General features: G+C 38.3%; 5 protein-coding genes across 16 annotated transcripts in view; 3 read left to right on the forward strand and 2 right to left on the reverse strand.

The window, feature by feature from the left end:
- Nucleotides 1–2773, forward strand: part of LOC116247727 (F-box/kelch-repeat protein At1g26930-like) — a 2930-nt gene extending 157 nt beyond the window's left edge. The window contains exon 1 of the mRNA XM_031620000.2: nucleotides 1–2773. This exon is cut by the window's left edge and continues 157 nt beyond it. Coding sequence (XP_031475860.1) covers nucleotides 658–1989 — 1332 coding nt within the window. The 5' untranslated portion in view covers nucleotides 1–657 and the 3' untranslated portion in view covers nucleotides 1990–2773.
- Nucleotides 2774–8473: 5700 nt separating this feature from the next.
- On the reverse strand, nucleotides 8474–17136 carry LOC116247805 (uncharacterized). Of its 5 annotated transcripts, XR_007572496.1 has the most exons (12): nucleotides 16817–17136; nucleotides 15010–15242; nucleotides 14334–14478; nucleotides 13406–13522; nucleotides 12186–12379; nucleotides 11886–11991; nucleotides 11572–11719; nucleotides 11348–11469; nucleotides 10636–10802; nucleotides 9780–9969; nucleotides 9100–9211; nucleotides 8492–9001 (listed from the first exon to the last, which is right to left on the reverse strand). XR_007572496.1 is itself a non-coding variant. In XM_050076060.1 (11 exons), the coding sequence occupies exons 2-11, from the start codon at nucleotides 15100–15102 to the stop codon at nucleotides 9204–9206; spliced, it is 1290 nt and encodes a 429-aa protein (XP_049932017.1). In that variant the 5' UTR covers nucleotides 15103–15242; nucleotides 16817–17136; the 3' UTR covers nucleotides 8474–9203. The 5 variants fall into 5 exon arrangements, 4 of the variants coding, with proteins under 4 accessions (XP_049932017.1, XP_049932016.1, XP_031475993.1 ...); XM_050076060.1 differs by having other exon boundaries at nucleotides 8474–9211; XM_050076059.1 differs by lacking the exons at nucleotides 8492–9001; nucleotides 9100–9211 and having other exon boundaries at nucleotides 9584–9969.
- Nucleotides 17137–29736: 12600 nt separating this feature from the next.
- On the forward strand, nucleotides 29737–31153 carry LOC116246858 (uncharacterized). Its single transcript, XM_031618756.2, has one exon. The coding sequence runs from the start codon at nucleotides 30076–30078 to the stop codon at nucleotides 30742–30744; it is 669 nt and encodes a 222-aa protein (XP_031474616.1). The 5' UTR covers nucleotides 29737–30075; the 3' UTR covers nucleotides 30745–31153.
- A 10117-nt stretch (nucleotides 31154–41270) lies between these two features.
- LOC116247998 (L10-interacting MYB domain-containing protein) lies at nucleotides 41271–48547 on the forward strand. 8 transcript variants are annotated; one of them, XR_004170953.2, is made up of 8 exons: nucleotides 41271–41562; nucleotides 42821–42870; nucleotides 43107–43469; nucleotides 43547–43790; nucleotides 45369–45715; nucleotides 45809–46401; nucleotides 46507–46555; nucleotides 47048–47505. XR_004170953.2 is itself a non-coding variant. In XM_050076169.1 (7 exons), exons 2-6 carry the CDS (start codon nucleotides 42859–42861, stop codon nucleotides 46388–46390), a joined length of 1548 nt encoding a protein of 515 aa, XP_049932126.1. In that variant the 5' UTR covers nucleotides 41271–41562; nucleotides 42821–42858; the 3' UTR covers nucleotides 46391–46401; nucleotides 48377–48539. The 8 variants fall into 8 exon arrangements, 5 of the variants coding, with proteins under 5 accessions (XP_049932126.1, XP_031476388.1, XP_031476387.1 ...); XR_004170952.2 differs by adding an exon at nucleotides 48377–48547 and having other exon boundaries at nucleotides 41272–41562; nucleotides 45809–46555; nucleotides 47048–47391; XM_050076169.1 differs by lacking the exons at nucleotides 46507–46555; nucleotides 47048–47505 and adding an exon at nucleotides 48377–48539.
- A 4503-nt stretch (nucleotides 48548–53050) lies between these two features.
- LOC116248495 (transcription factor ILI6-like) lies at nucleotides 53051–54074 on the reverse strand. The gene is made up of 2 exons (XM_031621315.2): nucleotides 53757–54074; nucleotides 53051–53373 (listed from the first exon to the last, which is right to left on the reverse strand). Exons 1-2 carry the CDS (start codon nucleotides 53880–53882, stop codon nucleotides 53224–53226), a joined length of 276 nt encoding a protein of 91 aa, XP_031477175.1. The 5' UTR covers nucleotides 53883–54074; the 3' UTR covers nucleotides 53051–53223.
- Nucleotides 54075–71609: the final 17535 nt, after the last annotated feature.

Raw genomic sequence — 71609 nt, forward strand, 5'->3', positions numbered from 1 at the left:
ATTTCTCTCGACGGAAACTGGTGGGCGTAGATCCCGTTTGTTTCTGTTCCTGATCGCGAGCAGAGTTCCTGATTTCTCTTCGTGATTTTCCTGATACGGATCGCGACTCCTCGCTCTGTCTATAGGTCCCCCCTCTTCTCCTCCTTCCTCCCTTCCTCTTCCTATCCTTCTCTCTCCACGAATTCCTCGCTTTCTCTCTTTCTTGCTCGCTCCCTCCGTCTTTCGCTCTCTCTTTCTCTTTTATGTCGTTCAGTTAGCGTTTGGATCTATTATTTGCGGAGACCAAAATCGGGAAAGAAGAGAAGAAAAAGAGGGGTCTTTGGCCTTCTCGGAATCTGACTTTTAGGCCGGAATTCTTGTTTCTGCTGAACTGGTCTTGTTTCCGCGCCTTCTTTCTTGGAGTTCTTTTTCTGTGGCGTATTTGGATCCTTCAGCCTCTCCGATGGAGAATCTGATGCCTTTGTTCTGAATTCGCGGCCAGACGGTCGGATTCCTCTCCGATTGCGTCTGGATTCGAGGAGTCGGGGAGGAATTGGGGTTGCGTCTCCCCTTAGCGTCGATCGATTCGTTTGGCTCATCCAATATTTTGTTCATTCGGGCTTCGTTCCGTCTCCTGAGCAGGCAGCGATTCGGTTGAGAAGGGAGAGATCTGGAAGGATGTTGGATGGCCAATCGTGCGTGTTTCGGAGGACGTTCGCGTCGTCGTGCGATCCTGAACGGGATTGTTACTTCTCTTCCTGCTCGATCGAGATGAGGCGGGGTTCGGATGGAGAACAGGAAGCTGGTGACGGTGATGCGGGTGGGCCTACCGGAGGAGGCGGTGTCCGCGGCAAGAGACGCCGTATTCGGCCGTTCCCTGAGAAAAGCCTCGCTACGTCACCAGGGCTATCGGATTCGAGCCCCGCGTGCCCAAGCGACGACCGATCCGACCAGCAGGAACCGAACTACTCGACGGACGGCGCGCTGATCAACGGGCTCAATCGGGACATGTCCATCAATTGCCTCGTCCGATGCTCGAGATCGGACTATGGATCGATCTCCTCTTTGAGTCGAAGCTTCAATTCTCTTGTTCGGTCGGGGTTGCTCTACCGACTGAGGCGGGAGCACGGGATCGTGGAGCACTGGGTTTACTTTGCCTGCAGTTTGGCGGAGTGGCAGGCGTTCGATCCCTACAGGCAACGGTGGATGCGTCTCCCTCGGATCCCCTCTGGCGAGTGTTTCACCTGCTCCGACAAGGAATCGCTCGCCGTCGGCACAGAATTGCTCGTGTTCGGCAAGGATGTCAACTCCGTTGTTATCTGGAGGTACAGCATCCTCACGAACTCTTGGTCCCCCGGTCCATCTATGGAGTCACCGAGGTGCTTGTTCGGGTCGGCAAGCCTCGGCGAGATCGCCATCGTGGCTGGTGGGTGCGATATCAATGGAAGGATCTTCAGCTCTGCTGAGATGTACAATTCGGAGAAAGGGCGTTGGGTCGCTCTTCCGAGCATGAATTCGCCGAGGAAGATGTGCTCTGGGTTCTTCATGGACGGAAAGTTTTATGTTATAGGCGGTCTGAAGAGCTTGACGGAGCCGCTGACTTGCGGGGAAGAGCTTGATTTGAAGACAAAGACGTGGAGAACGATTCCGGATATGTCTCCTTGTAAGGGAGAGTTGGCCGGGGCGCCTCCCCTGGTTGCTGTTGTGAACAACGAGCTCTATGCAGCCGATTATTCAGAAGCCAATGTTATAAAAAAATATGATAAGAAGAACAACACTTGGCACGTCGTCGGAAGGCTGCCTGAGAGGGCAGATTCGATGAATGGTTGGGGCCTGGCATTCAAAGCTTGTGGCGATCGGGTGATTGTTATTGGAGGGCAAAGAGGTCCCGGCGCGGGGCACACGGAGTTGAATTGGTGGAAGCCGGCAGAAGGGCCGCCGGAGTGGGATCTGCTTGCAAGAGAGGCATTGGGAAGTTTTGTCTATAATTGTGCAGTAATGGGCTGTTGAGACATTGGTGGTGCTGTTTGCAGACCATTGGGCTCATCAAATATCTGATTCATCAAACTGAGATCATTTTCGGTGCTGAATAATGGGTTAGGAGAACCCGTGATGTATAGGGTCCGTGATTTCTGTTCATGGGCATGAAGCTCCAGCTGATGGTAATTGAACTGCCGCCGCCATCTTTCCTTTTTCCTTCTCTCAATTCTCATTTGACGGGTACTCAAGACCTGATAGAATGTTTCTTTCAAGGAACCTTGAGTGAGTTTTCCCTTATTTTCTCCTTTTTATCTTCTTCTTCTCTCATTATTGAAGTTCGATTTTGTAGCAAACATCAAAATTACTCTCCTTATCTTTTACTATGTGATCTTCGGAAGATTGGCTGGTACAGGGACTGATTAATAATTTGCAAGACCTGTACATTTTTTCCAAGCTTGGTTCCCTTTACTCAAGCTTTTGGTAGGAAGGAATCCTCTTCGAGATCATTCTGCAACACACAAATGTTTTTATTGATTGCTGGCGTCTATGCAGTCTGGGAGGGTGAAACTGAAAGATGCTTGAAGGGCTCGATTCTTTGTCTTCTATTCTTTGGTCTGTGGATGTAGCCGAATGTTCTCATGCCATTGTATGTAATTTTTATCAAGATGGAACCTGCCATCTTGCTTACTCTAGCATTAATCTTGTGAACTTGCTTATATTTGATGGGCCTTTATTTATCCAGAAAATCCACCTTTGTTTGACAGGGAATAAATATCTGTCAAGCCAGCTGTATAACTGGATTATTTCTTGTTCACTTGTTTCATAATTTTCGTAGAAGTTTCCCCATCTAACAAATTGCAACTCTAAGTAACACGTTGGCTTCAGGAACCACATGCGCTGATGACCTGGAAAACAGGTCTGCTTTCACATATTGAATTTATTTAACATTTTACATCTTGGCGAAGGAGTCCTTAAAGGATCTGAATTCCATGGATATGTGCTTTTGTTTGTTGTTGTCTCCTCTGTGCGGGAGAGTGATCTCAACAGTTCTGGTTGACGTTGTTTTGCTGCTTGTGACTTGTCCACAATTAGTAGCAGAGCATGGATTAGGGTATGCTTTATAGAATTATCTCGCATCGTCTCTTATTAGTCATAATTCTTAGAAAGTAATTTCTTTTTCGACAGAGATGCATATTTTTTATGAATTGACTTGGGAAATTCTGTATCTCCTCTGCATTATAATCTTTATTTTTCAATATTCTGATTAGTCCAACTAGTTGGTTGAGACGGTTATCGACTGACCTGTGTTTAAAACTAGCCACTAGTTAGTTAGACTGGTCAATTACTCACCTTAATCATTGTTCAGCTGACTGATCCATCCGTGACCTAGAAACATCTATGTGCATTCTAAGTACACAGTCAAGCAACTTGAACTGGTTGGACCTGCTAGTCCAGCTTGGTCTTTTTAGTGTCTAGAATGACCTTTGTCCAACTTCCGATCTTGACAACTTAGATTGTAGTTGAAAGACAATGTTTAGATATTAGTCCATTTCTAGTTTTCTACCAATTTTTTGAAATCCTAAGTTGAAACTTGCACCAAGATCAGTTATGTGGTTCAGGTTCCATAGCATTGATGGTAGGTGATTTCTCTTTTGTTTTCTTTTTCATGAGAAAGTCCTGTTTATGTTAAATTGGCAGTATTGTTTCTTACCAAAATATCTAATGTAAGTGCCATGTTTATAATCTTCTATTCTAATGCTTAAGATTCATGAAATGGAAGCATTTTCTGTTGATGTATTGTTCAGAGTGTTGAGGCTGATTATGTTATGTCATTATAGTGCCATATGCATTTGGGTGTAACTAATACCATGTTCCGATGTATCTGACTTGATATGCATGCTCATGATTCATATATTGTCTCCAGTATGTTTCTCCATCTTTGTATTGCATGAAATGCAGAAAGGACTTGTGTTTGAGATGCCTTTCTTGTAGTTTGACGTCAATGTTGTCTTATACATTTGATAAGATCCGATTCCCACTGATACCTGACTAATGTTTGCAACTTTTGAGTCTAATGTTCGTGAACGCAATAACATATATTTTCGCATATTTCTGTGAGTACTCAACTTTCTAGTTGATAGGACTAATAACAAATTGTGGATATGAAGTGTCCTTTTATAAAAGATGCTTTTGTCAATGATACAAGTGTACGGGTGCCTTTGTATGATTTGCGTTTTTTGCATGTAGCTTGCCACTTTATGGAGTTAGCCTTGATTATAACAGCTAGCTATTTTGGGAATTAGGTGTCTTTAGGTTAGGAACTGACACTGTACAATGGAGGGTGTAGTCTTCTCTTCCAGACTGTACATAAAGTCCCTTTTTGTTGGAAAATAATACATACTTATTGCTTAAAACCGGAAGTTAATGGAAGCTTGTGTTAAGGTTCATAGGCATTCTCAAATTATCCGTGTATCTATATTGTTAATGCTTGCATTTCCCTGATGGAGTTCACATTTGAAATCTCTCTCTTTCTCTCTATCTCTCTCTTTCTCTCTATCTCTCTCTCTCTCTCTCTCTCTCTCACACACACACACACACATTACATTTTTTTCAAAGAAGACTAAGCTGGTGAAATGTGGTGGTTGAGCAAGTTTATTGTCTGTTGCAACACACACACACACCTATGTTACTCCTCTGGTCTCTGTTTTTAGTTTCTAGCTCTGAGCATCATATAAGAATGCCTGTTTTTGTGTACACTGTTTAGGGCATGACTTTATTTTTGTTGTAATCTTAGGTTAAACCATGCTTCTTTGTGTATGTGATTCTCTTTTGATGTTTTAAGTTGCTTGCATTCTTAGATCTAATTCAGTTGAAGTTGCAAGAGAGGGTATATTATCGGAGTGATTTTTTGAGTTATCATCTGAAGTACTTGTGTTAATATCTCCCTAGAGACGACCTTACATGAATTGGTAACTGTGCTTGCTTGAGTCAAGTCGTTTTGCTTATAAATTGCTTTTGTAGAAACTAGGCATCCTATGCTTTTTATGCATGGGATTTTGGTGGTTTCAGTTAGAAATTTATCTTTGAAATAGTTTGTTTTGCAAACTCAGAATCATGCACAATATTAGGGCTCCAGTCATTTGTCAAAATTTGTAGATCTCGCGGGCTTGGATGCTAAGGAAACGCAGCATATTTTCCTAGGAAGTAGGAAGCGTAATGGCATTGGTTTGAAAAAGCGGCTCTAATAAGATCCTGTTTGTTCATTGTCAAAATTTTACTGGATGACATGCCCTTAGCACACGAACAAGATTGAATTGTAAGCATTACAGTAAGTTCTTGGCTTGTGGTAGACAATTGACAACCATGAACTTGATGATTTACTCAAAATAATCAGTTTAAGTAAACAAGTTGCAGTTGTTCCATGGAAATACATATATCAGCAGGGATCTTAGTATCTGTCACGAATTCTTCTAATTTATTCTTTTTCTTCATTTTGCGGCTTTGGAAAAGATCCCCAACAAAATTCATGTAATTGCACTGTCTTCATTTAACAATCTTTATACAACGCAATGATACTCAGCTTCACTCCGAAGTATTCGTATAACCTTCATATTTCTGGGTGTTTGTTTAGATGACTTTCCGAGGTATAAATGGTCTCTGTCGGAGTCATGGATTTGGTGTTTGCATGAACTGCTAATGAGCATGCGTATGAGAAGCCTTAGATTGAAGGAGGCTGGCAAATCAGGCCACATGGGTGCATACGCGTGGGCCCGACTCCTTTCTGAGATGTGTGTACGACTTCAAAAGATTAACCGGATATTTGTTTTCTGGAGTTGAAAGATACTTTGAGGGCGAAACAAATTTCATGCATTTTTAATGAAGAGATTTATCATCTGTAGGAGGAATAATCTGGGGCAATACAGAAACCAGGTTGAGCAGTACCTTGTCAGTCTTCCAAAAAGAACCTGGGGTATTGAACCCATGACCTCTTTTTGCTTAAATGTATTAAGTTCAATCCAATAGCACGGTGACAGATCTCTTGCTATCGAAGCATGGTAGTTTTGAGTGGCTTCATTTAAGATCTTAATTGAGAGGTACAGTATGATTTATCTGCACGTTTGTGATAGATAATAAATTATGAAAATTAGATAGCTTTTACCCTGAGTTGACTGCTCCTTGTAGTACCGAAGAAAATTTATTTGTTCAACGAACATTAATTGAAGCGTGTATCTGGTGGTCTTGTGGATTAAATTTGTCATAGTCATATATTGTTATGGTGGACGTTTGGTGAATGGCCACTACATTGGTTGATTAGCGAGTTGGCTTAGTGTCTTAAAATGATCCGTCAACAGGCTCTAAGCAAGGATGTCTCAAATGAGATTCAGATTTCTCAAATTCTGCCTGATTTTGTTCCGGATTTTTGAAACTGGAAATATGTAATGTTGGTTTCTTCTGGGGCCGTTTGGTTAATAAAATGGTTACATACTGTCAATGAACCGGCCTCAAAAAAATGGACAGTTTTTTGGAAAACTGATTTGGGTGTCTAATGAATCTGCCTCAACTTTTTAGATTTTTTAGGCAGGTTCATGGAACTATATATTACCGTTCCATGAGCCAAACAACCAGTGTCGATGGTCTGCTAAATGGTGTAATCAGATCGGGTTCTTGTCTTCGTCTGGTGACAGCAAAAAGCTGTCCACCAAATCTAGCATTATTTTATAATTGAATATTTATTAAATTTAGATGTGAAATCCTTGATTAGTGTAAGATAGCTGGAGAAAAATCTAACCCGTTGACATCCTTAGATAAGGATGGTGAGGTACAATTAAAGCTCCATAACAATCATCTTCAGAGCGACTTGGCATACTTAGAATGTGCTTTGGGTTTATGCTCCATTCGGAATTTGATTCCTTTTTCCTTTTTTTCTTGGCCATTCTTCTTGCCGGCTATATATTCTTCTCCTTTTCCTTGGTGGTGGGTCTTGTCATTTTTCCTCTCTTTCTAATGCTAACCGTTGCAAATTAGTGTTTATCTATTCCTTATTGAAGATCAAGAGTCCACTAAACTTAGTTGTTAAAAAAAGCTAAATGCTGTATTCGAGTTCTGGGGTTCTTTCCCCAGCTTTTCGAAAATTCAAATAACAAGATGGGTCCATTTTTCTTATTGGATATATGAGCATTTGATTTTCGAATATTTTGCCAAAAAAAAAAGCCCCAATTTGGATATGAACAAACAAAAAGTTGCTTGCTCAAAAAACTTTTGGTAGACTTCCTGTTATGCGTGATGCATACCTGACTTAAAGCTGCCAAACTTAAGATATTAAGAGTGCCTCCCTGAAAGATTCCTTGATTTTGTGATTGTGATTCTAGATCTTGTGCATGCATGCGGACACGCAAGAGAGATAGAGAGAGAGAGAGAGAGAGAGAGAGAGAGAGAGAGAGAGAGAGAGAAGAGATTATCACCTCCTTCATCTCAAAGGTAACCTTGCAATTTTGAAGAAACTGCCATTGCTTTCATCGAGAATTTTGAAGCTTTTGATCATTCCAACTAAAAAGAATATTGATCAAAGTAGCACAGACAGAAAAAAGACGACCTCACAAGATAGATAATCCATATAAACAATTACTAGTGGTGAATCAATCAAAGTGATTCCTGCTAAATAAAACAAGAGTGAGCCTTTCCTTTTCGTGTTGGCAAGCTTGGGGATATCAACCCTCGATCTGCTTCATATCATGTTACAAGATTTGGCATCGGGATCAGAAAAAAGTTGGTGCTGCTTTCTGTCAATGTCTTAAATCACAAATTAGTGGTCCTTCAGTGCCCCAGCTCTGCCTGATGGTCCACCATTCTTGTGAATTTTGGCTCTTCAATGGCCCCACTATGGCTTGGGGAAGGATCCACAGCTTTCAAAAGAAGATCTATGGGCATCTTTGTTAGGGAGGCACTTCAAAGATAAAGTGTAGCAGAATTTGGAATCCAAAGCCCTACTGGGAGAGGGTGGCCTAAGATAGGAACTCAGAGAATCGGTTTGGAGTCTGTCCAAACCAGCGAATCACTTCTAGCGAAAGCGTTTAATGTTGCTTTGTTTTATTTCACTAATTGCCCACTTTCATTTTTTGTTCTAAAAGAATCTTTTTAGCCGATTTATTCGCTTCTAGATATTGTGCCTTTCATGAAGTCATATCTTAGATTTGGGCATGCCACGATTGGCTTCTTGCTCTTACGTCTGACAATGCCTCATATTATTTCATCTGGGGACGTAAATATATGTTGGATTTCTGACCAGCTTCAATTAATTGGTTATTGCTTAACCACACCAGGGTTATATATTAGGTTTGGATGCAAAATCGTGTTGAGCTTTTTCCTCCAAATCCGATTTAAATTTGGACCGAACATTGGACAATATCTAGACCATGACATCCCAGGTGCATCGAAAGAAAACATTGGTAATGAAAATGCAAATACCAAGTATTTACGAAACTCATGCCCAAGGATTAGTAAAACCATTTACAACAGTAGTTTGTTTCTTCACATTGTACGCATTTTTAAAGATGAATATCAAATGTACAAACATTTTTAGATTATATTGGCAACAAAGAGACCTATGTTCCATTGAGCCTACAAGGGGTATCGGTTATGAAGAATATATAATCCGATCGACTTGACTAATTTTCCAAAGCCCATGGGTATCTTTCTGATAATATATTGCTTAGCTGTATTTTTTTTTTACTATCTTTAATGATAGAAACGACAATAGCAATAATGATAATAGTCATATTGTCCGGTTGCTGAGGCTGCTATTGATGGTCTTTTCACCCCCTAAATCTCCATCATGCGTGCCGGTAATGTCACTTCGGTAGTAGATTCATGAATGGAAAGCTACAGAAGGATAGTACTTTCTATATACCTCATACCTGCCTGCATCTACGTGACATAATGTACACCCTCTGCTCCTCTCTCGCATCATCAAGCTGCTCTGCTGCATAGTTTCGGCCTTTTGCCTTCTGCAACTCTAATGGCTTGGGAGTTCGCGTGCTTAAAGCTGCAGAGTTGGTTAGGGAGACATGAAGACCGATGCCCAAGGAAAGGCAAACAGCAGATAAAGACAATTCGAGGGGTCAATGCCAGATTTGGCCTCACTTGAGCTTCGGAATGACGTAAACTTCTTGGAAGTTTTGGAAAGCTACGACGCCTGTTGCTGTCTGTCTGCTTCCTGCTCCGTAAGTGAGGGAGAGAGTATACGCCTATATGCCTGCATGCTCTCTACATAGTTAGATTCCTGTACTTGTGGACAGAATTGGAGGGTAATACAGCTAACCAAATTACCCAAGTGTAGGCAATTGCCATCTACATTTTACAGTAGCCGATTATAGGCAAGAACTATTGCTAGATCATTTTTCATGCCGCATAAGAAATCGTGCTAGATCATTTTTAATATTGTTGATGAAGTGCCAACTATTACAGCTTAGATTGTGCTGGGTCAGATGATAAGAACTTAAAGCAATTAACCATCAATATTCGGCCAGCCAACAGAACACGTTGACGTTGTCATACATTTTTACACCGTCCAATAATATGCAAGTACTACGTGAAAAGAAGATCCACAACGTAGTTCAAGCCATAATTCGGGTAAGCACAAAAAAGATCCATTAAAATTCAATTCTCCATTGTGAAAACTATGCTACAATTCTCAATTTTTGACGAACAAAAAAGATAACATGTTCAGACCTTTTCATGTAATTCTACAACATATTGGTTTAATCTTTGGCCAAAACTTTTCGTCGAGAACATCTGTGTAACATGATCACGGGCTTGCTTACCCATTTCAACCGACATCTCTGGGTTTCTCATAAGTGCAGCCATTGCAGAAGAAAACTGTTGTGGAGTTGGTTCACAAAGAAATCCTGTTGCAGAATGCTTGATTGTTTCAAGAGGGCCACCACTATTGCATGCAATCACAGGCTTTTGTGCTGCCATAGCCTCCAACGGTACAATGCCAAAATGTTCATCCTGCAAAAAAAAATATTAGCTGTACTTAAATACATTTAGAATAGAAGAAACACACTTATCATATATTTAAAGTAATTTATCTGGCCCCGAGGGGTGTGGCCCAACTGGTTGGGCCAGGAGCTGGTTCAAATCTCAACAGTGCCTGCCCTTCATGAAAATCATCGCATGCTAGGACCCTGGGGGGCAGGGCAATGGCCTTGAGGGTTTTATGGCCCGGCTGGGAATGAAGTCTCCACCACGGTGATGGTGATAAGTAGGTTCATCTTAGGGAAAGGAGAGCAAGGACAACCTACATTATGTATTCATACTCTGTTTTCTTTTTATTATTTTTGTCATGGATATACCAAAGTTGAAGAAACAACTGATTGAGAATACTACCATACCGTTATATTGCTTTTTATTTTGCGCAAAATACAGTAAGAAGCGTGCTATTTAAACAGATAACAACACACAGTGAATGAAAGTACCATTTTCTTAATCCCAAAAGGCAAAAAAGAATCAAGGTAGAGAAGGTCATTGATTGAATGGTGCATGAGGGAATGGAAAGCATTACTTGAAATGTAATATTTGATAAGTCTAAAAATGCCAAGAGAGCTTCTAGTTTGCTATTTAAAAAAAAAAAAAGAAAAATACAAATGTGCCAATAAGTTTGAACATCTTACTGACCTTTGGGGTGTATATAACACATAAGCATTCAGACAGCAACTTGTTCCTTTGAGCTGTTGAGCAAGACGTGATAAATTCAACTCGATCAGCAATTCCTTCCCTTACAGCTAAGCTCTTCAGTGCCTCTAGGTACTCAACATTTTCCACAAGACGTTTGTCATATCCACCTAATGAATGGGATGGAAGTTTTTTAAGTCAGATACACAGGACAAATTCTGCAACAAAACAACATATAACTATTCTAATCTCTAAGTAAAGAAATTTCTCCTGGAAATTTCACATTTATTTTAAAAATCACATTAAACTAACATGTCATCTTCCAAATTTTTAGTTAACATCCTGCACGTGTGTTTGTGAGTGTGTGTGTGTGTGTGTGTGTGGTCGTTGTATTGAGGTTGAAAGCACCATTTTAAGGCATTCGCCAAAGCTGAAGTGGTTGGATGAATTGTGAACTGGTCAAGTAAATAAATGCAAAAGGTGAACATCATTGGCTAATATGGTCTCATCGAAACAGGACCTAAACCATCCCATCTGCATAACTCCACAACCATCTTTGCAAACACAAATCCTCCACAACACTATAGCTATTCTAAGATATTTCCTTTTTGGCTGGAGAAATGTGTTTTTGACACAATATCATCAAATACAGGATTTAACTCATGAAACAAATGCTGAGTTCAGTTTTGAGTCAACAGGACCAGAATAAACATACCTACAATAGTCAATGATGCTCGAGTATCAAAATCCTCGATGGACCTAAGGATTGAAAATGCTGATATTGCTAACTCAATATTCTTTTTTCTTTCAAAGCGATTTATAGAAAGAAAATTTAACCTGAAAGAAAGAGACAACAAAATAGAGAAAATACATAGATGCAGCCATTAACTTCAAAATAATTAGTTTTATCCTCATTTGTAAATATAATGTACTGGTTACCTATATGACTCAGGCTTACTGAACTGCTCCACATTGACTGCTGGATAGAGAACAGCTGGACGTATACCCTTAGTATGAAGGGATTTGAATGTATTTGCAAAAGTGGCTGCAGTAAATTTGCTGTTGACCAAAATCAGATCAGCCATCCCTGAGGAGGATTAACCCATTTCAGTGAACGTGAGAAAAAAAAAAAAGAGTGAGTTGGGGGGGGGGGGGGTGTTGTTGAGGGGCACAGGGTTGGGAGGGATGTATATACTTGGTTCTAGAAGAAATTAAATTTCAGGGTATAACTTGCTTTCAGGTAAGATGCAAACCAGTAGTTGCCTCTTCAAGCAGGTCAAATGGCTTCCTATAAATTCTTCTCAGAAGAGTTGAATGTTGTGCCAGCAACAAATCCGGAAAATGGCAATAAAATACAATCTGAAAAATAGAAGAAACGAAACTGATCCCCCAACTCAAATTTTTTGAAGCATAGAAGTATTAAAACTTGTTCTCCAACTTAATGAATTCCCCATATAAGAGTGGTGCACCAGAAAAAAAGATCCAAAACAGCAAGAAAATACAACCTATAGGCTATAGCAGATAAATAACAACTTTAGGTATTAAAAATATACCTTGGCAAGTCGCTTAATTCTCATGATTGGAATCACAGCAGAAACTTGATCAATCAATACAACGTCAAATTCAGGCCAGAAGAGCAGCACACACAGAGAAACAACTATGCAGCGAACATATGCACATATAACATGGAAATGATGGAACAAATGCCGGGGCAGGAAAGAACCATACACTGTGACTGGAAAATGTCCTGGACCAACCAAATAAAAAATACTGTGTCATAAGACATAAACTCGTATCGTTCAGTCATCCCAGCAAGTACAAGCAAATGTATAGGGTGGTGTCTAGGTACATTGACCAACCTCAATCAACTTGTTTGAGAGAGAAATTTGTAAGAAATACGAACCTCCAATTTATACAATCTTTAAGAGTTATAAATGCTCAAAAGCTGAAAAACTATCCAGTTGTATTTGAAAGCAAATTGCTTGTGATAAGAAGGAACAAACGAGGCAAAAGAATTCAATATCCAAAGGTTAAGATCCCAGAGCCATACAGGCTACTATTATGATTGGCAGAGCAACTAAACCAACCTGTAGGCTGTAGTAACTAGTAAGCCCTTATTATCCAAATCCAATGTTGGTTGCACGGAAATCACAAGAAGACATAGGACCTTCCTTGCAGAATGTGGAATGCCTAAGTGGCTACTAAAATTTCAGCATTGCTACTAATTGTGGAACCATATAAGAACCGTGACTGTGTATATGCATTGCAGATACATGACATTGAGTTACCTAATGCTCCTAGCGGTTGAGAATGTCTACGTTAGGTTGTGTCTGATCCTACCATTACCACTACTTAACAAGGCCTAAATGCAGCTACTTTCAATAAGCACGTTTTGTTTCAAATGCCCATGAGAAATGCATTTCAGGGACAGACTCCCTTACGGCAAAATCTCTTTCCTGGGGGAGGTGTGATACTGTGTTCATCTGGAGACCATTGTGCATTTAACAATCTCAGCACTTTCACAATTACACTGAAAAAATGCAAGCTGCAGACGTGATTTGCAGTTGAGACTGTCCCCACAAAAACCATGTGCTCCCCCACTAAAACTCGCAACAAACTAACTTCTACCATCTCAGATGCCATCGTTTGTCCCAATTGTGACCAATTAAAGTTGCTGGTTATTTGTTCATAGGAAGCAAGACCTCACAAATTAAAGCACCCATAAGAAGTAGAATGATAATATAGTTATAAAACATCAACATGCACGACTTACCACCAAGAGTCTCTTCAAAACAATGAGACTTATCATGGTGTGCAGTGAAAACATGGACATTGTGTCCATGAGCTGCAAGCTCAACAGCAGCATCAACAATTAACCTTTCACCTCCTCCTACACATACAAAAAACAGATAATTAATAATCACCAGAATATCCAGGTCTCCAGAAAATCATCTCCAAAGAAACCAAATGACATGCAATCCAAAAGAGTATGAATCAAACAGTACATGAAGTTCAAATTGTTTCCATCAAAGACCCTGGCATCGAAAGTGCAAATAGACAAGACACCACTGTGGTCTATGTTGCCTTTTGGAGATTGAACCCAACTATAAGTTCTTTTCTGAATCCCAGGCAAATTTGAAAAGCAATGCTAAAATTCTGCAACACAGCAACTATGTCACATGGGTGCTCCTAAGCGGCTGCCGCACCCATGTCGCACGTGTGTTGACACTGGTGCTTGTGCATTTCCAGCATAGCATGTCTAGTGCAGTCTGCCAAACCGGGCCAAAACTGATCATTTTAAATGTACACTTGACTAGACTAGCTCTAATACAAAAAAATTATAGTAGTGAAATATAAATATAGATAAATAAGGCTACTAAACAGTTAATTAACTATATAACAAATGATATATATATATATCCTCGCCGCAATCACACCTAAATTTTTTTGCAAATTGTTGCATCTGCACCTGCACCCCCACCCCCACCCATGTGACATAGCTTAGCAGAACTTTGAAGACAACCAATAACCACATTCTTAAATGATAAACAATGTTTCTCATAACAACAAATTTGCCGATACAAAAAGAAAATCCTACACAAGTAGAGTTGAAACATTTTCATGACCAAGAGCCAAAAATGATAACCACCAGCCAATTTCACGAGACAGGGGTGGAGAAGAGGAGGGGGAGAGAGAGAGACCTATGCCAAGGTCAGGGTGGATGATGGCAATACGTAGCTTGGGGTTCTCCTTAATTTGTTCCTCTATCTCTGATTGTCCTTCCATTGATTCCGGCCTTCTCCCAAACTGGTACGTCTTTGAAATCAAAGCCTCTCTATTGTCTATCTGCAATTCAATATCGAGAAAGAGAACCCATTTGGGGGCCATGAAATAAATTTCTGAGATAAAAATTCACAAAATAAATTTCAGAATGTTCTTGCGAGAAATAAAATTTGAGCTCTGATTTGTAATTCTGTCTTAGATGGGCATGAAATAAATTTCCTGGAAAACCTTACCACGATGAATGAGAAAAAGTTTTCATGGATCAAAAACACATTGTTAGCAAGTCCCTTGATTTTCAGCAGCATTCACCTTTTCTTGCCCGTCTAAACATCTGCTATACCATCATAGCTTGCAAAAGAAACTCACCTAAAACAAATCTACAACTTACTTAAACAATGAATCATTCTCCAACTCCAATATATATTAACTTGCTTTTAGTTTAAGCCTTTTAAAGCACTGAGTGCCTGCCAAAAGAGAGGACGAAAGATTCGTTGCACACATTCCGCTATATAATACATGCCTGCAGTTTTCCATAAATTTGTTGTCTTTTATAGACTGGGAAAAGTTTACAAGATTGTTCATGCTATGACATACCATGGATTTTGATAAGTGCTTATTGTGGTTGATGATGCCACTACTTTCAACAATGCCACTGGCCCCAAACAGTACCATGTCAACTCCATTCATTGTGCAGGCTAGTGCTGAACCTATAAGCAACTTTACAGACCTCCAAGTGTGACTACTTCCATTTCAAAGTGCAAGCCCTGTCTCGTCTAGCCGGCCTTCTATGCAACGTAACCCGAAAAGAAAGAAAAAAAAGCAAGAACCTGGATATAGTCTATGACTATCAGCATTTTTAACTACATTAACAAAAGAAAGAACCAACACACTTATACAAAAACTCAGAAGATCATCCCACTTGTTGCAGCTAAGTACTTGAACAACAACCTTAAGAAACCATGGACCAAAATTATAAATGATCAAAAATAAAATCTTGACTCTGCATTGTAATTTGTTGTGTGGGGCCAAAATAAAAACCTGGTCATCATGTCTACTTCTAGAAATGCAATTAAGAAACTCCGCTACAACAACAAATGAAGCCACAATGAGCTCACCATTAATTACATTACAACTATGACTGCAGTCACTGTAAGATCCAATCTTGAAATTCGTTTTCTTGAAATTATGATACCTTGAGAGATATCTTTCCGAACTTCTCTCCTCTTTCAATTAGATGACATTTGGCTGGGAAGCAGTGGTTCTTGTCACATACCACAAGAAAAAGTGTATGTGGATGTCAAAAGAAATAGTAAAGGCTACACCGCATTCACTTTTGAGTCTTGATGCAGATTTGGAGGCCTTCACTGATAAAAGGAGAAATCTGGTTGTCAAGACCCAACACTTTGAAGGCCATCACTGAAGAATAGAATTTTACGACAGTCCAACAAGAAAATAACTGCTTATTGTGCACGTGTATTACATTTTCCAAGAGGTACTTGGTCCCATGCTTCATCGAAAATATAAAAGAAAAAACAAGTATATTAAAAGCATCACAAACCCGATATTCAGTTGGCGAATTTGAATACGAAACTAGAAGAATGCAAAAAATGAATGTATTGTTTATAAACCATAGAAAAAGGACGGAACCCTGGACGCTCCTCTTCCTTCTTTGCGTAAATGGAGGAAAAGATGGCACCCCCTCGATGCAACCAGAATTGTGATCACTATGGTATTTGAAGTATTAGAACCAGTGTTTTTATGAATTGAATCGGAATGTCCAATGTTTCAGTGAATTGGTGCATCAAATCCATATCAGAATCTAAATCAAATTTATTTAGAAAAGGGATAAACTTTAAAATCTAAAAAAAACTGGAAAATTAAAAGGAAAATTGTAAAAAATGTAAAAGTGCAAACACTTCTAAATAAAAAGATGAGAGAAAAAAAAAATTTCTCCATCATCGAGATTCTTAATTATTCAAACAACGACACTAAAGCCTAAATGCATACAGAAAGCATGATTTATCAGCACCAATGGCTCTTGTAGCACTATGAAGTATAACAATTTGAAAAATCCAATATGGATTTTTTTTTCAGCTGTTAGTGCGTGGCATCTGCTGGACCTTCAGTCGGTACAGAGAGGTCCCTATGGCTGCACAAATGCCTAAGGAGAAACTCATGAATCAACAAATATAAGTCTGCCTTGCTTCATGAGAAGTGCAGACGATAAAAAATTGATCGTTCGTCCACTTAAAACTAACTGTTCTTCATCACACAAATCACAAGCACAAACGCTCCTACCTATTATCTGGATATACCAAGAGAGATGTACGGTCTAATGAGGCTACTACGAAAAAAACCCATTCCAAGGGAAAACCAAGGGACAAAGAACTGTGTTCCTTACCGTTCTCCAACAATCAGAAATTAGTCATTGATCGGTCCCCTTGCAGACCAGATAAAGCTGTGAGGGACGAGCAGTTCTGGAACAGTGGGAAGAGGCGCTCTGAGGAGATGAAAGGGAGGAAAGGCTCCAATTAGAGACGTGCCAATGAAGAACGGAAAATCTCGGACGGTTGAACCAGAGGGAGGTTGAGACTTGAGACGGAGAAGATCGGACGGTGGGCGAACCGGGCGAGGTGGATGCCGAACGGCGACTGCAGCCCGCAATTCGAAAGGGAAATCAAACGAAGTCGCCGACTGAAAACCCTTTACGTGCGTCGGCGACTCGGCGCCACCTTTTTTTTTTTTTTCTCAAGGCCAAGATCAGCACTTCAATTTGAATCGGCCGATTCAGGAAAGGATGGATCGAGTCGACCTAAAATCGGCCGATTTACAAAGACGTTGGAATCGGCCGATTCGGACGGATTTTAACAACATGCAGAGAAAATAAAGTGAATTTAGCAGCGAGACTTACGTAAATTATCGTCTCAACGACTCTGTTTCACCCACGAAAAAAAAAAACAGTTTGTGAACCGAATCGACGATTCGGTGGGGCTGCCAGTTCAGTGAATCGGCTCATTTGAGACATTGAAGAGTTGGAAAACATGTTTGTTCGTATAGGTGCTCATTTTTTTATTATAAATTCAAAAATAATAATCTTGTATAGCTTTTACAATAAGAATCATATATTTCATAAAACTATCAACTAAAGTTTTGAAGAACACTTCCATTAACTTGGGGAACAAAAACACATTAGCTAACATATTACAATGTAATTTAGTAATAAAGGGTAATGTTGAATGCAAATGATTTCTCAAGTCAATGAAATTTCACTTCAACCCCCTTTCTGACAGGTTTCATGAAAAGTGAAACCCATATTAAAGAAGCAAAAAACAAAATTATAATCAAAAGGCAGGAGCAAAAAAAAAATTCCTATGTAATACTTAAAAATACTATCTCATAGTAAAAAAAAAAAAACAATTATACAATCCAATCTCTTTCTATTGTTTTTAATTACTTATTGAGCTTTATAGGCCAAAGTAAACCAAGGTATAACTGATATGGCTTGTTCCATAGCCCGGCAATAACCAGCCATATCTGCAAATCTTATTAAAAGATATTCTTAGAGTCTACATTGGAAGCATTGCTTTAACCTGTCATATTGAGGCTGAATTTTTCAACAGCCTAAAACTATAAAACTCCTCAACACAGCATGAAATTTGTCATAAAATAATGCAGGTACCTTCCCAAGTGAGTAAACCAAATAAACTTTTATAAGATAGATAAGCGCTGACGTCTCCTTGTGTTTTGATCGCATCATGAGATTATCATAGCTCTCTGATTTCTTATCCTTTTTGTTGGAAAAGTTTGTCTGTGAAATTTTACTAGTACAAGCGGCGTCCGAAAATCCCTGTTAGATAAGGATGGGCATTGGGCCGGGCCAAGGCTTGACAAAGTTGGGTTTGGGTATACCCAAAGCTTTTGACGGCAGTCCAAGCCCAGCCCACTTAGTTATTTGGTCGGGTCCGATCATCAACTTCATACCTGCCATGTACTCGGTTCGATGTCTATCCTTATTTGAAAACCTTTCATTTTTAAATATTTCAAAAAAAACCACAACCGACACACTAAAAGTTTTAAGGGAGCCATCGTCAGTGAACCAAAAGCTTTTATGATAGCATCACACACACACATATATGTGTGTGTTAGAGAGAGAGAGGTATCAAACACGACATATGCAACGTGACGAAGACTAGACAGCTCCTGATTGGCGTACTTTCATCAGTATATTGACAACCCAGTAAGTGACATGCATATGGTCCTCAGAATTGCACATCCACAAGCTACAATACCTTAGTCCATGTTCATGTACTTGGGAGTCCGATCAATTGCTCTCATATAGACATCATGCTTCTAATTATATGCAAATTTGTCTGAGAACTACTAAGCTGATGGTTCATGTTTTTTGGACTTTTCCAAGAGATCACAAGTATCCATGGCTGGTTTGAAGACCTAGTGTGATCAGAAGTGCACCTTACCTTGAAATTGTAGTAACAACTTTGGATTCGAACTGAACTTGAGAATCCAAATTCGATTGGGTTTGTACCTTGATGCAACTGGTGCATTAACTTGAAGGTAAATTCAAATACTGGATCCATGTGGATTGTGCTAGTGCACCAGGGGAAGCATCAATCTCTTTTTGCATGTTCCGATACGCAATCCGGATCATTGGGTGTGTTTGATACTCTTAAATCTCGTATTTGTGGTGTTTTGATTACTTTAGATTTAAAATTCATGAATATGATGTGACATATTTTTTGCTAATGTGGTAAAAGATTCACAGTAAAATTCATCATTTATCAAACTAAGGATCTTCCGTCAGACCTAAGTTTCACACTTGGAATGCTTATTTTATCTTCTTGCATTAAAAAAAGGTCGGATTTAAGATTGTAGTGGGAGAATTGATCTTAAATCCACGGTTCTCAAATCTTGAGGAGTTTATGCGAGAGGCAATCAAACGCCCCATAGAATAAAAAAATATTGGATTGCAGCTTTGGATTCTCGGCATGTGGCCAAAACCTTAGGTCTAAGGTCTGATGGAAGGGTGTTTGACTCCTTGGATCTCAAATCATGAGCCCTGATCTTAGTTCACAAGTAAATAAGCAAATGCTTCCTAAATGGTTGGCCGGGTTTAAGTTCACACAACGGCGAGCGGTTTCCTTTTGCATGTGCATTAATCTTTTCCTTCGATATGCAATTCTTTTATGCTTTTGTAATCTTATTTTTAGAACTCTAAGTTCAATCCTTGATAAGATCTATTTAGTTCGAAAACATATTAAACTACTTAATATATATATATATATAGGTTTAGTCCATGACCTGGATTAAAGTGGCTTGCACTCCTTTAGTTAGGGCTGCATAACAAGTTGATTCAGCTCCAGCATGACTTGAACTCGCTCGTCAAAACTAACCTCGAATTCGACTTGTTTGTAAGTGAGTTGAGCTCGAGTTTGGATGTACGCTCCAAATGTTAAACTAGCCAAGTTTGAAGAACTCAACTCGGCTCAGCTACATAACCAATGTTTAAAAATAATGAGAGAATAGCTAAATGAGTAGCAACTAAACCAGTAAAAGGGGTTAACATGTTAAAATAAATGAAACAGGCTCAACAGAAACGAGTTAAATGACTTAAATGAATCGAGCTCGAGCTCGATGCTGTATGGTCGAGTCCAGCTCAAGCCTATTCTATAGAGCTGAATTTTTCTGAGTTGATTGGAGGTTGAGCTGGAGCTGGCCCAGCTTGAACTCGACTCAGCTCGTGTGCAGCCCTATCCACAATTCAACAAAGTTGGTCATGAAGTGGAAGTTTTGTATGAGAAAGAAAAGCATGTTGGAAGATGAATGGATAAGCTCATGTGTCACTTCTTTCCAATCCACATAGCCATCTCAACTCTTAGTTTTTGGCATTCTTACTAAGGAGCAGATAATAATGCCAATAAACATAATTAATAATAATATTATATTATTATTATTATCAACAGCAATAATTTATTAGGCACAAGTAAATGTAAAGTAGTATCTCACTTGCTTTCTGTGAAGTAAAGTATTGAAAATCACCATGTTGGGTGTTTGGTGCACCTTTCAATTATTAATTTAATTTATCAGAAAAAAAAAATCTACCAGAGAAAAGACTTGATACAATCATAGTCTTTAAGATAAGAGATTGGCCACTCTGGCCCTAAGTGATAATGTTAAACATAAAAGATGTCTAATCAGCATCGTTGTCCCCTATACACAGAAAAAGGATCATGGCTAGGTTCCCCCTTATATTGGAACCACTAATAAATATGACCAATTTCTTTTTGAAAACAAAAAAAAACAAAAAAAAACTTTGCTTTCCTTATGTACACTTGATGTCTATCCTATTGCATACAATCTATCATAACAAACTGTAAAATTGAATCAGGTTAGATGAACTACAAAAGTTGCTAATGTAAGCTTGCATTAATTAAAAAAAGTGGTATACCAACAAGGAGAACCAAGAACGTGAATCCAAGTCTTGTTATTGATTCAACTTCAAATTCGTTTAGCTGGATCTGATAGAAAAATCTGGATTCAAATACCAAACAGATCCAGATTTGGCATGCAAGTTTCACATGATGAAAATAACCACTATCTTCCTCTTATTTACCCAAAAAAAAAAAACTTAAAATCATGCTAAATGAACAATAATTCATTTAGAGTTCACTTCCTGCATGTATTAATTGCAAACTTCACTTCCCCCTTCATTCTCCAATGGTGTATTTTAAAAACCCAAGCATGTAAACTTAGTAAAGGTAAAATGGAACTTAATTAACAAAATTTCATATCTGGATTTGAATCTTACCAAGATCCAGGGATGTCATGATTACCTCTGCATCACCATTTCCTTGTGATGTTTGAAAAAGAATGGTTCTCTACCTGTTGAAAAAGTGTATGGATCAAACCTAATCACAAGATTCCAGGTCATGACATAGCAGCCCTTACTTTTTTTTTTTATGCACATACTGTGGTGCCTTGATAACAGTGCATCCTCTCACCTTTCTTTTCCTATTTTGAGAAAAAAAGAAAGAAAAAGAAAGGGAAGATCTTCTTTTTATAATGCACTTCTGAAATTGAACATGGCATCCATCTCTTTCACACTTCCAACCAATAAAGAAAAAAAAAGAAAAAAAAAGGAAATGGGACCCATGACAAAAAAAAATGAGTGGCATTTTCAACTGCTTCCATATGCCTTGTTTGCAGTCCAACATGAGCAGACCCACAGATTTGATCCATCATTTGACATGCTTGTGCCCATGGTCAGTAGTGGACCAATATGATCCATGTGGCTCCACTCAGATATGGCAATTTTTTTTTTTCTCCATGGTCTGTCACCCACTTTAAGTGGCAGAATAATAGATGAGATTAAGGTGTACTTGATTCACTTTGGTCTATTCTTCTTTTAAATAAGCAAAGTGGTTGTACCTTTATTTTTACCCATTATTTGCCCAAGAAGGACATCATACACTTGGAAACCACTAGTGTAAGATCTTGGGGTCATTGATCACCTTTTCCAAATTTTTTTGGATAATCTTTTGCTTTTATTTTCTTTAAATATTCCTAATTGTTTGAATCGCATTTGGGATCCATGTACTGAACTTGGTACCTAGGCTCGTGCCAATGTTCAAGATGGACCAACCAGGGCTGATGGACTGTTTGGTTTAGGGGTCCGCTTGATACTGGGATCTTAAATCTGGATTTGAAATCCAAAAGTATTAAGCGTATACCTATATTGAATGATTTAAGTAATTGAAATCTAAACTTTGTATGAATAGAAATGAGATTTAAGTCATTCAATTTAATTGCTTGTAGTAAATCAAATGAGTTTAACTTGCTATTACATCTATATTGAATGATACGGGGGATTGAAATCAAAAGTTGGTATGAAACTATAAATACAAACGGATGTAAGTCAATCATTTGGTCATTTATAGTTAATCGAATGAGTTTAACTTGTTATATTTATATTAAATGATTTCAGAGTTTAAACCCACAAGTTGGTATCAGAGCCATAATCATGGACGAGATTCAAGATTTTGATACACCTGACAATTTTCCTGTGAAATTGTTGAAAGATCACTTGAGAAATAGTCTTAGAACGTTTATTCAAGGTGAGTGGGAGGTTAACAACCCGGCTCACGAAAGAATGCCTCCTTATTACCCCCTACCTTTTTGGGTCTTGAGCTGTTTCAACATCAATGATGACAGTGGTACACTGTTCAACTTAGGTACCACGCCCCATCACTTAAGATGCAAAAGCATAGTGCGGACAATAATCGAACTAAAGATTTGTCTTTTTGTAAATTCTTAGTCCAACTAGTTACGCTATACCTTTTGAAGTATGATAATTGTTATAAAGTCAGAATTTTTCTTGTTATCTTAAGCAACATGGGTTAGGCAGATTTATCATATACGGCGAATAGAATTGCACTTTGAATGTCAAAGGCTTGACCTTCTTCTTCGGTCTCAGGTCTAGCTTCCTACACAAGTAGACAGAGCTTCTTTTGTCCTATAAACTAAATTTCCTAAAGGTGTATGGATTCCAAGTTTCCAACATTTTCCAATATATGTTGAGCAGTTCTTCTCCTAACTCTATTTTATTTTGGACATTTGAGGTGAAGTCTTCAACTTGACACCCTTCACATTCTCTTCTTATCACTTGCAGAATACACGTGTAATTGTTATCTTCGCAAAAAAGACTAAACTTATGTAGTTATATATGCACAAAGCATATCTATATCATGATATCAGCAAACTAATTAGTTCTTTATGTCATTTCATAGCATTCACATCTTATTCGCGTTTTAAAATGATAGACAAAACTTAGGGTTGTCTGGGAATATAAGGGAGAGAGAGAGATTCAGCGGCTTTATGTAGAACAAAAGGTGAACTGTGCAAGCGATAAAGAACGGTCCACGGAGGAGAAATACCATCTACAACTATGTACGGGTCAAAATTCAGCTGTGGCGTGTATTGCCGAGCTAATTAAAAGAAGTAATTCCCTGTCTTCGTAATTACGGCAAAAAAGCAGGCACCTTTATGGTAAATTTATCATTGCTAAATACTTTTACACATAATTTCGACGGTGGTGCCATTTATCTTAGATTTTCCCAATAAAACCTTCAACTTTTTTATTATTGCAATAGTTTTCGTAAAACAAATTTGTGATTATGATCCAAGGAAGGAGGATCTAGTGTCCAATATTAAAGAAGGACATTTTGGCAAATTTATGTGATTAACATTTTCTACGTTCCAGGAGCGCTTCAGGAAAGATGAGTTGAGCCTAAGCTTAGCCAGCTTAAGCAAAACTCGGTTCAATCGAGCTCGGCTCGAACTCGAGCTCTTTATAGTAAACTCTAGCTCGAGTTGACTGCACAAAATCGAGCTCAAACTCAACTGGTTTAGGTGTTAAATAGTTTAACATTAACTCGTGTAAGTATTGATTTGTTTAACTCGTGTAAGCGTTAACTCATGTAACTCGTATAAGCGAGTAACTCATGGAACTTGAAAAATTTTGTTTTTATCTTAAAAGTTAAAACCAGTGAACTCGACTCGTTTATCGTTTCGAGTATCTTTGTAATCTCAAACTTGGCTCATTTATAAACGAGTCGAGCACGAGCAATGTTTTTTCGAGCGAGTTCGATTCAAACTCGAGTTGGCACGGCTTGTTGAGCAACCCTATGTTCCACTTGTACCCTTACAAGGGGAATGGTTTTCCATTTAATTAGTATGAGCATTTTGGTCATTTTCCACCAAGTCCCTTGTTAGGGACCTGCTCCACCGTTTTAAAAACATTAGAAAACGCTGTCCCTGTCAAATCCACGCGGTGCCAACATGCTCAACGAAAAAAAAAAAAGAGAAAGGTGGGGGACCAAAATTAAATATTTAATAAATTATTAAATAAATTAAATTTATAAAAAAGTGGGTGGTGGCAGGAACGAAGTGAATAAATAATAGACATTTAGTAATTCGAGTTTTTCAGAACCGCTTGCCTGCAAAAAGGGGAAGAAAAAGGAACCGAGAATGAGATTTCCACATTCGCTTTTCCACTTTGTTTTTCCTGTTTGCTTTATTCTGGAATTAACAAAAAATTTAAAAACCCCATAAAGCAAGTACTAAAAATGTCCAAGACCGGCGTTGGAAACCCCGTGGGAAGTCCAAAAAGATGCGCCTTTATATTTATATTCTTGCGTGGACCCCTTGTTCTTTTCTTCTCCCACCTTTTTCTTTCCAAAGACAAGTAGAAAGAGTAAATTGACTTTAATTCCGAAACTTTTTCTTCCCATCTTTTTCTTTCCGAAAGATATTCAAAGGTGAGGTGAAAAAAAAACCAGCTTTTCTCTTTTTCAGTTTTCACCACCAAATGCAAAAAAAATTATTCTGATTGTTAGTTATTCAAACTATGATGTTTGTAATAAAATGCATATAACCATTTGAAATATTATTATCAATGAAAATTGCTAACTTTGCGTCGATTTGCGGACTTATATTAAGCTCATGTCAGTTTATATTTTTCATGTTTCTGAAAAAAAAAAAGAACTTAAAACAAGCCAGTAAAGTAAAGTTCAACGGATATTGGCCAAAACACTAAATCCATAAGCGAATTAAATCATTTTGTCGTGTTTGCTAGTGCAAATCATGAACTTGGCTGTGTTTTATGGCAACAAGAGTTGGTGGAACTATTTATCAACGATGTTTGAGTTCATGAACTTGGTCATGTTCCATGTGATGTCATAATCTGTATTAATTCGTCTGCTCAAGAAGAAAGTAAAAGTAATAAAAAGTAGTATGGAAAATAAGTGCTACGAAAATATTTATTATTCTCGATTATATAGATATTAATCTTTTGCGTAGTGGGCATTGAATTATTGGTCCGGTCTATGTCACGAGGGCTTACCATTTATAATGCTGTCGATATCAACATCAAAGGTGAATCGTCACGTAAAAGGATGGGACCAGCGTGACACGTTGCTGTTTGATAGAGCTATCTAAACTTTTTCGGTTCAAACACGTACGATTGGGATTGGGAATTCGAATAAAAACTACGGATGGAAGCCTTTGAATTACATTTTTCAACTAAAATATTTTTTAATATTTGCAGCCTCCCCCTTTTTGTTGTTTTGCTTCTTCCGTTAGGCAGGCCGATCCTAGCTTATGGAAAGAGATGCACCGCAAATATTGAATTTTTGGCTTCTTTCAATTTTATTCTGGGAAGACGAAGATACTTCCGAGCATGGCCATAAATAATTTTTTGGGGTTTTTATCGGCAAGCTGTTTTTCTAGAAAAATCTTGAGAAAAACTTGTATTTTTTTTTTAAATCAGAACGTTAAGTAAAAAAACAAGAAAGAAAAAACGAATAAGTATTAAATTGCATTTAAGTGGTTATGTTGAGGAAATAAAACAATGCAACAAAACTTGAAAAAAAAACAGAAAAATCAATACAAATTAAATAAAAAAAGTGAAAATCACGTAAAAATGGCAGTAAATTCGTGATGAATTCATTTTTAACGATTTTTTAATATATCTAGGCATTTTTTTGTTTTTACTATTTTTTTTATTTTTTGTGGCTATGCTTCAGAGCTCAATTATTGGAATCGCAATCGTAAACAAATGGGTTGTACGAAAAGGTTGGGTTTTCCCCTTGTTTTTTAACGTAAAAAATGTGTATTATATTTGAGAATCATGAATCAAGAATTTCCTTTAAAATGGTTGGAGTTTTTTTTATGAACTTAAAAAACGTTGGATTTCAATTAATTGTTTTTTTAGGAAAAAAATGTGATAAAGGTGCATTATATTTGAAAACCGTGAACTTAAGAATTTTGTTCTCTCTCACATCTAGGGAGTCGGACTAGAGGGTGATGCATGTTTAGCATCTCACACGGCCCCCTGTTTTACTTTTTTTTTTTTAAGAGAATAGCTATTTTTTGGCATTTTTAATGAAAACACTATTTTTGCTATTTTATGACTGATTCATACGGATTAAATGTGCGAGAATAAGAATAAGTTTAGAAACCAAATCCACTGATTCATATGTCATAAATTTGTTAAAAAATATATATTTGATCCTTTTAAAAAAATTTAAAAATCTAGTTTGTCGCTGGCAAAATCCCTTATAAGTAAAAAAATTTAGCTCTCTCTCTCACTCTCTCTATACATATATAGAGAGAGAGAGAGAGAGAGAGCTAAAATTTTTCTCATATATATATATATATATATATATATATATATCATTTTCAAGCTAAAGAAAATGTAAGTCGATCAGCCATCTACTGTATTTCCAAAAGTAGGAGGTGGAAGATTGTCATTTTCTTAGGCACCTCGGGTATGGGTTAACTAAACCATGGTTAAGCTGTAACTTGCGAACATGAACTCATTCTCGAGAAGTCAAATCTTTCATTTGAGATTTGCGATGTGACAGGTATTAATTAGAGGTAAAATTGCCCCAAGTAGGCCACACTGCGAATTTCTTTCTCTCCATTCTTTATTATTCGATTGTCTCTTTAGTTAATTCATCCATTGGCAGTGAATAGTTTTTATTATTAGGATGTCACTTTAGTTGGTCAATCGGTCTCCAATTCACTAGGATTAAATATTTTTTTCTAACTTCACGCATGAAATGTTGCTTAATGATTCGGCAACGCGTAATACAAAATCAGCCGTTTGTAGATTCCTCACCTTGTAAAACTCAATGCACGCATAAGCTTTTGCATTCCTCAATTTTATAGGGTTGCATGCCAATGTTGTCCGTATTGGTAATGGAGGGGAACTATATTTTATACTCTTATATATATATAGCCTCTTACACACGTAGCCTATATATATATATATATATATATATATAGGAAAACAGGTAGACACTAGACCTTCATATAATGAGAATCATATACTTTATGGATTCCAAAAGAAAAAAAGACGAAGATATTAAATTGCAATATACAAATCAAGTTGTTTTTCAAGAGTACGAATTACACTTCAAAATAGATAAAAGGTTTCGTTTGAGGAAGCTTATTTGTTTCCGTCCTTCTCTCTTTATTCTCCTTTAAATAGTACTCTAGACTCTTGTAGGAACATCTTGGCTTTTATATTTGCAACATAGTCTCCGCCATTTGATTTTCTTTTAATCTACAACCCTAATTACCCGTCAATGTGTGGTATCATATATATCTTTTAGATATTTATATTGCAGGTTGCGTGAGAATGATTGAGAAGATTAGATGGTTGATATTAAGTTAAAAGAAATAGAAACCAAGTTATATTTTCAATGGATAGGAATATCGTTTAAAAGAATGCAAGGGACCGTGATTAAGGAAACCGATTTATTTCTTCCTATGAGAGGTAATTCTATTGTTTGAAAATACAATTTAGTTTCTATTTTTTTTTAACATAATTTATATTATGTGGCTACCCATATGTGTGTGTATGTGTGTGTCTATATATGCATAACAAGTAACTATCATACCTCATAAACCAAATCTAATGATAATCATTTAGGCCATCAATGCAACGAGATTAGATGGTATAGATTCAATTGCAATCATGGAATGCAAGCTGTTTTTTCAAGAATATCAAAAGATGTGAGAGGAAAGAGAGAAACAAATAAGTTTCCTTTAAAGAGAACTCATTGACCCTTTTTAAGCGCATTTCTGACGGAAAAAAGTTTGATATATTTGTAACTATATTGTTCCCATCAAAAGTCTATATATATATATATATATAGTATGATTAGTGGCCTTTTACTAATTGCCGGCCTAACCATTTATGCTGAACTTTTTGGAGGCAAGATGTTACTACTATTGGAAACCGATTGATACAAGGTCCATGCATGCTCACATACGCTACGCGGTGAAACTAATTGGATTGCTTTTGAATAATTGTCAAAATTGAATTTGGCGATGATTTTAATATCAATGATCAAGTTGAACATGGGCTTGCTCTAAAGTTTTGCATGTGAATCTGAGTTGGATTTGAATGGCTTCAATTAGTCTGATAAAATACTGTACATAAAATGCATCCAATTCGCGAACTTGCTAGATCTACTGGGCGTTTGTCAATCAATGGAATCCAAAATCCGATAAGAACATCTCCTACAACCATTCGTCAGTTGGGGACCGTGCACCTGCCTGTTAACATCTCAAATTATTTGACAGTCAACATAGTGATAAATATTTAAACTTGATGAGCTGTTGGGTACTGGAGACTGCCGTGAATTAAATTTTTTTATTGATTTTTTGGCTTTTTATATATATTATTTTTCATTTATTAATATCTTGATCAACATGGGGCCAGATTACTGAAAGTAGCCTGGAACTGAATTAATTTTTGAAATATTTTAATTTATTTTAACTTTCAAAATTAAAAACATGGCGGGTTCGATACATGATGCTGCTGAGGAGGCACGCCAATAAATGCATGTATATCCAACTCGATTGCCTGTCTAGCAGGCGCCCGTCAGGTTGCGGCCCCGGTCACCGTTCATCTCGGCAACTTAAGGGTGGAGATATTAAAGCAGTTTTAAAATGTGATTTGGCAGGTCCACCCCGAGTTTAGGGACAGGCGAGGCCCACTTGTCCCCTGCCAGACTAGGGTTGGTTAACTTAAAAGGGGACTGGAGTTCGAGAACTTTAAACTTCCTTCGCTCTTTATAGCACTTCGGTGGAACGAAATCACGAAGTAGTTCACGATTTTAGTTCAGGAACTGCGGAGCAGGTTTCCCCACCGTCGGATGCGTTCTGGCATCACGTGAAACGGGTTTTGACGGATCTGATTCCGTCATACCAAACCTACGCACCACATGGCCGCGTCGCTGGCAGCCACAAGCCCGTCGGTGGGACCCACGAGCACCGGACGTCCCGCGCGGCCAATCCGCGTCGGGTCCGGCAGCATCGACGGCCGGAAAGATGCGGTAAGTGCGTTCACGTGAGGGCGCTGCGCATCGGATGGCTCCGCCTTGAGTGGCAGAAATGGGAAAAACTGAGAAAGGTGGGGGACAAAGGAGGAAGCAGGAAATATCCCGAAAGCAGAGGAGCCCGAGTGGCGACGGCGATGTGCGAGAGAGAGGGAACGAAGAAGAAAGAGAAAACTGATGCGTCCTTGGATTCTGTGAGTGTCGTCCTTTGATTTTTTTTTAAAAATTTTTTTTATTTTAATTCGTGTGTGTGCTGGCCTACTGTCTGGGCATCTCTCTCTTTCCTTCTCTCTCTTCATTTATTCCTTTTTTTTCTCTCTCTCTCACTGTTCAGGCTCAGGCCAGGGCTTGTCCCCTTTCTTTCTTTCTTTCTTTCTCTCTCTCTCTTTTTTTTCGTTTAAACCAGTCTGATCCTCTCTCTGGTTTTGACCGTTCGTTTCTCTCTCCTGTCTCCTCTATATAACTTCGCAGCCTTTCCTCTCTCTCCTCATCCTTTGCCTCCACCGCTCTCTCCTCATCTTCTACTTGCAATTTGCTGAATCTCTGTCTCTCTCTCTCTGTCTCTCCCCTGTTACAGATTTCCTCCACCCAAACTTGCAACTCCCCAGCTCTCCCTCTCTCTAAACTTCTAAGCTTGCAACTCCCCATCTCTCTCTAACTTGCATCTGCCTCTCTCTCTCAAAACTGCAAACCCTCAGTCTCTGTCTCTCTTTCTCTAAGGCCACTGCTCTGCTTCATGATGGAAGAGACTAACAGGAAAAGGGGAAGAGACCAAGTAGACGAAGAAATAGGAGAGAAGGAAGAAGAAGTGGTTGCCGCCAAAAGAAGCAGGGAAGAGGAAGAGCAAGACGATGAGGAGCAGGGGAGAACGAAGAACGGGTCCTTTGATGACATCCTCTCCCTCCTCGAGTCCGAAGAGGACGAACCCAGCAACCCCTACCTCTCCTCCTTTATGACAACCCTGCAACAAGAGCTTTCTTCTTCTTCTTCTTCCTCCTCCTCCTCTGAGCCCACTCAACCAGCCGGAACCGAGCCCGACGGCGCCCAGTTTGACCGGCCGGACCCGCTCTCCGACGTCGTCGACGCCCCGCAGCCGCAGGAGGTCATGAGGTACCTCCTGGAAGCCTCCGACGACGAGCTGGGCATCCCCGCCAGCCCGGTCGACCCGTCTCCTCTTGAGAGAGAAGGAGGAGAAGGAGAAGCCGAAGCTCTCCTCCACCAATCATATGTAGAGAGAGAAGGCATCGACCAATTGGATTTCGACGAGAAGGGCTTGCCGTCAGGGGTTTTAGAGAGAGAAAGCTTGAGCTTCGATGGGTTGTGGGAGATGGAGGACCAGAGAGCAAACTACTACGATTTCCTGAACTCCCAACTCTGCTACGACGACCTCAAAATCGAAATATGAAAACTTTCGGGGGAAAAATGTGAATGGGGGTAAAAAAAAGTATTAGTTTTTTGGGTCTCCGTTTTCGGGGCTCCAAATTTTACTTTATTTACCTCCAGGCCCCTCCTTCATGCTTGGCAATGTTGTAAATTCTCGCAAGTATGGATGCTCAAAGCCTGTTAGATACAAAAGTAAAAGCGCCTCTCTTGTTCTTGGTTACCAAATGACCGAAACACCCTTTTGCCTTGCAGTGGAAATATCGTTGCCATCTACTTTGTTACGAACTTAATTACAAACAAACTCCTAAAATGATCGATGTTTACCACGACCAGTCTTCTAATCGGTTGTTAATTAACAAAAAAAGGCGAACAATCTCTAGGCATGTTGAGATGAACACCTTAAAGCAAGTGAGTTCAAGATTTTTCTTTTCCCCCTTTCATGGCCCATTGTTTCTCATGGAAAAAGAATCGGTTCAAATGATCGTATCGGTGTCTCACCGAAACGATGCATTGAATCTTGGTAAATATGACTTGCATCAACTGACTCAATAAAATGATGATAAAATTTTCAATTTAAATAATTTAAAACTTGTGATACAGAAAGATGCTGCGTATCGGCCGTCTCGTTTTGGTTCGTGGGTACTAGCAGTTATCTTTCAGTCGAAACGAGGGCGTTTAGGTCATTTGGTAACACAAATTATTGGAGGTCACATTCGTCCCTCACCCTTTGACCTTTTTCAAAATGCATTTAAAGTATGAAAGGAATTCCGAATAAATGATGAAGGAAAGGCCACCGACGACCGTGTTTGCAGGTAGACGTTAAACTGGGACACCGTGTCCCGTGGACCCCTCGCTGCGGGGGTGCAATGAGGGCTGAAGATACGGAGTCGGGTACGGTATTCCAGTGCACGGTCGGCCACCCGAGACAAAAAATCCCGTTGGCATGAGTCCCAGCGGTGTCCCCGCCCCCACAAAGATCCCCTGAATCGACGGCTCCTATTAATTCTCTCACGATATCCGACGGCTGTGCGAGAGTGCAGCTCATGAAGTGGTCGGCGTCAACGTCACGGCCATTATGACTGAAGGGTCCCACCACATGGATTTTTGGTATCACCAACAGCTCAGCTAATAAGGGTAACCCACGTGGCGAGCACTTAACGTTTCCTTTTTTACGGTTGAGGACAGAGATATAAGACAAGTTTGCCCTTAGGGTTGGGTGTTTTGGACATTTTGTGGATCAAATAATGGAAAAAACGTCAACCACTTTCTTGTCCGCCCGCCCGAAGTGGTGTTAAAAGAAAAAAAATTATTTTATAGAGCTAGTGAAAAGAACGCCTTGTTTTGATTTGTTTTTCGCTACTTTTTATCAGTTTATCAAATTTATGTCATTAAAACCGATCTGAAGATTCAATTACAAATATTATATATATTTATATATAAAAATTAGTCTGCACTTGGAACTAATGTAAGGCTTGTATTATCTGGCGATGATTATTGGCGGTTGATGATTCAAAGATAAAAAATTAAGATATATATATATATAACAACGTGAAAATTTTACCACTTGAAATAAAAAGAGTGAGGAGCTCCCTTAAAAACTTTGTAAGGTTTCAAAAATGATAAAAACAGTTTTCAAAAATGATAAAAACATTGTGACGTAACAATGACTACGTGATTTCAACCTCAAACACCTTTAAGTGAACCGCCATGCGGCCCAACTGTGTTATCACCCCGCGGGTAAAAAATATAATATTTCAATCATCAGGTAACAACCTTTTTCTTGTTTTTTTTTTTAGCTTTCAATGTTAAAAAAATCAACATCATGATAATTCTTTACAAGTATTGCGCCTAAGGGTCATGTACCTATCAATTTCTTTATAAAAAAATAAGTAGGTGCTAGGCTTATGTAGAACAAACAATCTCAACCTTTGTTTTTTTTATATGAATCGTCAAAGAAAAATGAGGAAAAGTTAACCCATTCCTCTCATGGCGTGTTTCTTCTTGAGAGCGACCTTCCCTACTTTAAGTTTCGGTCTTGGAAACAGAAAGAAACTTATTAATTTTATTGGAGCTCGTTTGTCGTATGTTTGGACAAATAAAATAATAAAAATAGTTTAAAAGATTAAGAGTAAAAAAAAAAGATGAGTAACGTATATAATGTAACAGCATGTAAATCAAATCATCACAAATTGGATTTTAAATACAGTGTCAAATATTGTATACATATATATATATATACATATATATATTCAAGCATTTATTCATATTAATTGTGTCAAGTAACTCTCTTTAATGAATAGAGGGAGTTGTTTGATTGTACTTTCGGAGAGAAAAGTTAAAAAGGTTAAACTTTCTCTCGAAGGGAAAAGATATATACGAAAAAGTGATTAATTATTCTGTTTTGAGGACATATCACATGGTGGGCGTAGTTAATATGACTAAATGGTTAATGTAATTTGGTAGCTTTACACATACACACAAGTGATCATATCTTGTCACGACTTTAAGTGATGACTTTATTGTGATATTGTTCAGTTATACATTTATGACACATATTAAGGAGGTTGTATTGACATTAAATTCGTTATTGATTTTAAGTAGCTTTTATGACTCGTAACGGATTCAGCCTCCCTTTCTTCTTTCCCCTCTCTTTCTTCATTTTATGCTCAAATGAGCCTTAAAATATGGCTAATTCAATTAGATATCATTTTCCTTTAGTTATGCCAAGGTTGGTAAAATCCTTTTTGCACTAAAAATTGTAAATATTATATAAAATTATATAAAACAAAGTTATTCACAGCTGCAATCATTTAAAATTAACTTATGAAAAAACACATCCCAGAAAATGCAATATCCAGAACGAAGAGAGAAGATCATCCGCTTTTGGAGTTTTGGGTTGCATGAGCGATGACATTAGCGCTTTGTTTGGTTGGAGGGAAAGGAAAGGGAAGGGAAATGAATGAAATGGAAAGGAAAGGAAAGGAAAGAAAAGGAAAGACTAAATAACACATGAATTTAGAAAAGAGGGACAGGAAAGAAGGGGTAATGTGAGAATAAAAAACTCTTCTACTTATCTTTCTTTCTTTTCCTTCCAAATCTGTCCGATTTGAATGGGAATTGATTTACACTATACAATCTCTCAATTTCCTTTCCTTTGATTTTCCTCCCCTTGCAGCCAAACACGTTTTGCCCTTCCCTCCTTTCCCTTCATTTCTAATTAACCAACCAAACAAATGAGGGATTGTTTAATCCCTCCATTTCCTTCCTACCAATCAGGTCGTAAGTACCATAGTAGTACTCACGAGAATTGAACTAAAAACTTGCTCCTTTAACATATCTTAAACTGTCGCCCTTGACGAGCATGAGTCTCAAAAGCAAAATTCAAACAACTATAAAATATTTTATAAGGTGACCCATCTCTCCATTTTGTCATATTATCTCTCTCTCCCTTGATTGCCTCCAAAAGCAATATCAAGAATGGCAGGCCAAAAAGGCGTCACATTTTGGCTAGATTTTGGTGCTATGTAGACGTGTGAATGCAGCAACGACATAGGGGGGTTAGGTATGGTAGCAGCGATAACGGGGGAGCCACTTGTTCAAATTTGCAACACCTTCTTGTTGTGAGTAAAGATAAAGATAGATAAGGTGGGGGTGGGTTAGGCCCACCTTTGAGCCGGGGATTGGAACCCATCTCAATCACAGGCGGCGAATTAGCCAGCCAGCCAACCAAATTGGAGATATGAAAAGATGGCCTGAGCTTAATTTGTGTATCGGAACGCATCCACATCCACAATCCAATCTTAGAAAAGTATATCTTTTAAGGCCTTTCCATGTGTGACGCATGTCACACGGGAAGGGAAAGATTGTGGTGAATGAAAATGCCTTCTTCGGTGAGCTCAAATGAAGCCTGCGTCCCTATCTCCCTTTTATTTTTCCATTATTTTTCTTTCCCTCTCAAACGCTAAAATTAACAGGAGTTCAATGATGGGTCTGACCCACCATGTGATCCAATATGAGAATATGATCCCACAAAAAAAAAAAAAAAAGAGGTTATTTATATGTATATATATATACAATAATTTTTAAATCAACCGGCTACTTCTATCACCAGATGGTTTTTTTATGATATACCACTGAAAACTATCACAAAAGGTGCTTTCAATTGCTAAAAACTATGGCCAAGAAACTAACGGTCATAAATGCACTTTTTCATGATTTTTTTAGCAATACAAAATAAAAAATAACCATTCAATTAGAGAGGTGGTCAACAAATTTCAATGTATGTATATTAGAGTGAGTGGATGATGAACTTTTGCTATTTAATATCATCAAACTATCTAATTAAACTCATTTATCTAAAACAAATGAATGATTGAAAGAAAAACCATGAACTATATATGAACTATATATACTGGTTTGACCGACCAAGTGATACAACCTAAGCACACCACCTCACAAATAGAAGGATATATATATATATATATACCCTTCAATTAGAAAATTACATAGTTGTGTCTACCTTGACTTACATTTCTGGCTTCGCCACTAAATCTAACATTCATCCATCAAAAGACTAAGTCCGATCATGCATGCGTACACGCGTCAATGAAATATGTGGCCAAAATGACATATCCAGATGATATTTTTTCTTTAGGTTTCGGGTAGAATGAGCAGTGATGCCGACAAAATGGAGAGTTCCAATCTCAAAAGGAAGTGAGATTCATGTCAGGAGTGATGGGCAGAGAGCTGCAAATTAATGGTTAAGGAACGACATAGTGGCCCATTTGGAAACTCCAGTGCCACAAAATTTCTGGCTAAGGGCAATTGGTATAAAATTTTTAATTTTTTAAGGATCACCAATATATAAACCAGAAAAATTGTTTAAAAATATCAATATAAAAATAAAAAATAAAAAGTTTTTTTTTTTTTGGGTGGTCGTGTAGGCAATTGCCTACACACGCACCTACCGCCACCCCTGCTTTCAAAGGCAAGATCAATATTTAATGGGAACCTCACGATGAGCCAGAGAGAAAGATTGAGTGAGGGAGATATTTGCTGAATGTCTCCAAACCCTTAGTTACAAGTAATCCCACCACCCACCCGTGTGTCAACCCTTTGTGCCGCAAAAGAAATGATGAACAGTATTCGAATTGAAGTATACTGGGAGCAGCATTCCGAGATATCAAAAAAGAGACTCGTATTCTCAAGGGTCGAGGAGAAACTCTTTTCGTATGCAGTATGATGAAATATTCTTCTTACTCCCCCAAGATGTGGTCCCTTACTATTATTAAGACGAAAAAAGATTGCCAATAAAAGGGCATTTGATGCAAAAGAAGTATTTGTATAGCGACTTTGCATTCCCCTTGACATATCCGGACATCAAACTGATTTTTTTTTCCCCACCGTTGTGGGGTGGAGGAAAAGAGGAGAGTAGGGGTGAACACGAGCTGAGCTCGAGCCCGAGTTTAGTTAGCTCGAGCTCGGCTCGACTAATAAAACCTCAAGCTCGAGAATATCTCGACGGAAGCAGCTAGAGCTCGACTTTTGGCAGTTACGTGTTGAGCTTGAGCTTATTAAGGCTCGGCAAACTTGTTTGAATAGAATTGATATTCATCGTTACGTGTTGAGTTCGAGCTCGACTCGATTAAGGCTCGACAAAGTAGTTTGAATAGAATTGATATTCATCGTTATGTGTTAAGCTTGAGCTTGACTCGATTAAGGTTCGACAAACTCGTAAACTCGTTTGAATATATTGACTTGATTGGGACTCGACAAACTCGATTAAAGCTCAAGATCGACTCGGCAGTTACGTATTGAACTAAAACTCAACTCGATTATTTGAACGAGTCGACACATGAATTCGAGCTCGACTTGTTAAGCAAATGACTAGGGTAGAACTCGTTCACGAGCCAAGGTTTAACAAGTCGAGCTCGAGTAGCTTGACTGGTTGTTCACCCCTAGAAGGGAAGGGGGGGTGGGGTGGGTTCCTCATTCCCTTCTTCTCCATCCTTCTGGTTGGCGGCGCCACTGTAGTGGGGATGATTCTTTTCCCTTTCTTCTACCCATCGCGGGTATACAGAGAGTGTGAAAGAGAGAAAAGGAAAGAGAGTGATTTCCTTTTGAAAATATCATAAGTGACATTCTTGATCGGCACCGACATGAGAGAGAATCACCATGATGGGATGCAATTGAAGGGGAAGCAGGAAGCGAGAGATGGTGAAGACTACTAAATATATTTTTAAATGAACATACCGCACATTAAACTGAACTGTAAAAAAAGAGAAATGGGTTTTTTAGTACTTAGGGATGTTAATGGATCATATTCAGATGGGATGTCTCATCAAATTGCTTTGAGAAAAATCAGACATGGAAAAAAAATGGGCAATCCAGATAGGTTTTATATTTAAGATATCAGATTTAGATACAGTTGATTTAGTTTTAAATAAGTATGTTACTGGAGTTAATAAATATCTTATATCCAATATCTATACAAAAAGTCGGTTCTGAGCATATTATAATGCAGTTTGGATTCAGTTATTTGTTTACAAGCTTGATCCACATTCAGATGTGAATTTAAAAGTCAGATTCAGATCAGATCCAGAGGTGAATTTAACAGCCACATTCAAATACGTTATAAACCTATTTCTTCGTATGGATTCAAATCCGAAGTTGCGAACATCCATTAAATTGGATATATTAAAAGGGTATACGACATTATCACTAACTGCTTTTACCATCCTTACGGAGATTGAACTATATATATTTGAGCATGAGAAACGTCTAATCTACTAATTGTGAATGAAGTTGAATCTTATGTGCATCATCAAGCATTAAAATAAGGTGCCAATATTCCATAGCTTCGCCATCCTTAGAAATAAAAAATAAAAAAGGAAAATCAGAAACAAAAGCCTGAGGAAGAAGTATAGAGCTTGGGCGTTCTGCAGCTTCCTGCGAATGATCTGTAATAAAAGAAACAGAAGGCAAACAGTTGATTTATCCAAGCCAAAATTGAAAGTTGAGACGAGTTCCACTACTCCGGTTGAGTATCCGAGTAGAAAATTTACTTTCTTTGCTTCTGGCCGGTGAGATCAATCATAAACCCTGGCCATAGATATATCAAAGGATCGCGAACCTACTCGGTTTCTCGATCTGGTTAGCAGTTGATCTTCTCTCAAAGATTATAGAGGTTTTATGAGTATAAGCCATGCATTGCTAAACTAACTTTTAATGTATCTAGTCGCATGCATATTGCCATTCTCTAAGTATCCAAGCACATGCTTTTGTAGAGTAGATCACGTATTTACTCGGGACAGATTGAGCCATGCGCCAATTATGCATGCCGCTTTTATATTGTGTCACAGGACAAGTCGCGCTATTTGCCAATTATGAAAGGAAATCCGATAAAGTATGTATTGTGTCACACATGTTGTACCATCTTTGTAAGCAAGGTATGGTTCTGGTTAACATCAGGGGCGGAGCTAGGAGTTTTTCATGAGGCCGGCTAAATTAAAGTTTCTAAATTTTGATTAGGGCCGAAATATCATTTTTCAAAATTTTTATATGGATCAAGTGAAGTTTTTTAAAACATGTAAATTTTTTTTGAGGTAGGGCCAACGCCAAAGCCCATGCGGGCCCACGAAGCACAAACAATGTGTGATGCATTCAAGCTGTTTTCACATACTCCTCTATTTGATCCAAGCATTTGCACATTAAGTTGTTGATTTTGGTTCCTGGAAGATCCAAGTTTGCAGTTGGATTAGAATTACTATTTTTTTGATTAGCTTTCATGCTCGCTTGTGCATCATGGTGGGCCAAACTCAAACTGGCCCATTAATTAGACTATTTAATGTGTGAATGTTTGGTCTCTTGTTACTAATTTCTACTTGATGGGCTGTTAACGCATGCATGTTTTGGATTTACACTTGGATCTTCTGTTCACATTTTTTGGATTAGGATTTGGGACTGGCTGCAAGGTCGGACCTGAACTTGATCCAAATCCACTCACTATTCATGTGAACAACTTAGTCTGGCTATGATTTGGTTTCTGGATCCAAGTATAAGAAGACTGAACTGCAAAAAGGGGAAAAATTGTTGAGAATGAAACTAGGGTTTGACAGTACTCAGACTTTCAAGTGTTTCCGTGGAAGCCGGCTATTTTCTCTTCTTCTAACAGGAGGCGGAGTTAGAAATTTCTGGCTAAAAGGCACTATTAATAAATTTGAAAATTTTAAGGGCATCAATATTTAAATGAGAAAAATTACACTGAGATGTCAATATAGAAAAAAAGTATTTTTTGTGGTTGCCCAACATTGGGATGACTGACCCCAAAATAAAAACACTAAATAGCATTTTCATGCTTTTGGTGAAGCAAGTGAAATAGACTGCATTTAAGCAAATAACGAATAAATTAGCCAGTTTTTTGTAATTTTTTATCTTCAAACTCACGAGGACGTCATGGGGCGAGAAAAGAGTCGGGGAGGCCGAAGTTGGCTCTAGTTAAGAATGGTGAGCCTGAAAAGCAGAGTGGTTTTAGGCAAATAACTAATAAGTTAACCAGGCTTTTGTGATTTTTTCTTTTTTCCTTCGATCTCACGAGGACGCCATGCGGCGAGAAAATAGTTGCTAAGGCGGAAGTTAGTTCGATCACGTATTCCTCGAATTTGCATTAACATCCTTTTCTTTATTTAGTTTTTTGCATAATAAATGAAACTCATTTGTTTTATGTGAGGAAAAGTCGTGAAAATGAAAACGTAATTAATAATATATGGAACAATATAATGTAGGGGCGACTTGTGTGAAGGGACGCTCTCTTCACGCCTTCCCATCATAGTTGGTTCGGGAATTTTGAGCTTGGATTGTTAGAAAACCTAGCCACAAGTCAAGGTTGGCTTGCTTCGCCCTTCACTCAGCCTGAATCGCTCCTGACTCGGCCCAACTAAGGATTGACTCGTTCCGACTCACCCGATTCAGCTTATTTTAAAACTCAACCAATTTGATGAGTCAACTCGCTGACCCAGTCATCTACCAATCTAAATCCGAATCACAAGTATGCCAATTATGATTCCCATAACACACAACTTGGAAAAGAAAGTAGATGAATTAGAAATTTACCAAATTAAGCAAAAAAATGGCATCATCAAATAGAATAGGATGTCGTCAGAGTCCAATTTGATGAAGACTCACAATATCAACACAACCCAAAATTTGATACCAACTTGGTGATTTTCACAAGTTATTTTTACACAGTAACTATGAAGGCCAGCTGCCCTTGGCAATATATATATATATATATATATATATATATATATATATATATATATATATATATATATATATATATGAAATTTAAATGGTGACTCTAGTATTTCAAAATAATTCATCAGTCTTAACCAAAGACGTTCGATCTAACATGATGAACAGTTAAGGAAAAAATAAAAAACAAAAATTGATGAGTATTTCGAGTATTGATTCACATATTTTTCTCATTGGTGGCAACATTGAACTGCCTAAATTTCACACACTTAATAGTTTACATATTTGACATTAATAGTTTACATATTTGATACCCCCTTGCTCACCCGGAATAGTTTACATATTTGACATTCTCCATAAAATATTTTTTATAAGATTTGCAAAGAACAATCACAAAGAAATTCTCATACAAAAACGTCAAATGGTAAAGCAATTATAAGTTAAGAAATCATAGTCTATAGTCTTCAGGGGCATAGCCAAGATTTCATTTATAAGGGCCACGAACAATCTGCGACAGTTTAATCAAAATTTTGAAAATTTTAAAGCAGGACCAACCTCAATCTTTTCTCAAAAGTTTTATATGGCCCGAATTAAATTAAAAAAAATAGATAAATTTAAAAATTTCAAAACTTAAAAGAGGCGGCATGGCCCCTACTGGATATAAAACGAGTGAGCCGAGCTTGCGTTTGGCCGGTTCGAACTCAACTCAACTCACATCTAGCTTGGCTTGAGCTGAACTCAAGCTTTATGAGGTAAGCTTAAACTTGATTCGCTTAAGCTTGTGCTCCTTAGTATATATTTTATGTTTAAAATTTTTACATTTTTTTTTGAAGCCATTTTAAGTTTTTGAAATTACAAAAATAAGTACAAGTGTTAAAAGATTCTAGTCAAATTTAATAGACTTAGTTTACAAACTCGAGCTCAAACTTGGCTCGTCGAGCATAACTAAGCGAGTTTGAGTCGAGTCCGAATTGGCTGAACATATTGAACATTCGTAGGTGCAACCAAGCCAAATCTCTTTGGTCAATGGCATCCTAATAAATGCATGCAGAGGAAAAGAAAAACTGAAAGGAACTATTCTGCAAAGCATCACCTTGGCATAAATCAGTAAGATTCCAAGGGGAAGGAAGATAGTAAAAGAAAGCTTCGTTGGTAACTAGGGATCCGAGGTAAGCTAGCTGAAAGAAATGAGGCAGAGCTAATGGTCACAGGCGAGGTTAGGGAAGGGACGGGGTTGCGTGAGTTGCAGGGAAAATTCAAAGCAGATGGGAGGAAAGGAAATAGAAAAAGGAAAGGGGGAGATGGGGAAAAGGGAGGGGGGAAGAAAAAGACGAGACACGGAATCTCGGGAAACGATTCCCTCTCGTGACCCGAATGTGAAAAAACGAGGAGGAAACATTTTCCTTCACAAAAAAGACGAAGGGGAAAGGGTTCTCATCTTCCCTTCCTTTTTCCACGTAAAAATCTGACATTTTCCCCGTCCGCAAACGCCTTGCATCCTCCTTACCCTAGGCCACCCTGCTCTCTCTCCCTCCCTTCCTCTTTCTCTCTCTCTCTGTGGGACAACCGGGGAGCTGCAAAGCTTCTGGTGAGTTCTTTGTCTCTGTCTCTGTGTTTCACTCTTTTGCCGTTCTCTGATTCTGATGGTTTTCATTACTTCCCTTCCGTTCCTTCGTTGGTTTTTCATTGTTATATATCTTTCTTTTTGGGTGGGTATTACGGGGGTGTTTCATGAAGCTCCTATCTGGGGGTTTTCTCACGTCTTTTACTGTTAAACCCCATGTAGGCTTAGGGTTTTGGCTTCTTCATTTGTTTCGGGGGTTTTAAGACTTCTCGTGATTGTGATTCTTATGGCCCGGGACTCTTCATGTGCTCTTCTTTCTTTTATGTATTGAACAACTATATAGAGAATTTGTGTCAAATAAGGAGGTGTTGGCACAATGGATTTAATAGAGTTGGACCTTTCCATTAGCCTGGCTGCTTGTATTCCAAATGTCACATACGACTTATCAGTTGTTGTCTTGTCTTTTTCTCTCAAGAATGACATTCCGGACAATTTTGAAGAATGGATTACTTTTAGGTGATTCGGTTCTTATAAACTTGAAGTCATTTAATGTAGATCATTACATAAAAATGTGAAGGGGATAAATTGTGTTGATATTGTCATTGCCTGTTCGCAGTGATTCAAGTTTGATACTTGTATGCCCGTCTACTACTTGCTTTTCCTGGGAATGGATTTTTTTGGGGCTCATTTTCGCTTCTACACTTCTTTGTAAATTATGATAAAGGATATGAATTTGACACTATTATAGACATAAGCATATGTCAGCTTGAGAGAGCCACTGAAAACGAAAGATATTGGAAGATGGGTTTTTGGAGGGCATTTCTTGTGCATCTTTAGGTTATAATGCATAAGGGTGGACATGCTTAAGAGAAATGTTGGTGATGAGTTCTTAGGGTTTGAAGATCTGCCAGTTGTTTCTTAGCTACGTCACTGGTACTATGTTTTGACTCACATTCTGTATTCCCTTTCTAGAAGTTATGTTGAGTGCTTGCTTATGATGACTCCATCCTCCAATCTTCAGTCATAACCATGTGATGTAGTTTCTAGTATCTTGAAGCAAATAAATCATACAGGCTTTACAGAATTGGATTCTCTGAACTCTTTGCAAAGCCTCTTCCTTGATGATGCCCTTTTGGATGTGAAAGTAATGAAGCCTCATGCTCTTTAGTCGTTGAGGTTGCTTTGCCACTTCTAAAATTACCTGCAAAATGGGCTTATTGTGGATCCACTTGGAAAAGATGTACACTTACCTATGGTTATATGCTTCTTGTTCATTAAAAAGTTAGGAACACTGGCTAAAGCAGCTGCCTAATTTCTGCTATGTATTTACAGGTAAGCGAGCATTGCCCTAAATAAAACTGCTTTTAGAGAATTTAAGCTTCTAGAATGTTTTATTTTTTGGATTTATAGATTGACTAGACGTGCCATTCTTGTCTCATGTATGGACTACCATTTGTTTCATCATCATTAGCTGAGTTATATCTCTTCTTGTGGTTTCTTGTTGCATTGTGGTCACCGCAAGGATAAAATGATCCATATGACTCGGTGCTTATTTATGTTTCCCACAGGTGCATGCCCAAATTTTAAGAAAGGAGACAATGGAGAGCTCAGCTGTAGGTCGTAACAAGAAGAATATAAGTTGGACACCACTTATGGACCGTTACTTTATAAACCTCATGATAAAAGAAGTGCAAAGAGGTGCGAAGGTAGAAAATGCATTCGTCAAGAATGGTTGGAGCCGAATGGAGAGGTTGTTTCAACAAAAATTTGGGACTATCTACAACAAGGATTGCATGAGAAATCGTCTAAAAACTTTAAAGAAGCAATATAACATCATAAAATCCCTATGTGAACAAAGTTGGATTGTTTGGAACCATGAGTCTCAAATGATTATTGTAAATGATGAGGCTGCATGGGAGGCTTATATTAAGGTATATCAGTTATATCACACAAATTGCATGTAATCCCTTAGGGCACTATTTCTAGTGGCTGACATTAAAAGTTGCAGGATCATCCTGAAGCACAGAACTATAGACACAAGCAAATGGCATACTATGAAGATTTATGTGTTGCATTTTCACGTATCCCTGCTGATGGGAAAGTCAATAGTGTGGGAAATTCTTCTGGGGCTAAAACCATCATGTGTGAGGAGGAGGCTCTTGAAGCTGCCACAGACCTACAATCTTCACCTGTATCTGATGCTCATGAATATTTGCTTGATGATGGACATGGTTCACAATCATCAAAATCAGGTGCAGGCGCAGACACATCACTATCTCTCTCTCTCTCTCTCTCCCTCTGCCTCTCCCTCTCCCTCTCCCTCTCCACATATATGTGTGTGTGTCTTTTATTGTAAGTTTGAAGGTGTAATTGAAGCTAGTTCAATGAAATTTTAATTTGCATACATGTTTTGTCTTTTAACCTGGACCGGCAGACCTTAGGGCTAGAGAATTTTCTAACACATTTACAGCACTACATCTTGGGGTGCATTCCCCTTAATGTTCTTTTAACCTGGACCTTAGGGCTGGGGATTTTCAAAGACATCTACTGCACTACATCTTGGGGTGCATTCCCCTTAATGTGGAGCTAGTACTCCATAGTTTGTTTTTGTGCTCTCCATGGAAATGGCTAAGTTTCAAAGGTAAAAGCGAGTTTCTTGGAACATGTTAGTTAATATATCAGTAGCAATTACTCATAAATGATACACTTACCAAGTTATTACTGGAAAAACGGTTGTGATATTGTGTCCTAAAAAATTAACTCATAAAGGATCATTATTTTATTTCTCTTCATTTATTTTGGCATTTAGGTGGAACTGATTCTTTTCCAATTAGTTACTGATAAAACAATCTTAAGGTTCTAGCCATTAGTACACCAAACATACTTTTGGTTTACTGCATCTTGTGCATCATTGTTGTTCTTACAGCTAGCCAGATGGCAGAGACTATGCCCCATGTTGCGGTATTAGGTGAATTTTGGCATACACTTCTCATCAAGGACATTTATAATTCATGGTAGAATACAGTTATTGATACTTTATATGCTTCTTTCTATATATGAATGGAGGGCATTCACTGAAGATTGCCCTCTTTCACACTTCCTATTCCATATTTGCTTGTAAAGGTCTGGTGATGAAGCCTAAAAAGGATGTAAATCTTGAACAAAAGCCACTTTCTTGTATTACCTAGACAGACAGGAAAAGCGAAAGATGTATTATTCTTCCCCCGTTAAATGGCTGGATATGGACCATTCAGGGTTGCAGCTATGTGTACTGCCTAGAGCCTTAGGCTATGTTATGTTGATAATATTTGACTGTTATGTCTAATCATCCTTTTATTTTTTCCTTTCTAGTTTTAAAATAACTTTACAATGTTGCAACAGTGAAACAAGAGAAGGCCATGAGAGTCGATAACTGCATTTACTGAAAGACCCTTGCATGCATGCATGCTCAGTACTTATTAAAGTGCCGTTATACTGCAAACCTTATATCCATCAGTTGTGTTGATCATCTATTTGTATGCCTCCACAATATTTGACTTCAATGAAATTTAGCTTTTACTGTATCAATGTTTCTCACAATATCAGCTATCAATTCTGTGATATCTTTTTGCATAAGTTTAAAGCAGTACGTTATTGGCAATCGGTTGCTTATTCCTTTTGCTTGCAGATGCTGGTGTAAATGAGCTTCTTTTATAATGTAGTCCAGTTTTTTACTCACTGTCCAACAACAGCTCTTAATTATTCTGATGTGAATGTGGCCAAGTGCCATCATCCCAATACAGATATTTTTGCGCCTTTGGCTTTGTTATGAGCAAGCATAAGTTTTGCAGGCAGCGAAGGAACAGAAAGCCCAGCCACAACCAGTCACGATCGAAAGAAAATGTACTGGACACCACTTATGGACCATTATTTTATAAGCCTCATGGTAGAAGAAGTCCGCAAGGGAACCAAGATTGACAACACATTCAACAAACATGGTTGGAACCGAATGGAGAGGGCATTTCAACAAAGATTTGGCACTCATTTTCACAGGGACTACCTGAGAAATCGATTAAAAACTTTAAGAAAGCAATATAATGTCATAAAATCTGTGTGTGAATACAGAGGGTTTGGTTGGAATCGCGAGACGCAAATGATTACAGCGACTGATGAGAGTTTGTGGGATGAATACACCAAGGTGCTATTTTCTCATATTCAATTTTCTTATTCCATGGATAAATAAGAATATAGGAGAATGGGATTGTTAATATCTGACAGATTATGCATACAGGAGCATCCTGAAGCACGTCAATACAAAGATAAACCTCTTCCATTTTTTGAGGAGCTATGTGCTGTATTTTCTCGCACAGTTGCTGATGGAAGATATAGCATAGCAGGAGTTAGCTTTCGCAGTAAGGATGGCATCCCGTCGATGGATGGTATGGGAGCTTCGGTAGATCCCTTATCTTCACCTGTATCCACTGGCCATGAGCATGCGGCTAATGGCATGCACGACTCATCTGAATCAGGAGAGGATAAAGACATAAGAAGCAAGAGGCGGAAACGTCGTTCTGTGACACCACACAGTTTAGATCATTCTAGAAAATCCCAAATTGCTGGAGATGATGTGGTAAAAGCTCTTCGGCAGATGGCAGCTGCAGTTAATAGCTTAGCAAATGCTTTTAAAGAGGTCAAAAACTGTCAATTGGTAGAAAAGTATATGTCTGCTCTCAGTGAAATACCAGGCATGGATCCTGACCTTTTTTTAGCTGCTTGTGATCTCCTGGAGGAGGAAAAGAAAGCTAAAACCTTTTTGGCATTGAATGTGGAGCTAAGGAAGAGATGGTTGATGAAAAAACTTCGTCCGTTCTAATTACATTCTTGGTAGATATCTGCTGCCTCTCCACTCTCCCTTCTTTCAGACTACACATGTAATTCTAACATCTGTATCCTACAGCAGTCTTGGATTAATACGATCCACTTTTGCAGATGACGTGGGTGGTATTAATCCAAAAATGCATTGCTACATGTTGTAAAGGTGCAATTGTGTTCTTTCCATATGTTTTTGAATATACTCTATTTACATGTTTTAGTCAGATGATGCAAGTACCTTGTGCTAGCTTGCTGATGTTTTGACTCAATTTGTAGATTAGGAGGTTGGTAGTTGTAGATTTGATCTGTTTCCCCTTAGCTATAAAAAAATGTCAAAACTTGATATTTCTTGTCGTGTACTGGTTTGTATCCTTCATATTGTGCAAAAACGGCAAGTGGTGGTCTTGAAAGAAGCTGAAATTGTTGCTTCTGCAACATGTATAGTTTTGCGATGATGTTATGTAAAACTTGTATAATGAAATGTATATCTAATATTGGTTTCTCTTCAATGCCAATTCGGAATGTTCATTGTAGAAATAACATGTGGGCTTGCAACATATATTATAATGTTGGCTTCTCGATAGAGAATTTATTTTATGTTAATGACCCTTTCAGTAATACGATAAGGAACATGATATTCCTTTGTGCAACTTTCTAGGTGTCGTAATGGAGAGCCATTCCCAGGGTTGGAGACCTGGCTTTGCTGGTTTAAACTGTCACATCTCCGGTTGCTTATCCCATTGAACAGCTTAAAATTTCAGGATAAAAATCCATCGAATCTCAGGAACTACCGGTCCATATTCCAGCTAGTGATGTCAAGATTTGAGGTTTGGGTTGGATATGCAGCTGAACTGTGAGCCTGATTAACTGGGGTTTGTAGATAAAGATTATTCTGGTCTGACTGCTTGTTTTCAGTTATATGATCAGATCTGACAGGAAAAATTACCACTATGTGATCCGGCCGATTTGAGCCGTTTGTAGTTTGATCAGATTTGGTTTCAGGTGATAGTACCTTACATAAAGCTCAGTCATATACCTGTTTCCGTCCTTTACTCTAGCTGAATGTGTTCAAAGCTGAACATCGCCACCAAAATCTTACTGATTTAAGACCTTTGAATACATATTGGCATATTCTTTTTAAAGCACTTTGTTTTTGTTGTAAAATTTTTAATAGCCAATTGTCTTTGCATTATATCTTTGTATTGTTAGGTAGATTTATTGTAAATTCCAAATGTTTTTGAATATAGCTTGTGTTTTGGTGTTCTGCCTTTTGGTGATAAAAAATGAATGTTTTCTTCTAGATTGATATAGATTATAGGTGATTGACAATTAACCTTAACATTGGCACCTTAAAGACATTTTCACTAGCTTTACCATGTTTAGCAGATTGCGATGATTTATGCTACATGAGAATTACTTGTACAGCATTCTGTCTATCTGGCTTCTTTTTCTCATTTGGTTGTAAGAATCATCGTTTTCACGAGCGAAGCTAATGTCAAGGACCAACTTGAAATGGTTAATCACAAGGATGCTTTTCTTTTTCCCGGCAACCGAGAGATTCGTCTACTTTTTATCTCTGTGGCAAGGTGCTGAGACTATTCTAGTACGGAAATGTAAAAGACGCATCACTTTTTTGGCTAAATAACATAAAACTTTTGAGCTTTTTCATTCTGCTTGAATTCAGAAACACATCAAGTAAATAAGAGGCCAACTGAAAAACTTTGAAACTTGAACATAGTCTTGTAACTTTACCAGAATTTAGGTGTCTTTACTGTGAAGTTTCATGACCTGATAATCTGATATAGACTCTTCTTCCCATTCTTTCCGTCTTTTGATGGAAAAGTGTTCCACACGGGCTTTTCGCTGTAACTCATATATCCAGGGGAAACACTAGCCTCTTCATCTATTAATTATAAACCTTAAGTCCTTATCTATCTAGTCGAAACTTTTCACTTCGAATAATAACCATTGACTGTTTGTTTTGCAGCTACGAAAATTTTTGGATGTGGAGAAGTATTTTTACCATATATAACAAAGGCGAAGCTTCTGACAGATTTACTTCGTAACGCGCTTCTCATAAAATATGCAAAGCGAGAATTGTACAGCCTCTCAAGTAACCATATCAGCTTATTGATGAGACTTGGGCAGTTAGCAGGACAAGGTCATAAAAACGGAAAGTTTTTGATATAAATGCATCGAAGGATCTATTTTTTCGTGTATGATATCAGCTTCTGAAAATGAAGACAAATCATGTTTTTCCTTTAAAGGAGTGCAGTATTCACATGCTCTCTCTCTCTCTCTCTCTCTTTGGACGACGACTGGAAGCCGAAGCTCCCCTCCGCCTTTCTCCACGTTCTAGGGTTATGTTGGGGCCTGGTGTAAATAGAGTTAGTGAACTTTGACCTTGGTGCCAAACTCTTATCTTATAAGGTCCAGAAGCGTAATGCCTAAGAGAAGAGAACTGATGATGTGGGCTCACAGCCAACAGCCCGACCTGCCAGCTATGATACACCTTTCACTCACGCATATGCACTAATAGTTTTCAAAAAGACCTTCACTTTTGGGCCTAGCTCTTCTCTCATTGAATTCTCACTGTTAATTACTATTCATTGTTAAGGAAAGAGATAAACACATAAGTTCCCGTGTCATATATATACATGTGCGTTTGTGTGTGTCTTGACTTCTAGTAATCCAAATGACCTTGACTTTATGTGCATGTGTGTGTGTAAGAGAGAGAGAGAGTTAATAATTCACGTTGATTTGTTTCTATTTACACCAATAAGCAAATGGGTTTAGGAGTTCATGTTCATAAGCAGACCAATATAGTGAACATCCAAAATGACAGGTAGGAAATATTTTGTCCTGGGCCTCCCCTCCCAAATCCCAAATGGCCTCTACGGCTCTACCTCTGTCACCTCCTTAGGGTGGTCCAAGGATTGAACTGTGTGTTGGCCCTAGCTAGTCTCTGCTGCCAGCATCGCCACCCAAGTTGGCCAGTCTCTGTTACGTGCTTGATCCTAAAAAAGGGAACACCAAGGACGTTAACATTTCAAAACCAAGGTGGTGGGTGTGTCTTGTTGAGTGTGATAGTTCTTCCACTCAAACTTTCCTTCACTCTTCCCCCTTTTTCTTTTCATCTGACCCACCTTAGCCATCATCAAAAGATTAACCAAGTCTTAGATTTCACACATGGATCATGAAGTCAGCCAGTCAAAGTACCTCTTTTGTTTTAATTCCTCCGATTATGATTACACCTTCGAGCTTTTCTGGACGTACACATCAAAACTTGTAACCCAACATTAATATACTTTTTTAAATAACATATCTAAAACATTTTCAGCAATTCTAAGGTTTCTGTTTCAATTTGTTGCATTTATAAAACACAAAAACTGGTGAAGACCTGTTATGGGCTTGCCTTAAAGCCCCATCCCATGGCCTCCACCAAAGATCTTGCTGCTTAAAGTATAGAAGATGCCCTTTTGTAAGATGCCTTAATGCATGTACCCATATCTCTTAACCCAGTTTTGTGTACAATGTGCCGTCCTAGAAACCAAGCAGAAATGATAAACCAGTAGCAGAGGCAAATGTGGGCATGTGTAGGCAATTGCCCACACAAGTCCACATAAATGTATTAGTACCTCATGGACATTTAGTTACTTGCATATTGGTTGCCCCTTAAAAGTTACAATTGAAGTATTAGTGTATCTCAGCCCGAAGTTTCTGGCTCTGCCACTGTGGTGAATGCCTCTTGATCGAACTGTTGGGGTAAACGAAGACACAATTAGAGGCAAAATCCTCCTTCTATTACTAGCAAATTGCCTCTCTTGGCAGGCCATCTACCTCCGCTTCTTCTGAGGGATGGGGTGAGCTAGGAACGAAGAATAGCGCAGTTAAAACACTAACATAAGTGCATTGTCAAGTTTATCAACCTCTATGGAACTTATTTAGTTCCTCTGCATAGTAAGTCAGTCAGGTGGAACAAAAGAGAAGAGAAGGTTGGAAGCAAGAATAACAGTCTATAGGGCTTGGTCTTCGTCTAGAACACATGCTCTAAAGACATTCTGTTCTTGTTTCAAGAAACATGTGTTGTTGATTGTGGATGTACTTTTTAATATAACAACTAAATGCTAGATATACCAAGTTAAAACACAAAAAAACATGTTCTACAAGTTATTCTTATCAAATTAACACCCTCTACGGAGCTCTTTTGCAGGCCTGTGGAAGACAGATGATGCCTGCAGATAATATTAGCTGACCGGCAGACTCGCTTAATTCATTCTTGTCTTTCTTGTCGAGAAGGCAACGCTCCTTATTTGACTGAATTGAGTTGTTTGTTTGAAGTCATGAGTACTCTCTCAACTGTAAATTGTGTGCACTCCAAGATTGATTCTCCTTCTTCCTCTTGAACGGCAAGCCCAACTCCTGTAGAAGATTTATGAATTAGAGATGAACAACGAGTATGGGGCCCTTGATGACCTCTTTCAACTTGTATATTAGGTTCAACTTCCCAGCTAGTTGGTACCAATTATAACTTTCATAATTAATGTACGCCATATTTGTAAGCTTAATCAACCAATTATGTAATGAAATTCATATAAATATTCTGGTGATTGTAACACTAACGAGAAGTCATAGTCCAATGATGGAAAGGGAAAATAATATAACGAGGTCTCTGGAACCGGCATGGCTGTCTTTGATTTTAACAACTACTAGCTAGCTGGGAGATATTTTACGCATAACTACAACTATCATATGGCTTGTTTATGAAATAAATAGAAAATATACCAACTTTCTTTTCATTAAAAGCTGGGTGTATAACCTTAAATGTCACACTCCAATTGTCCTTTCGTATACCAAACATAGATTGTCCACATCAATCTGAAAGGAAACGTTGTATAATTATACATCATGATCCAACACAAACCTCTCTCTCTCTAGAACTCTCATTGCCCATTGATGGAGCCCCTTGCTTCATCATGGTTTTAGAGATGAAAATATTTATACCCCAACAGTATGTCAAGATTGACATAGCCAGTTTGAGATGCTGATTCTTGTCAAATAATCACTGCTGAACGTGTGAACCAAGTAGGCATTTGTCATGATCCAGTAGACGGACTTCAAGTTCCAGGCTTAGCGTTTCAAACTTGGTCGGTTGCTTAGTCAAGATCCATTGGATGCAAATTTTGAATGATAATGTGCACTGTATTGCTTATTTGACCCAAAAAGAAAAATTTGCATTAAATTAATTCGCTGATTTATTCTGGGCTTTTTCTAGTACCATTTAGCTTTCTCTTTCTAAGAACACAACAGCGCATGAAAAATAGCTGCTAATGCATTCTTATAATATATATATATATATATATATATGTTGCTTTTCATTAGTTGTGACACTCCTGAGGATAGTGACATCTCAATGAAAATAAAGCGTGAGTACTATTTTGCTTTATTATATATTTGTTCATCATATATAATATTTGATGTATACATTGCAAAAAACGAAGCTTGATTCCAGTTCCGCCATGGATCCTCCTGTCATGGTGCTTCTAACCGCTTTGATCACATGATAAAGAAAGGCCTGATCCGCCTCTTCACCAACATTCTAGTGATTAATCAACCAACCAACCTGCTATAATTGAATTAAAGTTGGTTATTTTGGTTAATAGGAAGATATTGTTTCAATCCTTAGATGGATACTTTTTAAAATTTCTAGAGAGAGAAAGCTCCTACAGCTAGCTTTGTGTACGTATCAACATCCGGCCTACTTTCTCAAGTGGGAAAAGAAAAGCTGATCATTCCAGCAGATAGTTAATTATCTCAGCTTACAGGATCTTTTCTGCATTTCATATATAGTTACAGGGGAAGACATTTCTTTACGCTATGGGGGTTTTTTGCCTTGTGCAATCATAAAGCGCTTGGGCTGCCAGTGAGATATTATGAGTTCAAGTTGAAATCTAGGGTAATTTCAGTTCCAGAATTATCTCAAAATATTGAAGCAGATCGAGAAGTTTCTCCTATTCTTTTACAAGATCAAATGCTGGATTGCAATAGAAGGACTAATTTTGTGGTTAGTTTCCTCTTCCAAAGCAGAAGCAGGAATGCTGAATTTAGGATGTTAGTCGGAACCCAAGTTTGATGAGTACTGTCAGCACAGGCAAATTGGGAAATTTCCTGAACTTTGGTAAGAGCCAAACGGAATCTCTGATGGTCATTTCCCCTCAAAGCCGGGGTCCCTGCTTGTCCCAGAGCTTGGAATGAGGACATGGTATTTGAATACCAGGGTTCAGGGACGTCGATGTCCAACAATAAAAGAGATGGCTCCTCTTTTCGTTTTCCTTCGCATTTATTACGTATCCTCGAGTAGAAAAGGTGAATTCATCCATGTCACGAGAAATGCCATGCAACTTTATTTCTGAGAGAGAGAGAGAGAGAGAGAAAGAAATAGAGAGAGAGAGTGAGAGTGAGATGAACAGCGGCAAACTTAGCTTCCCCATGTTCATGTGGCTTTTGTTACAACGTGACAATGTCGCGAATATGGCAGGCATCTTGAATCAACTTGGACTCATACCATACCTTTCCATCATATAATATATATATATATATTGAGAGAGAGAGAGAGAGAGAGAGAGAGAGAGAGAGAGAGAGAGCTTTGTAACATTAGATGTAGTTCTACTGACTTTATTTTAACACAATATCCTCATGAACATGGCAAGGCGGAGACTCTACAACCAAATTGAGCTCATGTAAACCCCATGGTCAGTCTATTGTCAACAAAAGAAGATGCAGAGCTAAAGATAGGGAGGGGTAGAGAGAAAGAGAGAGATTGGGAACAAGTCTCTACTGCAAAAGTAGGCTCCTGATGACGGCAGCTTGGGCACTGTCCGTAGAAGCCAACAGCTCGGAGAGCCTCTCGCTGAGGTCGTCCACCTCTCTGTGCAAGCTCCTGATGTAGTTGCACGTCTCCTGCAGCACCTTCGACGCCGATACCTGCACCACCACCCACCACCCGTAAGCTGAAATTTTGTTCACAATGATCTCAATATCGAAATCCATTTCACTATCTTTTTGGGGACAATCGCAGAAAAATGCCCAACTCACGCCCAAAACTCATTGGCATAAAACCCCCAGATCTCTCTTTCACTGAGAACTTCACCCAACTTTGGCCTCAGTGGCAATGATCATGCACCCGTTGGCTTCCGAATTCATCAAGGGGAAGCCTTGAAGGTACAGGAGAAGCCATTGTTAACTAGCTAGGAAGGGATCCCGAATCTTACTTATCCTTCAAGGCCCTCCATGAAGATCGATCTCCTCAACAAAAAGAGGAAGAATGGAAAGAAAGAAAGAGAAGGAAAGAGTACCAATCAACCAACCTTGTCCGAGCTCCTGTTGCGAATCTCCGGCAGCAATGCCTGCAGCTTGGCTATGAGATCGTTGATCTGCTCGTCGGTGATCCTTGGAGCACTAGATTGCCGTGACCTTGATCTCCTGCTAGACATCTTCACTGGAGAGAGGAAGAGAGACAGAGACTCGGCTTAGTCTCTAACAGTAGCAGGCGTAAGTCAAGGCAAACAAGGGAGGGAGGATCTAAGAGAGAGAGAGAAGGCAGTGTGCATGGGGAGGAGCGATGGCCCTAGGTTGGTCTTAAATAAGGTTGTGGAAAGAGAATCGTTTTCTAGAGATACGCCATGCTGTCCTCTCTTTCTGTGCCCCCAAGTTGGTTAATACTTTACAAGACGATGACCATGGAGACTGTCAGACTCAACACATAAAATAAAAAGAAGACAAGGGAAGGAGGAGGTGTGACCACCACCGCAACCCTGAGCTCTAGACACTCTCCACACACCAGCACGAGGGCGGTCAAACCCTCAAAGGGCACGCCCCAGCCCGGTCCCGGCGCCCAACCTCTCACCAACAGACCACCTCCGCCGTAGGCCCATCCCCTCCGCACCCACCCTGAAATGGCGTGCTTCTAACCTTTGCGACTAAACCTGGTTCTCCCATCATTATCGTCCCTTTCATATAAAAATCCAGATCTCACATTCATTCGAGCATGATTTAGCCTCTAGCAGATGTCGTCTTATGGTTTGCCAAGTAAAAAAAACGGTGGCATGGTGTTCAGAATCGTACCTGCATGATGTCGCCCCGATCCAAACTTAACTTTCAGGTTCGAGTTCAATCCCGGATCCAAAATTCTAAGCCCGAGTTAATTTCATTAATTTCGATTAGATACAAGAATAAACAGACATACCCGACTTGGATTTGGTTAGTAGTTAGAGTCGAGAAATTAGATTGAAGGATTCAGACTCCCCAAGAAGAGATATATCCGATCTATTGACATCTCTATTCCCTAGGGATCCCCATGAGGGGTTCAGTGTCATTGGCCACCCCAGTGCCATGCTTATGCTTATGTTGTCTTGCTGCCCCCTCGTGACATGTCTCTCTTGTGGGCCTCTCCTTTTGTTTGTTCTTCACTTGACCTGTTGGCTCCCTAGAAGTTGAGTTAGCGTCATGTCACCCCTTGGCTGTCCCTTTTTCAATGTCACACTTGCCATTGCCAACGGATCTCTGCCTTTATGAGACAAAGCCATCCATGCCCATTGCTCTTAATATCCGTATCGGAGGCGAATCGTTTTTAGAAAACGATCCGAGGAATTAAAAAGTTAAAATGTATTTCTCTGTTTTCAAAAATCAGAGCTCTCACTAATGGAGCACTGGTACAATAAAACCCCTTAATGTACAATAAACCCCTTAGCTCTCAATGAGTCATGGTCTACTGTAGTGGGTTCGCCGTTTTGCCAGTCACTAGTCTGATCAGCTATGCTAAATCCTTTAAAGTCCGCCATCATACCGGTTAGAAGCTACTTTTTTTACAAGTGTTTTGTTAAGTAAATAGTAGTATGGGCTACATAGACAAAATTGAGTCGGGTTAAAAACCGATCCGGTTCAGTACGGGCCGATGCGGGTAGCTAGTGCTCTTTTTCTACTGGGTTTCACTGTTGTGGAAGAGGGCAGTAAGTTTGTAAGCATGCCATTCCCCCTTGTTCCCTATTGGCTTGCCACATTATTGAGCCTAGGCCATGGGTCCCATGCTCATTAAATATTGGGACATCCGAATTTATGAAGCCCAAATGATTAAAATGACAGTTCTCTTTTGCTTGGTAGCTGAGATATACATGAATTTATAGAGAAATAATAAAATAATGTTGCTTATACTTTTTCGATATTCATATTTATTTTTTTTTTGCCTATGTAAGAGAATGCGTACATGGAAAATCTTTAATTAAATATCAGCTTTTTGTGTCTGCATTTTCTGGCTCAGGGAAAAAAGGCTGCCTGTGAACCATGATGTTTGAACGTTCAATCTCACTTTTGGTCTTCTGTAGCTCAAAATTGACATTCACCAAGTGTACAATAGATTTGTAAGTATTTAAACCTAAAAACCAAAAAGTTTCAATTGAAGTTTTTAAATTTCTTACATCATGAAAGTCCTGTCTAGGTAAAAAGAGAATTTCGATCCGCAAGTCTCTCTCTCTCTCTCTCTTTTTTTTTTATCATGAGAAATACATTCACATGGTTAGTGCCCATTTTTACCTCATGAAATATGGGTACTATCAAATCTGAAATCTAATGTGCACCTACATTAATTAGATCAAGAACTCAAAACAAACTTATCAATTTGAAAATATAATTACCGACCAACTTTTAAGAAAGTTACAAACAGTTAACGTAGATGGTCTAGAAAAAGACAAAGATAAAAGTGTATAAACTAATATTATGATGAAAATGTCCATCTTTTTTCTTTCCTTAATTGTCTATCATGTTGGATCATACAGTCCTGATTAGATGGCTGGAAGATTTAAACAAAAACCAAAGTCATCATTCAATTTTTCTTCTTCTTTCTCTTTCTCTTTCTATTTTATATATATATATATATATAAAGTCATAGTCCAATTTGATCCATTGCGTATTTTTCATCTAATAGCTAGAATGGGATCTTAATAGCTGTTTTTTTTGTATTTTCAACCGTACCCACGTGATATAGGACCAAAATACAAATACAAGTTTCTTATGTATGACCAGTTCCATATTTATTTTATTTGATACGCAAGGTAGAGTGAGACAGACGACAATAGTTTATACCAATAAAGAAGCATCCCGAGAATTGAACTCCTTAGCTTTCTTTAACTACAAAAGTCTTCAAGTGCAATCCCTTAGCTAGGTGGGCAGACCTCTTATTCTCCTACACCTAGCTTTTTTTTTTGGGTATCTATAGACGTTAAGTTCAAGTAACGACTTGCTGAGTCGGTATATTGGACCTTATGAAACCTATGGTCCTAGGGGGCCCAATGAAGCATTAATTGCCAAGCACAAAGCAACATGAAATTAGGTATTATCCTAATCAAATTAATTCTAAAGCGCTTATCAAGATCTTGGTGTTATTCAATATATAAATTGCCGTTAACTTGAAGAACCTGACGCGGATCAGGCACGTCGTACTTGGATCTATTGTTTTTTTTTTTTTGGGCTGAAGAATGTGACAACTATTTCATGAACAAGTGAATCTAGAGCAAAAATCAGCTGTCCGTCGCATTATCGTCCAAAAACTTAGCCAATTTTTAAAAGGGAACAGATTGAGGGAGAGACTAATGATCTTTTGTCTTTTTACTGGTAAGAATCAAGTGAGAGAGACACAAGAATTGGAGATGCATGTATACATGGATCTCGGGATCATCCTTTTCCGTTTTTGGTGGATATGTAACTCCATGATTTCCTTTCTTTAACAAACCATTCAATTATGGCAGTGGAGCAAAGTCTCCGGCCACCGGAAAAAATGTTCTCTAATTTTCTTTACTGTTCTTCTTTTCTTGAATATTAACACCTTCAGGCAGAAGTTTTCGTGGAGATCTTCAAGTGGGGAGGTAAATAGCTCAATACCAAGTTGATCAAAATGACAAAAATGCCCTCAAAAAAAGGAATCCCCCTCACAAGGACAAGATGGAAAAGCAAAAGCTCGTCTCCCCATTTTGTCCTGTCTGGACAATGTGCTGAGTCTCCTGGGATTAAATAAACGTATGTGGTGTGTTCGGCCCCGAACATGCACCACATATTATATCAAAGTGTATACTGATCAGAATGGTAAAAAGGAGAGGTCTTTATATAAGGATTAAAAAAAATAGTGAAAAAGTAAAAAAGAAACATTTTATTTTGAAAAAATCTCAAAAATACCCCAACTTTCCCTTCTTTTATTTGGTGCATATCTGTTATGTATGCCACCGTGGTGCACACAACTCACTCACTCTATATAATACTGACATTTGTCGCTAAACTAAAAAAAAAAGAGAGTTTATAGCCAATCAATTTGCAAAGCTGCATAGCTTCCAAACATGTCCCTCCATGAACACAGGAACTAAAATTGGAAGAAAGTTTTCTTATCTCAAGGATTGAACGCTAGATTTCTTTCATTTTTGGCGCCAGTTGGCGCATTAGTCCACCTACCTCGCTCAAGTATGAGAGTCCTCCTGTTGGCTGGTAGCAGACAATTATCTTCTTCTCCTCATCCTCATTCTTCTCATCCTCCTCCTCCTCCTTCTTAGGCCAGAGAGTTTATTGGGTGGCGGGTTTCGCCATGATTGAGATCTTGCAAAGGTATTTTGTAAAAGCATCAAAAGGAATGGCTGGACAGGTTGGTCAACCATTGCACAGTGAAGCCACCATTCAAAAAAGCATCACATGAGCTTAGACCCCAAGGTGATGAGGCAAGTCTGTACATGTATCACGAGGCCACCCGCCACCAATAAAAAATGCAGCACACATGCCATGGCCAATCATGCCTCCTTCTCTTTCCATGGACCCTAATCTCTTTGGAACCCAAGAAAGATTGAATGATTTTTACCCTGCTGCTTTATTATGGACCGTTAATTTTTTCTTTAATAATCTTTTTGGGGGGAGGGCAAGGGGATCTTCCCCACACTTGCTTCTGCCATTAACGAATTAATTAGTCCCATCATCACTGTCTTTTATTGTAAGTGTCCTCTTAATTCATAGTTTTTCATCTCCCCAAGTGGGTGGAGTCCTTGAAGATCAGAGCGTTTGTACTCGAAATTAGCAAAAAATTCACCGACGGGAAGCGTGCGGTGAAGGTCTGCACGCGTTTCCTGCGGATGAGTTCGAGAGGCTTTTCTGGAAGAAGAAGATTAATGGCTAATCAAAAGCTGGGCTGCCTCGGGAGGGCCAGGTTGTTACAGCTTTAGTTTGCACACTCAAATCTCTTCTCTTTCTTTAGTTTTTTGATGAACGAGCTGGAAATAACCAGTTATTTAATAACACAAGCACACCTGGTGTCTTTGATCTTTTTGTCTACTTTCAAGATCATGGTCTTTGCGCGCGCGCACACACCCATACACACAAACACACATAGATAAAGAGAGATTCTTTGCCAGGTTCTGATCAATTTGATTCAAAACGTATAATGCGTGTTTAATGTTCTTGAAAAAGTTCATACGTGTATTCTGTAAACCATCACTCTAATTGGTTGAATGATTCTTAATTCACATACAGATTTCTTATATTCACTCAATTTGCATAAAGAAAGAAAGGGAGGGAGAGTATAATAATATCTCAGACCACTCGCGCCAAGATTAATCAAAGGTATATCGTTTAAAATGTGTGCCAAGTAATGATTTAAGCGTAGTCTCACCATGTTAGTGTGTTTGTAACTACTACTTTTTGTAAACCATGCATTAATTTATGTTGATTTGCTGCGAAATCTTGATTTCTTTGTACAAAGTCCCATAAGAGCTGTTAATAATTTATGGTTCAAGACACACAGTCAGATCTAAAAGATGATTGACTTGTTTCATGTTTCTTGTCAAATTGCTCTTAAGGTTACACCTATAGAGTTAGACTACACCAAAAAAGTTGTTTGGCATGCATTTTTAAGTGGTTTGATTTTGACCTTGACTACTTAATGTTGGTACAACTCAAACAATTAGATCTATTTCTCCCCATGTAAACTTTGATGACCAGCATTCTCAAAGTTGGTAGTATATATATATATACATAGTTCATAGAAAAATTCATGAGTAAACATTCGGCTCTCAAAGATCCTACTCAATGAAAAATTCATGACTAAACTAGTTCAATAATTTGTTCGGTGAGTAAGAAGAGTATTTCATCCTACCATCCAACAAGAAGACCGAATCTCCCACCCTTCTCTTCATTCCCTAAGATCATCAGACTTACTTTAGGTATTTCGAGGTGATGTCTCTGTTATGCTTCAACTTATATATTGGTATCTCCCATTTTGCAGCAGAAGAAATTAACACCCTGTGAGTTTGAAACTAAATGTATCTGCATATCTAAACTAGTCCATTAATTAGGCATGCAATTTTAAAGTTTTAATACCACATTTCAGGCCTATTTTATTGCGGAGGAGGTACTCTTCATTCACCAAGATAGCTTTTTCATATTACCTTATTTTTATTACCTTTGACCTTTAGCAGAAGGCTTGATGCCCCAAATGCACCTACTTAGTTAGGTATGCATGCGGAATCCCTTGTTTGCCGACAAGTTTAAACTTTTCCAGGCCAAGTTTATTTCCATACACTTATTAAAATCTTTTTCTCTTTTAAGTAAATACTAAGTGATCAGAGAATCGCAAGGGGCGGTGAAGTAAATGAATGAAGCTTTCGTCCTGTCACTCTGCACTCTTAAGTTTTCCAAGTTGTTTACTTTGCAAGGCATAATGGGTTGGCATTCTTATTTAATTTAAACGGTGAATTGAGATTTTCCTCATCTGAATCAAAAGAAGACACTTAAGTTGTAACTGTAATTGCTTGGTTCCCATTTCACTCCTCCCTGAGAAAATGTTATTCTTTTAATATAAAATAAAATTTTTAATAAGTGCAGCTGAGAGTCAATTGGGTGCATTCATGTGGAGGAAGATCTATAGATGCAATGGCTCATCAACCGAGATGGGATTTGTAAAATCTATTCTTCTAAACATGATAAGAAAAGTTAAAAAACTGGGGAAAGCTTTGGAAAAAAACAAAAGAAAGGAATAATAAAATGAAGGGGAGGATCTGATGGCTTGGTCGGTGGTACGGAGGGCATCCGGTCCATTCATTTCCCGCCACTTGATCGGAGGGGCTGAGCAGGCGCTGATGCTTGTGTGACTTTCCCTAGAATTGTAAATGTCTGTTTCCTTCCTGTATCGGAATTTAAAAAGAATATATATGTTGCATGAACTGACATCGTATCGGTTAGAATAAGATAATAAAAACATTATTAACTATTATTATTTTATTAATATATGGACCGATATGTGACCAAACGAAACGATCAGACTGCAGATGGGTCTTTTATATTGTCTGATATCTTAAGGGAATCGTTTGGACCTCCACATAACTTTATTTATTTACTGTTGATTCGATGCGTACAGACCGATACACACTCATAACCAATGAGACGATGAATTTTCATGCAGTGCATGCACATGTGCGTTATGCATATGTGTGGGATGGGGTGGGCCACTGCCCACACCATCCCCTCAAAAAATTTTACTGGGGATGAGTTGAACCCAAGTCGGTTAAGTGACTCAAATATCTCTGTCACAAAAGTATAGCTGTTTGGTTATTGAAGGACAGAGTGATTAGTGCTGCGGATGAGTTGGATCTGATTTAAAAATTTTTGTTTTTCTTGTATTGTACTGGATCCGATTTAAATCCGAAGTCCGTTATTAATGTGAATTATGAATTAGGCATTCCTAAACCTGACACAAGGCACCAAAATCATATTCAAATTTTGAAAGAACCGGACCCAAAGGGTGCGGATTTTTTTAATACCTCAATTGGTGACCGGTCAGAAATTATTTTTTGACATCTTTAGATATAAAAATACATTTTATTGTTAGCAACATAAAAAAGTATGTCGAAATAATGTGGGTTGTGTCATAACATGTCATATCATGTCAGAGCCCCTTGTGACATAGATTCGGCCATAGTTATCAGGAAACTAGATTTTCTTATAAAAAATTAAAAAGCAAGTTCGCTTTTGTTTTTTGTTTTTTGAAGTTTTTACTTTCTGCTTCCTTGCTTGAGGCTTCCACATTGCTTCCTTCAATCCCATCAGCTACGCTGTCACAAAGTTTTTCAAATACTTGCTTCCCTTTTGCTTGACGTATAGTGTAGTTGCTCGTATCTTTGCTTTGTTGGTAGTTTTTCGTTTAAATATTTTGGCAGCAACTTGTACATAAATCTAATAATTTTCAAATACTTTGCTTCCTTTTGCTTGAATTATACTATATCTATGGTTTCTTTCTCGATCGTGGCTTTGCTTGCCAGTAATTTCGGTTTGAATATGCCCACCACAGCTCGTAGGCAAATTATAAAATCGGTCGCAGCAGGGATTCATGGAAACCAAGCGACTTATTCAGTTTTTTAATGGCAAGAAACCTTAAGAACCAGGCCAGTTGATGAGCATATTCTTTAGAGGGCGTTTTTATAATTACCAGAAATGAAGTTTGTGTGTGCATTGAACGGGAGAAGTTACCTGCTCTGCAACTGTAAATACTTATTTTTCTGAAGAAAGGAAAGTCACTCTTAGAAGGTTCGGACTATTCTTCCTTAGCTTTTTGATTATATGTACTCTAACCACTATGCGGGTTTTGTGAATAATGATTTGCATTTCACACTAGAAAGCCGAATGATACGAACGTAACAATAAATTAAGTAAAAAAAAAAAATCATTTGTTACTGCTATTTTATGAATATATCAGCTGATGGGGGTCCATATCGGCCAACATAGGCCCTATCTCAGCTCTCTTATCGTTTCGCTTTGTCCCCAATTCCTTGCTTATCTGCGGAACATGCAATGTGTTAACAATAATAATGCACTGTGCCTAGAGTAACAACTCGATCAAGCAAAGAGAACAAGGTTAGAACTTGACCATATGATCGCTGTAACCTTTGATTTGATCGCTTTCTGATGTCCACCAACAAGTTGGGTTAACGAAGTTAGGCAGAAGGGATCAACTCATATTACAGTGGCGGAGACAAATTTTGGCTGATGTCCACAGTTGCCCACACCAGTCACAAAATTTATCTTTATTTGCATACAGTGCCTATAAATATTTGTTTATTTATATATATTAGTTCCACTTAAGAAATGAAAATTCCTGAAATAGTTAGTCTTTCACTGTCATAGAATGAACGGTGAAAAACAAGTTGATGGATATCTCGAATACAAATATTATGAAATACATCCTTCGCTGCAAGGTGGTAGTTGGGTCAAGATTTGAATAAAGGTCTGTAACTATGCAAAACAAAATATTATGCTCTTATTGTCTACATGGTTCAATTTGATTCTTACTTTTAATTTCATCCATGTAGGAATACAAAGGGGCCAGATTTGGTGTGGAGCAACAAACAATATTTTGTGTCAACTTCATGAGATCTATATCTTTATCAGATTGGAGCAGGATTCGGATTAAAGAAAGTCATACCAAATTCAGATCTGCTTGAGATGCTCTAGAAACTTAACATATAATGGTGTTGGATGAAACAATTGATTCGGTTGAGATCGGAAAAGAAGAATGCACAAGGAATGAGAGTTGAATTATCAGTGGGGCACTATATTTTATTCTGAATTAACTAATGGCATTTTGATTTAGTTGGATATTATTATTTATACGTGCATAGGTTTGTGCCTGTGCCTTTACATGATTTTCTGTATGTGTTTGTGTGCAATGACTGTGGTCCACTCAATTATTGATTAAATTGTTGAAGAGTTTTCAAAAAGCCAGTCAATTTTTTTTTTGTGAAAATAAAAAAAGCAGCCATGTCACAAAGCAACTTGAATTTTTTGGCACCACCATCAATCAAAAGTATATTCGATCTTAAGTGATTTTAAACTCAATATAAGTTAATCAGTGAAATCCTTAAAATGCTTTCAACTTTTGTTCTTTTCGTCGACTGTTGGGGTGTTGGGTTCACATGTTCCTCGTCTTCTTCATCTCTTCATCTTCTAGTTCTCTGCTTCTTGCTCCGTTGCCTTCCTCATTGCAAAAGCAGAGTAAAAATCGGTTTCTTATTTTCCTTCCCATGAAAAACTTGACTTTATGTTCTCGATTTTATTATACCAGGTGCTTTGTGAAAATGTTAGCAACCTCAAATGTGTTTTTCATCGGTGCCAAAACTTTCAGTGTGCTTTTGAAGTTTCACTAAATGGTATTAGTAAGCATGGCATAATCACTCTATTTTGCAGACAGGAGAGCAGGTAATGGATACTCTGTAGCACCCATCTATAAATTTCCCCTTTTTTGTAATTAAAAAAACTAGAATTTGTGTTATGTCTACTGCACAGAGAGAGAGAGAGAGAGAGAGAGAGAGAGAGAGTTAGCCCTAACAATCTTGAAGTTAAAAAGGAGCTCGGGCTGATGGACCTACACTTGCTTTAGTTGACAAGAAAGACAGGTGTTACATCTCTAGTTGGTGCTTTTAACATATTCCTTTTTTTTATTTTTATGCATCGAAGAATGCATAAGTGCAAATGTTTACTTATTCACATCTGTCCACAAAAAGGTATCCAGATACACAAGAGCAACAAACACGAAGGACAAAGTATATGATGATATTGGATAAACTTATCGAGTAGAGTTGCAACTGAGCAAGATCTGGTATAAGCGACTTCCGTTGTTTTGCTGCATTAGATTTCATTTTATTCAACCGCAAATGTATTTAATTGACATGACACACATTCTCTTACATACACACACAAATCCCATCTTAGGACCGGTCGTGACTGGATTTTACTTTTTGTTGGTTTTCTAAAAAAAACTAGTGCTGAAAAAATATTGTTTGAAACATGAAAATTGAATTTTAAAATAAAAAAAATTAGGAGTGTTGGTTCTAAAATCTTATAAAATTTATTTACATGTTCTAAAAACATAATTTCTGTTACGGACTCATAATATTTTGGATGTAAAAAAGATACTTATATAAAACGTATCATGAAAAATAACGAAAAATGTCAGAAAATGAAGAAAAGCAGACCTCACACACCAAAATGGAACATTGACACACACACACTCTCTCTCTCTCTTTCTCCCTCCCTCTAAAACACACACGTACGCACACACATACACCCACAGAGTTGGTGTCAGTGAAGCATCTGCAATTTTTATCTTTAGTTATCACTAACGAGTCAGCAGCATGATGACTGCATGGAGTACGAGCGGGAGTAAAGCATGGATTCCCACAAGCATGGGGGCTTGAGAAAAAGATGGCTCACACGAGACTGGCCTCGTGTTTCGTGTGTGTTTTTTTTCCCTTTTTTTTTTTTCTCTGTTAGGTGCGTTTTGGACCACCTGGCTTTGCACTGAATCATGGCGGAAGATGGGATCATGCTCACATACTCGATGAAGGGACGATGGCGAGACGACGAAAAGGACAAGTCCCGCACATGTGACCACGTATCTGAATCGCAAGAGCACATGGCCATGGCTGCTACCTGCATGGCCTTCCTCATTCATTTTCGTGCTTCTTTCTATTCCGTACTCCTTTCTCTTCCCCATGCATCACAGATCTCGTTAATGACCCGACATAATGTATCATTCAATTAAAAATCAAACGGTTAAGACAGATTGTTGCACGTACGTAACTTTTACATTTAACAAGTAAGAACGTTTAAAGCACAACACCTGAAAACGGGAATTGAAAAAAAGATCGACAATTCAAAACGCACCAAAATTTAGGGGGTTCAAAAATCAGATTTATTTCAAAGCAAGATCTAGAGAGTAATTTGGGACATATAATACACAAACAATTTTTAATAACAAAAAAAGTAGATCATGTAATTTTAACGTGATTGCGGCTATCTTAATATCTTGAAATATATGGCGTACGAGGTGTCAATTTTCTAAGCTTTGAAAACTCGTGTTTTGGTGCTACCAAATAAATTGACGTAGAATGTATATATATATATATATATGATAACTTGACTATGCAGACATGATTGGTGATTATTCTATCCATCCTTTCCACAAAACCAACAGCATTTAAGTTGCATGATTTGGATATATGATAAGCATTTATAAAGATTTGGACATCAACAGCATAAAAATTTTAAAAATATCGAAGCTCATAAAGTCATACTTTTTCAAATACAACATTGTTCAACTATCCTTAAATAAATTTCCCCATAGTGTTAGATGGGTGAAAATCTTTTGCAAATGTCAGAAACTTCCATTTTCGTGTAGCTTCATATGACCTTTTGTTGAATTCATATTTTTGTTCAGTTCCAAACTTGAATTTAGATACAAAACTTGATATACCATCAGAATGAGCGCTGAACCTTTAATTTGGTTGACTTGCAAGCCCGCTCATTTACGTCCAACAGACAAAAGTGCTGGGTATGGCTAAGAACAACTCATTTCTCATGTATATGCATGCCACGCAGAGATCGTGCGCCCACACACCCATACCACATTCTATACCAAATAACTGTAGCTTTTTACATTTTTTGATGGATGAAGACAACTGATGGTACAGATGTGAATGGCTTCGTTAAAACTTTTTTGGAATTGCTAGACTATGTTTTCCAGTGGCCCATTCGGTTTGTAACTCTTTTACCTGGTAAATTTACTATGTACAAGGCATCTTCAATGTCAAACTGCTAAATATATTCACCCCAGAAGTTGGAAAACGAAAACAGGAAGACCTTATCATAGAAACTAGTAAATGTTGGTATATGCTGTCTGAGAATCTTCTTCACTCAAAATCAGATTTGGGCAGTCCGGCATATGCGAGAGAGAGAGAGAGAGAGAGAGAGAGAGAGAGAGAGAGAGAGAGAATAAAATAGCCCTGAGAAGGAGCCTCAATTTGACAGCATGGTCTGCCATAAACCCCATTGATGAAGAAGCATCTAAAGCTGTCACAGTGGATTTCAAGAGGTTCAAGTTACCACCCTTTTTTCATACCTCCTGTTCGTATAAAACTCTAAATTAATTCATGTCCCCCATAAAACTAATCTAACACCAATCATATTTTTGCTGAATTAAAAGTTAATTAAACGGATGATAGGAAAAAAAAAAGTCTTATCCTTGAGTCTAGCGTCAATTGATGCGAACGTAAGAAAAAAAATAAAGAGAGCTTCACCGTAAGACGGAAAAAGAGCCTAGCTGCCACTCCAAACACTAATTTAAATGTTCTATAGTAAAATCTAACATAGTTCGACATAAGAATCTAAGCATTGATCTCTGTCTTCGGGTTATTTTCTCTTGCTTGTCAATGTGATGGAGATGTGAATAGTATTGACAGATTTTAGAGCGACAAGTACCAATCGCCTAGGCATGGCAGTCGCGGTCCGTCGTTACTCTCCTTTTTGGTAGACAAAGCCAGGGTTGGCACACCCTCCACAAAGTTATGCCAGCATAGCGGCAGAGGAGGTACTGGCCTTCCGATGTTCAACTCAAAGTTCCTAAACAGACTTAACCAAGTGACTAACCTCTTATTGACAGTACTCTTTTAGACTATTACCCTCCCATGACATGGTTAGTCACTAGGTTAAATATGCTTGGAGACCAAATTTGTTCCACAGCATTCTTAGAGAAGTACACTTGTAAACCCCAAAACTGACTTCAAGTAGCCGCTGGTACATCATGTATTGCGCCATTAAACTACAATCTAAATGGCACGAAGAGTTGGGACTTCTAGCTAAGTTTGATTCATATAGGTGTCTCAGCTGATTCCTCTTGTTAGAACCTTCTGACTCCAAATGCAAGCCCTACATCTAGATACGACAAATATATGTCAAATTCTTTGAATACTAAGAAAACAATATGTCGTGATCTCTCTCTTCAAGATGCTCATTCCCCCAAAAGTAACTCTATCTGGGTATAAGCTACAGTTTTTCAAGCCCTAGGACCACCAAAAGAAAAAAAAAACACGGCGCCGGGTGGGGGCCCATGACTGCCTTTATTACAGGCATGTCATTTGGTACTAATTCTTTAGGTCCCAGACCAATCCAAAAATTAAGCCGGAACATGTTGAGGCAATAATTCTTGGTGTGACTCTAAGATGCGGCATGGTTTCTCAACCCAAGAAAGGAAACAACCCCAACCTCTCCCCACGTTGTGGCCCCCCTTCTTCCTACTTCCCTCTTTTCACTTGAAGACACTCCATTTACCATGCTTCATGTCTTCCCGTCTTAAATTTTCATGGCTGCAGAAGCCAACATGCTGTTATACAATGCGACAAGCAAAGAATGCAGCACGTACCTTTCAATCCAAGTAAAAATTACTGGACTCTAGTTCTGTATAATGAGCCAATCAGGCTTCCCCTCTTTTCCCCTAAGCGCAGCCTGCAGTCGGTATAATACTGTTGTAATAAGTAACGTATATACACACAGAAACTAAGGTGAGAGGCAATGACCTAGAGTTGGTAGTCGCATTTGTAGGAAGACAAACCCATATTGAGGTCGTTTTCTTAAGGAGCTGATCGACGAGCCGTGTTCTGTTTGTTTACCAGCCCTACTGGAGGGAAACAGTGACCCTTTTGTTTTTTACTCGGGCAGTGTTTGCAGACCAAGAGAAACGAATCACATGGGAAAGTTATGCCCCTCGGTAGGTTCTTCATATGATTCACATGGGGCTGCTGGGGATGGAGACAGCAATGCTTGATAAAGGAATGCGACACCTTGATTGAGACATAGAAATCCTACTTGCTGCAACCATCAATTCCTGTGGCGAAGACTTTAGGGGCACCCACTGGTGCTATTTGTAGGGTAGGCTCCTATTTGGTTGTGCTAGATGCAGACAGTCGCAGGCAATCATACAAGTGTGGCTACACTCGCACATATCTCTGCACAGCTGTTCATTTATCCCATGCAGATAATGTGAGATAAGGAGATCCACGTTGTTTCCTTCCTGCATGGTAAACTAGTTATCTGCAGTTACTCTGTCTAATGTAGCATGGTACAACCACTCACCTGTACTTTTTTCACATAATCTTATGTCAAATTTAAATACCAGCATTTATTCGCTCTTTGTAGCAGGATAAAAATCTTTAGAAGCTACAATAGTTCATTTTTTCCCTTCTAAAGAACATACTCCCATACCTAGCAGAAAAGGAGCAGAATGCAAAGAATGTATGTCGCAAATTGTATGTAAAATTAGGTATTCCAGATGCATCAGAAATTGATTTGTAAGTGAAAATGTAATTTGCTCTTTTGTTTGGTTTCATAATACCGAATAAATATGCCATGTAGATTCAACAAATAATGTTTTAACTGCAGAATGCCTCGACCAAGATTGATGACCATGATTTAAAAAAACGGAAGACAATAAACCCAATATAATGATATATGGAGTTCAATTGCTCAAAATAACGTGGTCTGAGTTTTAAGAGGTTTCAGCTGCCAAAGAGAGAAGTAAAAATGAACAGCAGTACGAAAAATGGTACCAAAAAGTGGTAATTTTAGGGTTTTTTTTTTTTGTGGTTTAGGAAGTAGGAAGCAAGCAATGTAGAGGATCATTTAGAAAATGGTCTTCTAAACCACGTAAATAAAAATATATTGGCTTGCGATAATATGAAACTTAGAAGCACTTCTAAATTTTAATCGTTTTCACTATACTTGCTATTATCAAGTTGAATTCAGCCATCAGGAGATCAGTTTCCATGGTTATGTGGGTCAGATAATGCCGTCAAGCTAGAAAAGGCCAAGAGCCCATGGTTCTTCTCTTTGGCATAAGCTTAGGTATGTGCCAGCTGAAAAGATAAGCTGGCATGGGCCTGCATGACTTATGCTTCTGAGATCAATAACAGAGGAAGACTCTAGCATGGCTTTTACACTTTAGAAGCAATCTCATGAATTTTGGAGCATTGGCTTTTCGGTATCTGAAAGCTTGAGTCCGAAACATATTAACATAGTAAAAATATCCTAGAAAGTCACATTTCTACAATTACGAACAAAGATTTGATGCATAGATCCCCCAGAAACAGAATACCAAGATTTGCTACCAAGGTCATAGGGGTGAATCTATGTCATACAAGTGCTGGGTATGAGGTGTGGTGAAGGTGTATGTATATATATATATATCACTAATAATTAACGATGAACCTGCTATGATTTTATCAATTACTCAATGGAAAAGCGATTTGTTTGTTGCACACCTGCGGTCGAGTCAACACAACTTGGGTGCAGCAACCTTTCTGAGTCCATGTTACTTAGGAGTGGACACACTGGTGAAAAGTGGTCGAAGAACAAAAAGGTGATTGAAGAGAAGAAAGGGCTTGCAGTGAATTCCATGGCCACTAGAATACAGCATTAACTCTAGGAACCATGAAGGGTTGCAATCACCATTAAAGGTCATTAGTGGAGACAGCAAGCACTGCCAAAAGCTATGTTTAACAACATATGCAATCATCAATAAACTCCACTTTTTTGGTCTCTCTCTGTCTCACTCTCGTGCACACACACACACACACTCACAACCCCCTGAACAATTAGTTTTGATTTGGCAGTCGTGGATCATCAGTGGCCACATAAATCAAATAAAGGATATGAAAGCACAAGAGAGAGACATAAAAAAGAGAGCCAGAATCATGAAGATATGCTGACTCATGCAATCCAGATTCAAGTTCAAACACAGCACGATACCAATACTACTAAATCATTGAAAAGGTAAAAAATCCTTTGGAAAGAAATTCATTAATATACAAGTAAACTGCAATTACCACACATAAACACTACACACATGGACACGCATGTACTGGTGGGACATATATATATTCATTGGATGCTCATAGACCCAATTATCACATAAACATTGTTCTCGGGTTTTTACTGATGAGGTTCTTCTGAATCCTGGGTACTAATTGAAAATTTTGTTTTGGAATTCAAGAAAGAAAAACAATATAAAAACTTATGAGAGTATGAATTTTGTAATAATTTTCTCAAAAAAATAATGATATAAATTAAACAATTATCAAAATGTTAGAAAAACCAGAAATGTTTAAAATGTGTTAAAAATTTATTATTTGAAAAAAAATGTGATATTTTTATGATATTCTGATTTTGGATATTATTTACAAGATATTATAATTTGTTCATGTTTTCTGATTCTTTATTTTTTCCCTTTTCATGCATGAGCACACACACACACACACACATATATATATATATAGAGAGAGAGAGAGAGAGATGCCTAATTAAACTGCACAGGCTGTGCATACTCTCATTTAAACTGTTTGTGGGTCCCTCTCCCAGTGCTACCTTGTACAAGAGTAGGTACAGTTCCTTCTCTCTTTGTGTGTACACACACACAGATACACAAATGTTTCTCCTTAGATACCCACTCAATTTTGTGGAAGAAACAGTTACCTCAATGCATACTTTTCCAGGCCTGGTATAGTATGCATTATGCAGAGATTAGCCTTAATGATTTCTTGAGTGTAAAAGGATATAGCTATGAAATAAAATAAAAGTAAACAAGAAGTACAAGCTCATTTGGCATTTAAGAGTTAAAACATGAGACTCCCCAGCTATGTTATCATAATAGAGAATCCTAAACCAAAATGCATGTTTCCCCATATCAAATTCTCAATTTATCAAAAGCCTAGCTCTTTCTCAACACTTTTGTTGCCAAGTTGTAGGTGCGAGCTTCGATTGTGTTCTTGTAAATGCTAATTGTGTTCAAGTTTGAATCATCCAACACCATCATCATTCCGCTCCAGGGAACACAGTAGTTGCTATCCTGTCCGTAACAACTTTACCCGAGCATCTAGTTTAGCAAATTCAAAAACATCTTTATAGTTTTCCTCCATTCAGAACCTAGGGGTAGTTTGGCAGCAGGAAAAATCTGTGAATACTCTATGAATCTGCTCCAAAAATTGAAGTAGATTCATAAAACACCTAGTTCTAGTGTCTCATGTATCTGTTCCAATCTTAACGGCATGCAATACTCACAGAGTGTCCCAACTGCCAAACAACTCCAAAAGGACCATGAATCAGGTTATGAAGTAGCAATTGGACTGAAGAATATATATCATTATCATTACTGAATTAAATATAAGCCCCTAAGGAACTTGTCCTAGAATGTTAGAATTGAGGTTTTATAGTTAAACATCGCTCTAACACTAACTGCAATAACCAAACCCAAGGCTGATCCAGCCACCTCGTCTAACGGATCCCAAGTTAGTATACATAACCAGCCTAGATTGGTAGGC

The sequence above is a fragment of the Nymphaea colorata genome, chromosome 2 (genome assembly GCF_008831285.2).
Source record: "Nymphaea colorata isolate Beijing-Zhang1983 chromosome 2, ASM883128v2, whole genome shotgun sequence".
In the NCBI taxonomy this organism is placed as follows: Eukaryota; Viridiplantae; Streptophyta; class Magnoliopsida; order Nymphaeales; family Nymphaeaceae; genus Nymphaea; species Nymphaea colorata.

Excerpts from the sequence above, each read along its gene's own strand:
- LOC116247998 (XM_050076169.1), top strand. Across the intron at positions 43,791-45,368 it reads TTCACAATCATCAAAATCAG|GCAGCGAAGGAACAGAAAGC; the intron begins GTGCAGGCGCAG and ends TAAGTTTTGCAG. Across the intron at positions 45,716-45,808 it reads TGTGGGATGAATACACCAAG|GAGCATCCTGAAGCACGTCA; the intron begins GTGCTATTTTCT and ends TTATGCATACAG.
- LOC116247805 (XM_050076059.1), bottom strand. The coding sequence starts at position 15,102 with ATGAATGGAGTTGACATGGTACTGTTTGGGGCCAGTGGCATTGTTGAA. Across the intron at positions 11,720-11,885 it reads GCTTGAAGAGGCAACTACTG|GGATGGCTGATCTGATTTTG; the intron begins GTTTGCATCTTA and ends AATCCTCCTCAG. Across the intron at positions 11,470-11,571 it reads AGTAAGCCTGAGTCATATAG|GTTAAATTTTCTTTCTATAA; the intron begins GTAACCAGTACA and ends TCTTTCTTTCAG.
- LOC116246858 (XM_031618756.2), top strand. The coding sequence starts at position 30,076 with ATGATGGAAGAGACTAACAGGAAAAGGGGAAGAGACCAAGTAGACGAA.
- LOC116248495 (XM_031621315.2), bottom strand. The coding sequence starts at position 53,882 with ATGTCTAGCAGGAGATCAAGGTCACGGCAATCTAGTGCTCCAAGGATC. Across the intron at positions 53,374-53,756 it reads GCAACAGGAGCTCGGACAAG|GTATCGGCGTCGAAGGTGCT; the intron begins GTTGGTTGATTG and ends GTGGTGGTGCAG.